The sequence below is a fragment of the Periplaneta americana genome, chromosome 4 (genome assembly GCF_040183065.1).
Source record: "Periplaneta americana isolate PAMFEO1 chromosome 4, P.americana_PAMFEO1_priV1, whole genome shotgun sequence".
NCBI classification, from domain to species: Eukaryota; Metazoa; Arthropoda; class Insecta; order Blattodea; family Blattidae; genus Periplaneta; species Periplaneta americana.
This window is the reverse complement of record NC_091120.1, coordinates 25,120,744-25,192,832: the sequence shown is the minus strand read 5'-3', so window position 1 is coordinate 25,192,832 and position 72,089 is coordinate 25,120,744. Positions and strand designations below refer to the sequence as shown.

The 72,089-nt window shown below is 35.4% G+C and overlaps 1 protein-coding gene across 1 annotated transcript; it reads right to left on the bottom strand.

The window, feature by feature from the left end:
- Positions 1-25,205: 25,205 nt before the first annotated feature.
- LOC138697631 (aminoacylase-1A-like) lies at positions 25,206-49,471 on the bottom strand. The gene is made up of 8 exons (XM_069823044.1): positions 49,250-49,471; positions 41,901-42,070; positions 35,841-36,012; positions 33,019-33,165; positions 31,237-31,424; positions 28,421-28,653; positions 27,205-27,265; positions 25,206-25,592 (listed from the first exon to the last, which is right to left on the bottom strand). The coding sequence occupies exons 1-8, from the start codon at positions 49,350-49,352 to the stop codon at positions 25,443-25,445; spliced, it is 1,224 nt and encodes a 407-aa protein (XP_069679145.1). The 5' UTR covers positions 49,353-49,471; the 3' UTR covers positions 25,206-25,442.
- Between the last annotated feature and the right edge of the window lie 22,618 nt (positions 49,472-72,089).

The window sequence follows — 72,089 nt, the reverse complement described above, 5'->3', positions numbered from 1 at the left end:
TCGTGATATGATAATAATAGAGCAATGCTGTGCTGGGTTGGAACTGAAGTAAAAATTGAAATAGATCGAGAAAAATTATTGTCTAAAAGTTGCTTCGTGTACTACAAACATTTTTATAATCTATGGAGTCCGAATCTTGATTTCTTCGTCAAAAATTTTCATCTAAGCTACGATTTCACTGGATCATTTTTATTTTCGAGGTAATTTATTGTTATTATTTATCCTCTTCTTGGAGACAAAGAGGAAGGCAGAAAATAAGAAAGACTGGAGAATGCGAATGAATGAATGATCCTCTTCTTTTTTTATCATAATCATAACCATTTTCTTTATAATAATAATAATAATAATAATAATAATAATAATAATAATAATCTCCATAATTATTATAATAATTCACGTCCATAATAGTCGTAGTCGTAACAATCATTACCTTCATAATAATCATAATAACACTCATTATCTTCATAATAATAATAGTAATAATAATAATAATAATAATAATAATAATAATAATAATAATCTCCATAATTATTATAATAATTCACGTCCGTAATAGTCGTAGTCGTAACAATCATTACCTTCATAATAATCATAACAACACTCATTATCTTCATAATAATAGTAATAATAATAATAATAATAATAATAATAATAATAATCATAATCATCATCGTAGTCTAATAATAAAATTATCATCATAACCATAATTTCAAATAAGAGTCTGAGGCTGTTCCTTTCAGACCTGAAAATGATGCGTCAACGTATAAAATTATAATGCTAAATAAAGAAGAGAGAACATTTAAGGCAGAGGATGTCAATAATGTTAGGCATAATTTAGTTATATTTAGGATAAATTAAATAATCTAAGTCTCTAACTCATATGGAGAAATCTCATGGCAATGGTAATTTTTTAAATTGGTTTATTTTACGACGCTTTATCAACTGCGCTGATTACCTAGCATCTGAGTGAAATGATAATGATGTCAGCGAAATGAGTCCCAGCGCCGAAAGTTACCCCGCATTTGCTCATAATGGATTAGGGGAAAACCCCGGAAAAAATCTTAACCAAGTAACTTGTCCCAACCAGAATTTGAACCAGGACCCGATCGTTTCACGTCAGACATGTTAACCGTTACTCCACAACGCTGAACATGACAATGGTGACAGGGGAGCTTGTCGGTACTAGATGGCTAGCTAATGTTGGTGTTTCTCGTATTCGTTATCGGATAAAGGTTCATTATTTTTTTACAAATAGACCTAAGTTACTATTAACCTACATTAGACGTGACTCCAAGAAGATTAAGTCCTTCCAAGTTGTCTCTTCTGCAATACAGCCGTTTGTGAGGTATCCCACGCAATCCAGTAACTCTACTCCAGGTCCCATAGTGTTCACTTCTTAAAGACGTTGCTTCGGATACTCTGTAAACCTCAGTCAGATGAACGTTGGCACCCGCACGTTGTGTCACAATAAACTCGCAGTCAAAAGGTATGTGTACTCCGGCTAAGGAGGAGAAGTCATTATCAGTTGCAGGATTTGGCAGAAGCAGCCATCGACTTCTGGAGAGTTTATTACTTTCTGAAGCCTGAAAATTGAAACAGGAAGATGCATGAAGCCTTTCAGAAAAGTAAAGATATTCATTCTCTGTTATTGAATATTGTGTAAGAATATGAATATCGTACACATACTTCTTTGTGATCGCCACGGAGACATAAGAAAATGTTTTTGTGGGCAGAGCTGACCCCTCTATTGACATTTCAATTTACATTATTATTGGTAACGTAAAAAGATGTTAAGCATATGTTACTAGAGATGAAAACTAAATAACAGTGAAGTCAGAGGTGAGCTGCCTGGAGAGAAATAAAGAATAGGTTGCGGCGCCAAATTGGTCTTCAAGGAACGACCACTCATAAATTGAGGGAAAGAAGACAGAGGACGGACACTGGAAAGTTTTCTTTTCTCAATCGTACTATCAGGAACTGGAATGCTTTACCTGCAGACTTACTAAAGGCTTTACCAATAACCAAAAATATATTTAAAACAGGCTTAAGGACTTTACTAATAGACAGTAATATATTATGCACACTATTTTGTGGTTTTACAAGTATAGTGAGTAAGCAGAGAAACATAGTGAATCTCCAGTGATTTATATTGGGTGTGCAGTGTGTTGTAGTGAAAGAGCAGTGCAACCATTTTATAATAAATTCTCGAACTGCTGGCCTCGTTCTGCTATGAATTATGTTTCTTTTTTCTTTTTTCTTTCTTTCTTTCTTTCTTTCTTTCTTTCTTTCTTTCTTTCTTTCTTTCTTTCTTTCTTTCTTTCTTTCTTTCTTTTTTTTAGAACTTCTGAAGCGTTAATAATATTATTGAACTATATATGAGGTGGCCGGATGAAAAGTAACGAAGATAGTATGTATTGTATCTCGAAAAATATTTATTATACTATTTATTATACGCACTTTCGACTTACATCATCGCACAAGAAATCTCTTGAAGTTATCCATACCCTATTAGTCGACCTGGTTGGCAAGTTGGTATAGCGCTGGCCTTCTATGCCCAAGGATGCGGGTTCGATCCCGGGCCAGGTCGATGGCATTTAAGTGTGCTTAAATGCGACAGGCTCATGTCAGTAGATTTACTGGCATGTAAAAGAACTCCTGCGGGACAAAATTCCGGCACATCCGGCGACGCTGATATAACCTCTGCAGTTGCGAGCGTCGTTAAATAAAAAACATAACATCCATACCCTATTAGCGCACGTGCGCCTGCTGGTGACCTTTGCCAAGCCCAGTATCAAAGTCGATATGACAGAAAAGTTCATGTGCGTCTTTGGTTAGTCTAGTCCAGCGGTGACCAAAACTCGAGCTGCAGTGATTACATGCGACAGACAGCCTATGAAGTAAGGAGACGGAGGAAAGGTACTTGGCATGAAAACTACAACCAGTGGTGGTTCCTGTACTAACATCTTGAACAATCCCGCGGATAAAAATCTCAAGCTTTGCTGTATCAGTAATGTCACTGCTGTCATCTAGAGTCAGTGAATAATATGAGATTTTTCTTGCTTCTTTTTCTAACCTTCCTCTTGAATAAATCCAGGAATTTTATAACTTAAATTCTTCTCTCGATACTTGGTCGAGAAATTCGTAGTTTTTCAAAATTAAAAATTTCTTATGGACAAGTTATTTAAGCTATTTTAATCATTACTCTTTTGAGAAATTCTGTTCTATTAAAAGGCTTTAGAGCACGAGATATTTCAAACCTTATTAAGTAGCTGACTTCCTTACATTTATTTATCTCATCTTTCTCTTCGTGGCTATGTCAATTCCTGGCGTTTAACAGTTCGTTGGCATATAATATTGAATCAGTTTTTCTACAATATTATTATTAAATGAATAACTAATAAATAGTTACCCTCATTTAAAGATTAAGACGATTAAAACTGAGATAAAACCTAATAATTTTATCGTTCTAGGGAGAAGATCTAAAAATATCAATATTCATGCACGTACAGAAGAATTATAGAAATACATACTTAGTGGTCAGTAAAAGGTAAAAGGTAAAGGTATCCCCGTAACATGCCATGGCATGGTGAGCCCCATGCTTTCCATGACCTCGGCACTAGAATGAGGTGGTGTGGTCGGCACCACGCTCTGGCCGCCTTTTACCCCCGGGAAAGACCCGGTACTCAATTTTATAGGAGGCTGAGTGAACCTCGGGGCCGTTCTGAAAGTTTGGCAACGAGAAAAAATCCTGTCACCACCTGGGATCGAACCCCAGACCTTCCAGTCCGTAGCCAGCTGCTCTACCAACTGAGCTAATAATAATAATAATAATAATAATAATAATAATAATACATTATTCAGCGTGGCAATTAATGTTTCTATATACTCCTAATTGAACCGTTGAGCAAAGTAAACATATTACATTTTGTCCGACAGAACAACAAAAAAGTTCTCCTCATTCTTTACGAAACTACCTCTTACTGCTTGTAGAGACAGAGTTTGTAGAGCGACATGATACCGCCACTGCTTGCCTTTAGTACGTGAATGAAAACACAGCAATGTACAGGAAATTCCTCGTACCCGTTTGTATGTCTGTGATTACACGATGTAATCACGACACCCGCTTTGGTCACCGCTGGCCTAGTCTCTTGCGTCTGTCTACAGTCATTTTGAAACGAAATATGGACGTGAACCTCCAACACGGAAAAGCATCCGTTGTGACACAACAAGCTGAGGATTACGGGAAGTTATTGTATTTTTTTTATATATTTGGTTATCTTTTATTCGGACATTCTATATTTCTCAATAACAGGTAGACCTTATATTCTGAAAGACATGATTAATATTTGTACAGCCTATTACTTGCGTTATTCATAGAGACTTGTAAAAATAATTCAAAGAAATATAGCCTATATATTGATAGTTTACAATAGCTTTTTTTTTTAGTTACTTCGTAAGACGTCTTACCTTTCGGAGGAATGATGTGGTTTTAAAATCGAAGGTCTGAATAACATTCAAAGAGCAGGATAAATCACCCCGATACAGGAGGTATTCCTGGAAATCCAAAGTTAACGCCATAATACCTCGCCTAGAAAGATGTCTGGTTAGACTTATTAATTGTTGTGTTGTCTCAAAATCTGAAACAAACACAATTTTATATATAAAAAAAAAGACAGCGGCCTAAAACACAATGTCCCTATACTTTTATTATAGGCCTAATGCTTTTTTACATCTAGTTTATTATTAGAAATTGTTATTTTTTATTTCTCGTTAATATTACTTGAGTGGATGTATCGTATATGTGTTTGCAGGAGAGAAATGATATATTTGACATTTCCATCACTTCCGAAGTCATGAATTTTAATGTTGCAGGAATAAATTTTTATTTTCTTTCATATCACAATATTTACAAAATTTTTAATTTCAAATTATTTAAAGAAATTCATTTTATTATCTGACAAAATTGAATTATCCGCAGAAATGCTTCATTTCACATCTACCAAAACCAGAAAAGAAAATTTGAAATAATATGCACTATGTATGTCAACATGATCTAGACCGTAAGCTACATATTTCTTTTCCGAATTGATGTCAGCTATTTTACAGAGTACGACATCTACAATTTTTATCTATAATATTCTTTATTTTCTCATAAACCATTTTCCATATGTCATCTACTACACGATTGTCTTGTATCAGCGTAATTACATTTTCTTATTCATTTATCACAACAATTGTTACAAATCACGTCACTCTTGTAAATTCTTTAAGACTGTACATTAGGATGCTTAATTAAACTGTAAATAATCAAGTTCCTATAGTCGTACGATAAGTACGTAAGAATGATGTCATTTTTAGTTAAAAATTGAAAAATAAAATCTGTACAATGCAATTAACAACACATTTTTAGCTTCAGAACACTAGCCAATTAAAGAAATGATACTTCTGAATAGTTCATTCTCTATTTATAATATTTTCTTACCCTTAAAACTAAAGAAAAAAAGGTATTTTACTAACAACTTCAAATTAATGTAACTTTGAAAATATTGAGATTAGGACAAACGTTTATATGATATTTTTTGTTCAGAATGTCTTCGGAAATAAGCTTCGTAAGTGACGATAAATCCTCGTGAATCACCCTGTATAGATCATGTTACATGTTTGATCAATGAATGAGCAGGCAGTAAAAGCAGCCATCGGATACATGGAAGCGTTCGAGCAGGCGGTGATTTTTCACTTCAGTAGTCTATTGTTCAGGAACCTACAGATGTTTGGCATCATATTTAAAATGAAGAAAATCACCAAAATTGGTCAAACTTAGTAGCACGTCACCTTAATTTAACAAGTTTTAACATGATTTACTTAGCCTATTTAAATTTACATAAACCTGACTTTAAATAAAGTTGAAGCGATTTCAACAGTGCCCTAACTTGAAATATCCTGTGTTTTAAGAAATGCAGCGTAATGAAAGTCTAGAACAGTGATGTCAAAGCGCATTTTTCTGACCTCGACGTCGTGCGCGGGCATTAAGCGCTAGGAGGAATAAGCAGCCTGTTGGATTAAGAAAAAGTGGTGCACAAACTTCAAACGGAACGTGAAATTTTATGTCGTTATTTTTATATGGCTTCTTTCTGTTTAATATTTTCTATATTGTCTGTAAAACAAAAGTATTAACACCTATTTCTTAGCCTAATATTGCAGTTGTGTTTTAAAGGTTAATAACATAATAAAGAGTAAAGAAGGAATAATCACACAAATTCTATAATAACTACAACTATACTGTACTAAGTGAATTAAACACATCATTGATAAAGAAAGTGTTATCCCAAAGAAAGACACTGAATATGACATGATGAGTTGAAATTGATATTGATGGTATCTTTAGCCTTATAAAAGTAATCAAAACAATATTATAGTACAAAGCAAGGTTGTCTAGGTATATGTTTTAACTGTAACTAATATTACATAATAAAACTCTTATCGCATTATGCTTTCAGGTGATATTGGTGCCCAACTTTCTGTTATCAGAATATTAAATTATCTCGAAATCTGCTGAAGCTATAGAGCTGATGTTTTACAAACACATAGGCACATATCTTTTGTTTGTGATGTTACAGTATTTGCTTTGTTAATTAATTTCCTTACAAACATTTTCCATGTGAATATTTTCAAACATTTTAATAGCCTACACTATCTTCAGTAATACGTATTTACGATATATTAGATTTACGAAAACATTGTTTTAATACCTATAAGGTTACTAAACAAACATATCTGAAAATTTTGCTTTTCTGTAAAAAAGTTGAGAAAATATTTCTTTTGAATAAAAAAGCAAACTTGTGAAAAATGAACATTAAAATTAAAATTTACATTCTTATAATGCACTTATACTTCTCAGACAAATCTTAAAATTAACATGGATACAGTTTTAATAAGTTCTCTTCCCTTTATCCATTGAATCAGTGCTGGCCATCCCTGTATATAGCTCGACCAAGCGGCATATACTACCTCTTTCGTCTATCTCTTTCCTTTCCGCTGTAAAGCGCTCAGGCTCTCCTGGGCTCTAAAGCGCGCGCTTGCTCCTATGGGCATCAGTTAACATCACTGGTCTAGAATGTAGTGTTTTATGTTTGAATTAAAATTATTTTGAGACATTTACCACTCTCTGGCCACGAGAAGAGTAGGGTTGAGCATCGGGAGCGATAGTGCTGCAGAAGATCGGCAACCAGCTGAAAGATTGCCTCATCAGGCTCGCTGCTGCAAAGACCTGGTAGCAGCGCTATGTAGAGCAGAAACATGGCAGTGGCTAGCTGATGTACGTACTGCTCGTCTTTTGGCACGCAGTTAATCTACTTGTTACGGCCATGTCTTTCGTTGTTTAGGTATCTCTGACAGAGGAATGATGGTTGAGCGTGTGTGTACACAGGTGCCCATTTTTATCAGTCCGTTGACTAAGAAAGAGTCCTGCATAATTCAATACAAAAAGTAGGGATTGCTGCAGTGGCGGAATGAACTTCTAAAGTGTATTCGAAGTTAGAGCAGAGAGCTGCAGAACAGCGCTTAGAACCGGTTTTTATTCGACAGATCGCAGAACAACCGGAGAGGTTGAGCATCCAACCGAAAATCCGACTTTCAAGCGGTTGCGCCTGATGTCTTGCTGCCATACTTGTTTTTTTTTTTTTTTTTTTTTTGAAAGATGGGACATGACAGAAGCGTTGCGATCGGAAAAACAACTGAATGTCACATAGCGTGGTAGGCTTGTTGCTATGGTAACAACGGTTGAGTTGCCAAACTTACAATTCCCATGTGGCGAGTGCTCTCTTGGCGACATTTATTGTGCACACAATGTTAGCATTGATACGTTTCGTTTTTGATTCTCTGTCGATTTTTGTATTGTTTTCTTACCTTCAATTGTCAATGAATGTTTTAACGTCAGCCATCTTAACGACAATTGCTAGCTTCCGTCAGCTGGCAGTGTGGTAGTCCATATTGGCAACATGGCACTGTAGTTCCAAGCTTGGCCGCTTAACTGTCATGTCCCATCTTTCAAAAAAACAAGTATAGGACAGAATACCAAGCGCACTTCACGATACAGGAACTCTGATGACGTTTCCTAACTACACAAATGGAGTAACAATTCCTAATTTAAAAATGTGTTGGCTTGAAATATGATTATAATTGATTGGATACTTTGGTACATTTACCTTCATAACTAATATATAAATCAACTAAAGGCTTGTTCACAATAAACCTGGAACGGAAACGACACGAGAACGGAAATATTGTTAGAATACATTTAAATACATGTATTTTAACAATATTTCTGTTCTCGTTCTCGTTGTCGTTTCCGTTCCCGGTTTATTGTGAACCAGCCTTAATGGACACCGGTAACAACAAAGGAAATAAGCGTAATATGTAGATGAAATCTGACATGCAAACAAATACAAGAATAAAATAAATTACAATTACTTACAAAATAGAAGAGCAAATAAGTACACACTATTGTAACGTTCATATTTTAAACTCAAATTGCACAGGCTAGCTCTGAAAGAGTAGTTGTTAATATAGCCTATGTCTTTTAATTATTCTAACAAGGAGAGGACACGCTCTGTATATCACCGAATTAAATAAGATTGTGTGAGATGAAAGTACAAGACGTACTGTTTAAAGTCATACCTGGTATGGGTGGCCAATGACTCCTCGTTTTGGAAATATTGGCTATTGTTTGTGACATACTTCCGTTAGGTACTCAATAGGGAAGCATTAGACTGTGTAACAGCGTAGCTCGTACGGTTGGATGCTGAATTGTCATCCAGGGAACCCCAGTTCGAATCCTAATGCCTTCTCATGTTTTAAAACTTTTTTTTTTTATTTTAGTAGATTATTTTACGACGCTTTATCAACAACTTAGGTTATTTAGCATCTGAATGAGATGAAGGTGATAATGCCGGTGAAATGAATCCGGGATCCAGCACCGAAAGTTACCCAGCATTTGCTCATATTGGGTTGAGGGAAAACACCGGAAAAAACCTCAACCAGGTAACTTGCCCCGACCGGGAATCGAACCCGGGCCACCTGGTTTCGCGGCCAGATGCGCTAACCGTTACTGCACAGGTGTGGACTTTAAAACTTATTATTTACTTACTTACTTACAAATGGCTTTTAAGGAACCCGAAGGTTCATTGCCGCCCTCACATAAGCCCGCCAGCGGTCCCTATCCTGTGCAAGATTAATCCAGTCTCTATCATCATACCCCACCTCCCTCAAATCCATTTTAATATTATCCTCCCATCTACGTCTCGGCCTCCCTAAAGGTCTTTTTCCCTCCGGTCTCCCAACTAACACTCTATATGCATTTCTTGATTCGCCCATACGTGTTACATGCCCTGCCCATCTCAAACGTCTGGATTTAATGTTCCTAATTATGTCAGGTGAAGAATACAATGCGTGCAGTTCTGTGTTGTGTAACTTTCTCCATTCTCCTGTAACTTCATCCCGCTTAGCCCCAAATATTTTCCTAAGCACCTTATTCTCAAACACCCTTAACCTATGTTCCTCTCTCAGAGTGAGAGTCCAAGTTTCACAACCATACAGAACAACCGGTAATATAACTGTTTTATAAATTCTAACTTTCAGATTTTTCGACAGCAGACTGGATGATAAGAGCTTCTCAACCGAATAATAACAGTCATTTCCCATATTTATTCTGCGTTTAATTTCCTCCCGAGTGTCATTTATATTTGTTACTGTTGCTCCAAGATATTTGAATTTTTCCACCTCTTCGAAGGATAAATCTCCAATTTTTATATTTCCATTTCGTACAATATTCTGGTCACGAGACATAATCATATACTTTGTCTTTTCGGGATTTACTTCCAAACCGATCGCTTATTATAAGGATACGTAACAAGCTGTTTTTTTACGGTGATGGGTTGTTAGCTCTTCGCCCAACCCCCAAGCTGGAGGACCACCCCTTATCGGCTGTCCACGACTGCTTATTCAATATGTTCGCAGCTACCCTCCATATCTGGAGGCCGTCTCCTCTATCCGCAAAAAACTTATTATTATTATTATTATTATTATTATTATTATTATTATTATTATTATTAGAAGCAAAAGGACAATTTGGCCCAAGAGTGCAATTTCAAGTAGATGAACTCACTTCTAAATTCGGAAATATATGTGTAACACGTTCTTCATCAGGAAAGCTGACATCTCAACTCCATAAGCAATACCTGGAGAAAGTAATAAATACATATGAGAAAGAGCAGCCATTTCTTCTAATTCTGTACTCGTGGGAAGGGCAGGTAAATCCTTCTTTGTATCATGAAATAATTACAAATGAAGAAAATGAAGTAACATGCAACCTTAGAGTGATTTCATCCAGATGTACTGGATTATGCCAGTCCTGTGATGTTTATTTTTTTTTTAGACAGGTGAAGATTTTTTTATCAAATATTTGCAAAATAGCTCTTTCGTTTTACAAACTGGACGACAAATTGCTTCAAGGGAGGATGCCCTCAAAATTCACTTCTTAATTCACTTTCAGTTGTCAGCTCCTATATTCAAAGCCATGTTGAAATATGCGTGGTTTGCATCAAAATTAATAAACGAACGAGAAGTGTTTGTGAATTTGAAAGATGTCTGTTTTGCAGCAGAAGTGCGGAAAAATGTGTGTGACTGTGGACAACCTTCTTTCATTTGCTGAGCATGGTGCAGGAAATATGTATGTTTTGTGTGTTTTTATGACATTTATCATAATGAATCATGTACAAAATGAAGTGGAATAGAAAAAGAAGAGACACCAGTGACCTGCCTACGTGAGCAATATTTCCTTGTTTATCCTTTACAATACAATGTTAGTTAATTAGTAATTTGTTTAAAACATGACGAAGCGTTCAATACATTGGGAAATATGATATATGTAAATAGATTACTGTGATCACACTATTAATCATTATTAAAAGAAAAAAAATATAGGACCAGTTAAGATTCGAACTCAGATTCCCTGAATAACAACTCAGCACCCAACCATATGAGCTACGCTTTTACACAGTCCAATGCTTCCCTATTAGACACCTAACGGAAGTATGTCACAAACAATAGCCAATATTTCCAAAACGAGGGTCATTGGCTACCCATACCAGGTATGACTTTAAACAGTACTTCTTGTACTTTCATCTTGCACAATCTTAATTCATTCGGTGATATACAGAGCGTGTCCTCTCCTTGTAAGTGGATGTATTATTATTTCACTAATAAATCATTTTTAAGGAGATGAAAAATTATTAACAAAAATTAAAAACTCAAGTTCTAATGATTGTAGCTTCATGATGCGTGCTGTTGCAACTGGATGGATGGATGAATGAATGGATGGATGAATGAATGAATGAATGAATGAATGAATGAATCAATCAATCAATCAATCAATCAATCAATCAATCAATCAATCAATCAATCAATCAATCAATAAATCAATGGGGAGAGAGGATGAAATATCAATTGAAAAGTACACGATGATAATCGCTTCCTTGCAACGATTATTGGAACTCCTGAATGGCTCAATATTCTCTATCTTTCATGGCCCAGAACCATCCACCCGAGACATTTGAACATTCGTTAAACCGAACATTGGACCACTGTACTTGTGCAAGAGCGCGGCAGTTCGACTACCCAATCATTCACAGAATAGGAGTGGTAAGCACAATAAGCCTCAGGCTGCAGTGCAGACCTTCGGGTCCCTCCTCCGTGCAAGAGAGAGATAAAAATATTCACTCTTTACAACTAATATGTTAGTATGAGATAATTTTAAAGAAATTTCATTAGTTAATATATAAAGTAGGGTATAGAAATATTCAATTAAATATGTTTATCGTATTAATAACTATTAATAATAATTTATCTAAATAAATTTAACTAGGAAATTTAAGGAGGACGACGACGATGAAGATGACGACGATGATGAAGATGACGATGATGATGACGACGACGATGATGATGATGACGATGACGACGAAGATGACGACGACGAAGATGATGATGACGATGACGACGATGAAGATGATGATGATGATGACGAAGATGAGAAGAGAAGAAGAAAGAGGAAGAGGAAGGGAAAGGGTTTATGTTTAAACTCTAACTGTAGCCATTCACAAGGCGGAAGCTTTCCTCGTAGCGTGATCAACTTGACGTAAGACCAACAACACTATACCAAGACAGAGAACAGACATCATCGGCCGAAGACAATCTCCTCTGAACTCTGGTCCGCCAGGTTAGTACACACATAACAATAAGCAGAATTGCTGAACGACAGTGTAATAACTGGTTACGCATTATTCATTGAATTTATTTATTTATTCATTAATTAATTTATTTATTTAATCACACATTAAAGATTCAAAATCAATTAGTGAGAGATCAATGACAGAAATACAGGGTGGAAGTGATATAACTGTACAGATTGAATTGTACAATAGAATACATTAAAATAAATAAAATACCTACTATGTGTTCTATAATTAGGTACATGTTTAATTAGAAAATTAGGCTAAGTTTCCTCATTTGTCAACAACGCATCGTCAGCCCACCTACGAATGCACACGCGAATTCAGGCTTGATTACCAGCATTCCGACAGTTAGTCACTATAGCAGGGTTTGATAAACTTTCTAAAATATGGGTTACAACCACTCAAAAAAAAAGTCCATATTTTGTCTTTCTTGTTTTTAACATAATATGAGAAGTACATTGCTGGTAACACCTTTCAAAATTTTGTTCAAGTCTCCTCGTCATAAAAATACATACAAACAAAAATCCTAATCATCACTTTTTACCATAAACATTAATGGGACCACCAAATACAAAACAAATTCTACGTCTGACATTTCCCACATCACTAAAGAGCATTCCACGTTAAGAAGCATTGATTTTATGGGCCTTGCCTAGTACATTGTACAGGGACATCATTTTATTTTTACTAACATTTTTAATATTAACCTGGCTATACCTTTAGAGAACCGGAAACACAGTTCCCTACCCCCTTCCACAACTGGAGTTCGATGATACTGGCGTAAAACACAAACAAATCACTTTACTAGGTATAGGAGGGAAGAAAAGTACTTCATCCATTCACGTAAACTAGAAAATATCGCGATTTTGAGTTCGATAATTTTCATTAGGTTTTTGTTTAATCAAAATACAGTACTGTATTAAGAATAAGTGTTTTTACTCACGAATGCGGGCGTATTCATTATGCAGTGTATATTATACTGTCTACAGCACATTAGCGTAAAATATAGGGAATGAAGTTAAATTGAAAAATAATCATAATATGGATATTTAAACACATTTTTGAAAATGGTGGCCGTTCATTTCGATACAGGCTTCAGTTCTTTTGTGCATATTATCGCACTATAGACTATTGCATCTAATTCCAATTACCAGTTTCGTCCTTCGTACTAGTAACTCATGTTGAAATAATTCTGTACCTACTCTATAAAAGAGTACCTTACATACTGTAAATTCAATCTTCACTTCTGCCCGACCCGCACAGATAAAATTACTCAGACATGCTATCTACTGTCCGTCCAAGTGGTTATGCCGCAGGATCGTAGAAAGGGGAGAAATCACGTGACAGTTAATTACTTAACGAGGCCCTTTTATTTAAGTTATTTTAAACAGTTGTATAATATTACGTAAACGTCCAATTCCTAACAGAAATTAATGCTTTCAGAAAAGAGCTAAGACAGCCCAGCTTTTACAGAGGAGCGAGCAGAAGCAGGTGGGGGAAATCGGGATGCGACGTAGGCAAACGGACAGTACCTGTGCGAAAATATGATTCAATATTGAAAGCTCTTTCGTCACTGGAAAACGCGAACATATTTCTGGAACGTACTATACTCACTAACTCAGCGCTGTTTACTATATGCGGCCTTAGTTCTGTTTGGAGGACAGTTGGAACTTCATTAGTAGAAGGGGTGGGAGTGAAGTACATTAAAAAAACTCAGGTACAATAAAAATTGAAGTAAAAATAAAATGATGTCCCTGTATAAGCAATGTGGCAGGTAGGCGTTTCTATGGAAACTGGTCATTTGATGGAATAGCCCCATATGCTGAATGCTTTTTTTCGCTATATTACAAGGAATTGGTAGTTTTCCCACCACATCACTCTTTTTGACAAGTGATATGTCTGACTCATTCAACTTGAAAAACATTTTGGCTACATCCACAGATTCTAAAGCCATAACTTCCAAGTGGCTTTCCAGTACTTTTTGTACCGTACAGACATAGTCTACAGTATTTGTAACAATTTGAGTTCCTTTTCCCTCTTTGAAATTTTGCTAGTATATAATCCCCTCCAGGCACATCTACTGGATCCAGCATGCAGTGGCGTATACTGGTTAAAGGGTTTGGGCTACTACTGACCCTATTATTACACAAAATATATCTAACAATTACTTTAATTTTAATTACTATGGTAAAACTAATAATACAAAATTATTACATTATGTTATATTATAAACTTTTTCTTTTGTAATTTCCTTGGGCTACCGCCGGTAGCCCGGGTAGTCCGCAAAATACGCCCCTGCCAGCATGGTAACATGAGTACATTCTTCAAAGGGATCAATATCTTCTTGAATAACATCGCTTTATAAAGAACATCAGATTCTGAATCTGTCTCTTTGATTTCCTTTTTTTTTTAATTACCTTTCTCACTTTTGACTGTTGTTTTCTGTTTAATTTGTTTTCCCACTTCTTTCGGTCTTTTCTTTTTTACTTATCAATTTACCATACTCTTCTGATGTTATTACCTGTGACAATGGGTCACAAAAATGCATATTTAAGATGGAAACCGTATTTCGGCATAGAAGGAAAGCATTTTTAATGTACCGTTTTTTTTAATGACCTGAATCATATTGTGAAACATGATGTATAATTTTTAAGGTATATATTAATTGTTCAATAATTAATCTTGTATTATGGTTGTGACAATTATGAATAGACTTCGTTGAATTGCCACACGCAGCATGCAATCAAGTTGCCGATGTACGGTAGTATAGAGGAGGTGAGCGACCGCCCGGTCTCGTAGTATAAGCAGTTCATGTTAAGAGTTGTGACCGGTCCAAATAGATAGAGCAGCTACAGCTAATGTATACCTATGTAAGCACTTGGTTTTGCATTACTGTGGTTGGAATAGTCAAAGCTTAACATTTGTTCAGTGTAGACAAGAATTCAATCAAACATACTACAATGAGAGTGTTGCTGTTCCAAACAATTGTCCCTGGAATACCCTTACCCCCGCAGCCATTCTTGACCCGTTGGGAAACGTGGTTGGATGCTGTTAATTATTATGCAGAACATTACGGCAAAATAATGGAGGTAATTGATGTATTGGACAGCACAGACAGTTCCGCTGTTGCAGCTGTAAAATAATTGCCTTCTGAACAGCTATTGGAAGATATTCTATTCATTGATTCTAATTTTAAAATCGTGTCCAAAAGCATCACCCTGTTAGAATCGTCTAAACTACAATACTCAGAAGCCCTTAATATAATGGATAAAGTATCACAAATCGTTATTCAAAATAACAATTCACTAATTTTAGAAAAAATGAAATGTACGTTGAGAAACATTATTGCTAAAAATTGTGCCTATTCACAACTTCGTATTATAAATGATGTACTATCAGAGCACGACAAGACGTCTGAAGTTGGTGTACTAAAAAGTAGTGACTTTCCGTTCTTCAAATATGTACATATTACATCGTGTGATGTTGAACGTACATTTTCCCAAAATAAAAACTGTTTAAGTGACCATCGGAGGAGGTTACCTTGCAGTCGCTCAAAATGTACGTAATTCTTCACTGCAATGCACATATTCAAGGATGATGTATCTTACATTAAATTTTAAGAGTTAATATATCTCACTATAAAATAATTGTGTATTTACATGGTGAGACATTTCCTACTTCAATGATCATTCATTATATTTCTTGAATGCAGGATACAGGTTTTATTGTAACCGCAGTAAACTGCTCAGTGTTTACATTAGACGCATACTCGATCCTTTGCACGCCCCCTTCTCATACAGTCTATACCGCGTGCGCAGTAAACTTTGCGATTCTCGTGGCAATTCCACGAGGTCTAATTATGAATATTCCAATAAATTGAGTATTATTTTCTCTATATGTAACATTAATTTGGTTTATATAAAATGTCAATTTTCATAATTCTGTCAAATTATATAATACATTTTGCAATTTTTTTACTAGAAAATAAGAGTATCATACTTATTTTTTATACCTCTAAAGTACAGTCTTACTTAAAAATATGAATTATGTTTAAGTGATCCTAAACCATGCTAGCATTAATAAAACAATGAATATCTTCGTTAAACCTGATTTTTTTTTGTGAAAATTCAGGTTGTATCATATTTTGGAAATTTTTTCTGTCTTATTTTTAGGACACTTTACCCTATATAAAATAAAGGGCGTCTCCAACCTTTAGGGTCAAAATTATACAGATGTAGAGGACTCTAAATTGGGCATTTTGACATAAGGAACCAGTGGTCGGAAATGGATATTTCAGACGCCACGAGATCGTGAAAGTGTATGTGAGGGATATTTCTGTAAGCTGCTTTAATTTTCATAACTATCAACTGCCTGGCGCTTCCATGGTGATATTTGTTATTGCCTGATTGCTCTGAGCTCTAAATTGTTGCTGTGTAATGCTCGCTGCCTGCTGGATCGCATCCTATAGCTGCGTAAACTGCCTGCTCAATCAAAGTTATTTTACCGCTAGGTGGCAGGCACTGCTATTTTTTTTTCTTTCAGAAATGTATATTTATTTAAGTACCAGGTCGCAAAATGGACCCATGCCTTTTACAAGATGTATGTAACATAGTACATGATTCAGTATAAAAATACAATTTACATTCAAACACTTTCACCAAGAGTGAAGTGTTTTACAAGAAATCACTCATTCATTAAACACGAGAAATTACTAAACTGTTGAGCAATGGATTTGGATGTGTTCTTACAGATTTTATAAACTTGGTTCTGGCATGTTGAATATAATCACTAAATAACATTATATTTAGTGACTCATATAGTTGAGAGTTACTGATATCATACACTGCTATTAACATTATCATTATATGCAAAGTCATTACCTGCCACCTTAGTGGCTGTTCGCGCATAACCGTTGATTGGGCAGGCAGTATAAGCAGCCACAGGATGTGATCCAGCAGGCAGTGGTAATGCTGATCGATCAAATATATAGAAATGTTCATGTATATTTTATAACGAAGAACATTTTCAAGTTTTATTTTGAAGAAAGATTTTTTTTTCTTTCCAATTCTACATAAAACCTTACTTTTGTTCAAAATATCATGATAATGAAGTAATTTAGTGGATTTCTATCAATTTAGAGAAAATTAGCGGGTATATTTCATCTTAATTTTGTATTTTCATTAATACATTTGCATTTTCCGTGCATAAAATAAAATTTTAACGTATTTCTCGTATATCGCTAATACCAAAAAATCACATCCCTGCTAATTGTGTAACTATATTATTCGTAGTATATGAAAAGTACTTTGATATAGTTTACTAAAATTGATTCATTTTAATCTGTTTTATGAGCTCAGGACTCCATTTCAGACTTCATGTAATATCATATTTGAATGAACGCAACTAAATGACTGTTTGCTCACAATGGTTTTCTGATGCAATATCTGTTATCCTCATTTGATATTCTACGCTTTTATTACAACTCAATAGACGGCTGCAAGTAAGTGCTGACCCTCACAAGAGTGGGCTGAATAAAGATCTGATTTGCCGATGAGCAGCTGCAAAATCATTCCTATCTAAGAAAAACACATTCTGAGTTTTCCATGTTGTGAATAGTAGACAATGACTATCCGTGAGAATCGATTTCCTATGACCCGGGTTCCTCTATCAAGCCTACATCAGCGGCGGATTCACAAGCTTCCTTGTTAATGGTCACTTTCCAATATACAGGATGATTCTCGAAGATCATGAATTGCTGTAGAAAATGGGGACTTTGAAAACCACTTTTAATGCAAATTTTTCTGATGGCTAATAATCTGAATGAATGAAATTTCTCGACTTGTACATTGCATTACAGGTGTATTTTATTGGCTTACCTCATAATTGATGGAACAGTGGACTGCTGGAAATATGTATCTTTCACAAGTAACTGATCATAAGGGGACAATAAATATTTATAGTACATTATGCAACGAGCCTATAATGGTAGTAATTAATTTTCATACGAACGTCTTAATTACCATTATAGTCAAGTTTCATACGACTCTTTATGCTCGACCATATTTATAACTTGAAATTATTCATAAGTATTCATGTTATTCTTATCTGACTGAGGAGCGGAACTAACCTTGTGCAATACCTCGTAAATTGTGAGATGTGCGCTGACGCGAAAGTATTGATTTTTTCCGAGAAACAAATGTCGACATTGACCTTGATATAATCTAGAGAGTAGAATAAACATTAATCTTGATATAACCTTGAAATTGAATTAGACATTGAAAAACGAGATGACAAATTGAATTTATTTGAATATTATTTACAATTAACGCTAATTATTAATATAATCTCGCGCTAGTTGTCTTTCGATTGCATATCCGAGAATAATCGATACTTGCGCGCTACAATGGTATTTTCTGATTGGTGGTACACCTGAACTTTAATGAATAGGTGTACTTTAATGAGGTCCATTAAAGGGCTGCTACCAGGTGTATAATTACTACATTTCGGCATGGTGGAGCATAAAGAATGATATAAACTTAGAAACGATAAAACAGAAAGAATGAAAAATTAAACAATAAAAAATTTTCCGGTAGCGATTGAACCACAATCTTCTGCATAGGAGACTAGAAGGGAGATCACCTGAATGACTAATATCCTGACAAGAGTCCGGCCAGTTTTTCTTAGAACGGCTGTACTTACGATGGGAAACCTGGTTGCAGGCAGTTTTATATTATATTATATACATTAAAGAGCTTGCCACCACAACAGAAGAACTGACTCGTACAATACAGCATGTGTGAAAGCTGAGAAATAACTTGTGAGTAATGTAGCAGTGGAAGTAGATCTTGTCTGCTATCAGAGGCGGTAGCACGTCCAATTCAACAATGTGGTAGATGGTCATTCGGAAATGTATGCGAAATAACCTTTGTATCATTGTTATTGAATATTATGTTTTCGCAAGTTAAAGAAAACAAAAAGCTTTATGTTATGGTGTTGCCATTTTCCAACAATGCCTCCAATAGCAACAGAAAAATATGAAATACGAGTACGTTTTCCGAAACTCAGAACTTCGGGGCGTATTCATAGACATTCTTAGCGCGGGCTTCCGGTGGATGATCAGCGAACTAACGTTTTTCGTATTCATAGACCAGTGTTAGCGATATGATATGAATCCTGTACAAGTAACCAGTCGATAGCCGGGGCTAGTTTAGCACGCTCGTAGCGCGGGCTAGCGGAATGTCTATGAATAGCACCCGAAGAGTTTAAATATCGAATGATTTTTACCGTGTTAATTTCTCATTAATACTGTATAGTTTATTATTTTAATTGTATTCTAAGACTCAAATTATAGTTGAAAATTATAATATAATAACATTCTTTCTTCACCGTAAATACTTTTATTTTTATTTTTTGTTTCCATGAGAAATATAACTGTTTTTACATCACAATTCACATTCAGATTTGTGCAAACCATTCTCTCTGTCTGATTGTACTATTGGTTGCATTCGATTTCCGTTTTTTTGTATGCAGACTTAAGTGATGGTTAATAGAAGTGTTCATAAAGGTGTAATCCGATATTTATCATGAATTTATGCATTTATTATAGCTCTATTTGTAACAGAGAGTAACTGCTTTATGATGGTCGAAATTCGCGACAAGCCACAAGGTAAGCACCGGTATGGGCTGCTCTTGAACCATTAAAATAACTACATTATTTAATTTCCTTTCATTTTGTAAACAATTTTGTAGGATAAGTCCAATTCAATCGCGAAAACAGCAAGCAAATTATTCAGAGCAACATGTGTTGGTGTCACTTGTGAGGTTCAGACCTGTCTTCGGACAGTTGACTAACCTGAATCGGATATAGTGATCAGGTAAGAACAGTTCCTAAACAGCCGTCTTGTCAGTGTTGCCAAATGTTACCAGATATCACACGATTCTATGTACTGAATGACTTATTTACGTACCGTACTTTATCTTAATGTTGAAAGGTTATTCTAAATAATTCAATAATTAGTAACATATTTTCGTTGGCAAACTATACGAGAAGGGGATCAACATGTTAGGTATTTTGTCTGGCAATATGAAATTCATTGATTTGACTAAACAATTTATTTACGGGACTTAACCTAAAAATGTATGTTGTTTGACCCCATAAAATTGTTAGTATTAACTCCGAAAACTTACCTGATTATAATCTTGAATTATAAACACAACGCAACACATAAAATAACTATTACTTACTTACTTACTGGCTTTTAAGGAACCCGAAGGTTCATTGCCGCCCTCACATAAGCCCGCCAGCGGTCCCTATCCTGTGCAAGATTAATCCAGTCTCTATCATCACACCCCACCTCCCTCAAATCCATTTTAATATTATCCTCCCATCTACGTCTCGGCCTCCCTAAAGGTCTTTTTCCCTCCGGTCTCCCAACTAACACTCTATATGCATTTCTGGATTCGCCCATACGTGCTACATGGCCTGCCCATCTCAAACGTCTGGATTTAATGTTCCTAATTATGTCAGGTGAAGAATACAATGCGTGCAGTTCTGTGTTGTGTAAATTTCTCCATTCTCCTGTAACTTCATCCCGCTTAGCCCCAAATATTTTCCTTAGCACCTTATTCTCAAACACCCTGAACCTATGTTCCTCTCTCAGAGTGAGAGTCCAAGTTTCACAACCATAAAGAACAACCGGTAATATAACTGTTTTATAAATTCTAACTTTCAGGTTTTTCGACAGCAGACTGGATGATAAGAGCTTCTCAACCGAATAATAACACGCATTTCCCATATTTATTCTGCATTTAATTTCCTCCCGAGTGTCATTTATATTTGTTACTGTTGCTCCAAGATATTTGAATTTTTCCACCTCTTCGAAGGATAAATCTCCAATTTTTATATTTCCATTTCGTACAATATTCTGGTCACGAGACATAATCATATACTTTGTCTTTTCGGGATTTACTTCCAAACCGATCGCTCTACTTGCTTCAAGTAAAATTTCCGTGTTTTCCCTAATCGTTTGTGTATTTTCTCCTAACATATTCACGTCATCCGCATAGACAAGAAGCTGATGTAACCCGTTCAATTCCAAACCCTGCCTGTTATCCTGAACTTTCCTAATGACATATTCTAGAGCGAAGTTAAAAAGTAAAGGTGATAGTGCATCTCCCTGCTTTAGCCCGCAGTGAATTGGAAAAGCATCAGATAGAAAATAACTATTATGTATTAATATTAATTAATTAATATGTTCAAATTTCACTAGCTTCAAGTAACCGGCTCAGAAATCTAGTACAATTTTAATTTCATGGAACTCCAGTACTGACAACATTTGTCTCATCTGCCAACATAACAGTTACAAAATCACTACTATTTGTAGTATTTGTCAGTATCGAAATTCGAAACGAAGTTGGTAAAAGAAAATTCAACCTGCAAACTAGAAAATCACCAAAATCCACTAGCATATGTAGGCTAATAATGGGGGGAAAATGGTTAGGTTTCACTCTTAGGGTATTAAGTAAGCTGACCCGGACTATAATTGCTGTGGCGGTATACGCATAAATTTTGTTTTAGAGTCACGTGATATGTTTTCAATGTTATCGTATTTTATTCGCATTTATTAATAGATATAAAAGTTCAAGTTTTCAAAATAGGCTATACATATATTATGGGATTACATTATTATTTTCTAATACAATTTTATTATTCATATTGAACCGAAAGTAAAATATAGGCCTATGCGTGTTTTACATTCACAGAAATAGCTCAATGCTAAAATATTCACTTTAAATAAAAACCACAACTCATTTATATATAATTAATAAAAATGATGCACACCTTCTTAGAGAAATCTGTAAATAATTTTTTAGGTTTTATCGTAAAAAATACTTGACTCTGCTGTACTTTCTAAGAGGACATGCTACACGAAGCAGTTTACAATGTGGTGCACTTTTATAATTCACCTGTTCTGAAACGGTAACCATCTACTAGATATTATATGTATTATTGTAAAAAATTGACATTTAATTGCTATGATCATTTAATCAATATAATTATTCATCACTGAATAATCCATATGCCGTGGGAAAGAAGATTTCGATGGGCTACTTCCAAACCAAAGTTTACCTATGACCAAACATTTCTACCCCATTCCCAATCAACACGACTACTGAATATCCAATTGTGTTGTTTTTAAAATGCTGCCAACTTAGTTTAAACATTATTTCATTGCTTTAACTGGTAATTTTCACATCTTTCATTGTTGTGCATGAATCAACATATTCAAGTTTTAATTTGCTAGGTCTAAAATTTTATTTCTATCTTGTTTATTCTGTTACGCATTTCAAATGCTGTTCAAATTGAGTACGAACTTCGAATTCTTAGAAATAATTTTCTCGGCTATTAATATTTTAATCCCATAGCAATGTCAATAGTTTTGGGTACAAGAACGAGGGGTTGACCATTTTGATTCAGTTCTGGCCATCCGAGACTCCCTCAAAATTAAAAAAATATATCGTTGTCACTGCACAATTGTAGGTTATGTTCAAGGCTACTAAACTTCTCATAGGTTGCATTATTATCGAGCTTGCCGGCGAGGGATTGACGGGGAAAGGAGAGCGATTCTGACGTCACAAGATACCTAAGCGCGCCAAAGCTCAAATGCTTCAGAGCAGTATCTCGTGTTTTTTCTTGTTTATGTTGTTTTGAATGCATTATGCCAGGTAAAAGGAGTGCTGTTACGGTATGCAACAATTCCGATAAAAGTAGAGTTGTCTCTCTTTACCATTCCTAAAGATTTAGGAATTAGAAAAAAATAGGTAATTGCGTGCAAAAGACAGGATAAATTTAATTCTGATGCAAGCAGATTATGCTCTGGCCATTTTAAAAACGACGATTTTGTTCATTATTTTCGAGCAGCTTTAATGAAAATAAAGCCGAAACGACCGAGAATGTTAAAGCCTACAGGTAAGTTTAAATAAATCACATAGGCCTATATAAGTAGCCTATGTTAATACCAGCTTTGTATAATTAGATTAGGTTCATCTATGTTAACCTACAAATTATTTTCTTTCCTTTGTAATCATGCTACTTATACTAACAGTTGCATATCAAAGGGGTGGAGGGTTAACGACTGATACCAGTGATGTTTTTTCACTATAATTCTCATTATATTGATTTTATATTAACGATTTATGACATTTTGTCATTATGGCATAATCAGTGAGTTAATCATAATAGCTTCCAGTGACAATTCATTGTTGAGTTATAGTATAATGATTATTGTAAATGAACGTGTTGTTGACATTTCATTACCGGTACATGCCCCTTTTACCAAACTTTAGAATGAGATATTAAAATCAATCAATGTTAGATTTTTTATAAACATACATTTAAAACACAAACACCACCATCTTGGCCCTCTTTAAATTTTAGTACATTATTCTTTCTTTTGAAGGTTTAACCATGCCGTTACCAGCATGGCTAAGTAGTTTCAATAATACTGAAAAATTCTACATTGAGTTTCATAGCAAGAACACGATTAAAAAGAGGCTGAATATTATAAAAAGAACCAAAGAATATGTGGCAATGTTCGTACATAACGTTCCACGTGAAATTTTATTGTTGATTGTACAGTCAAAACTAGGTTCTTTATACGACTCTAGTATGTGAACACAAGCCTGGAAACTAGCAGACGAAAACGGACGGCAGACACTGAGAGCAGACGAATTGTTAAGAAATAAAGAAAATTAATGAGTTGATAAGTGTAAGTAGAGCTTTTATATATACGGTATAAACACTTTCAACGTGTTTATTTTATTCCATGACTAGCCGTACCCGTGCGCTCCGCTGCACCTGTTAGAAATAAATATAAAGTAATTACATAATTCAAATAGGACGTTTGATCCAGGGAACAACTTTTACAACAGCGCAAGATAATCTGCTTCGCTCATTACCCAATTTTTTTTTGCATTGCATTTATTGCATATATATTTTATGTATTTTAACACGATTCAATTGAGCATAGTTAAAATTTGAATTATAAAATAATGGATTGCTAAGCTAACGTACTATTGCTGCATACTAAATCAATACACTCTCGTTGTTCGTTAATTCTCTGAGATTAAAATGAGCGTACATAAATATTATTTTAAGAAATACAGAAAACGAATGTACAAAATAGCCTATCAAATTTTCTGTGCATAAGAAGCTATTTTAATCTTACCTGTCCTCGATTTACTCAGACGTTACTGTAATAACATTATAGCATTATGTCCATCTAGAGAAACTACACTTTCCAATGGTGAAATAATAATTAATTAGCCTATACAAATCGGTTAATTTAGCTTCTGATATTACTTCATACAAACACAGAAACATTCTCTGTAGGCTATGTTTAATAGCTTTCGATTGTTGATGTCCAAGGCCCCTGTTTCGATTGTTGTTGTCCAAGGCCCCTTATAGACGAAGTCATTTGTTCTTAATTCATTGCACCGTCTTAGATGGCGTTATTTTAATTTTAAAACTCATTTATCTCATTAAATATCAATCCTATCAAAATTTTGAAAAGAATAAAACTTATCGGAAATCATTTTTAAAGAAACTTTTGTTATGTAACATGTTCCACAAAAATCAATAATAAGCGAGATATTTCGATTTATTTAATTCAGGCCCCCTTATAAACCCCCTTTTAAATAAAGTATTTTGAATGCCATATAGCCTAAAATCTAAGTTACAACGAACTTAATTTATATTCCAATTTTCATATAAATCGGTTCAGCCATTATTGCGTGAAAGGTAACAAACATACAGACAGACATACAAACAATTTCAAAAATGTGATTTTCGGTTTCAGGGTGGTTAATTATATATGTTACGACCAATTATTTTTGGAAAATCGAAAATTACCAGAAAAATTTCGGCTACAGATTTATTATTAATATAGATACGTACATACTTGGTTTATATTCCTTATAATGTTTTTATTTCTGGCGATTATGTTTATAATGCACGCTTATCAATATGAAAATAAAGGACCAATCAGCATGGACTCTTCACGCGTCATCAGCCAACTAGCTATTTGATTGGCTAATGAAAAACGAGATAACCTATTGAGTGTTTAGAAGGCTTGGGTTATGTTGATATACTGGTTGTCATGGTAACAAATTAGCCATGGCTGGTATGATACGGCAGTATATGTCAATGCCGCGGAGGAAAACGCCTTCGTTTTGAAACTCATTGTGGTCGTGCATGCGGCCAGGAGTGTTTCCCAAAGGCGCGAACCCCAAGGCTGTAATTCCTGCCTGTGAATAAAACAGACAACAACACGACGGTAAATTTCAAATTACATGGACATAACGTCATGTAAAATATTCTGCACTTCATTCCCAAGCACTTTTACATATCGTGACCATTTCTTTACGTGGACTTGCTCGTTACTGGAGAATATATTGAACTTACAACGTAATTAATATTCCTTGAGATATAGAAGCACATGGAATTTTACTGTATTGTTCGCTGTTATTCCCGGCGTGACTCCTCCTCTTTGCTTACGTCTTAGAAAATGAAGGCTCTATAAAGTCTAGGTAGGTAGTATCGTTCGCCATTTTTGTTCTTTCGTTGCCGAACTACCAGATAAGGAATCTATTTGCCACACCGTTAAACATTATCATGTCGTAGCTCCTGTGATAATAATTCAAACGCACTTTAATCACAGTCTACTATATACAGTCACGAAGCTTGAGTTTTGAGAGTGCTAGAAACAATAGACTGTGACGGTACTATTTTGCATTGCCTGTAATGAGGCGATATTAGCGATCCTAGTGGTGAGCAACTATCTAATGTTTGCATATTTACTACGTATTGAGCTTCGCGACTGTATATACTAGACTGTGCTGTAATTCAGCAAATAATTGAGCGGCAAATAACGTCTTCGTGTGCTTTCTGCGAACGCCAACGAAAGCGCCAAACTGGCGGGCGATTATATTAAGTATTTATCGAGCCTTAAGAAATTAATAACGTCTTCATCAGCGGATCACAAGACGCACACGTTTAAATGTAGCCGACCTACAACGTGATTACCTGCCGGAAATTAGAGCGACGGGACTATAACGTATTCATTGATTTCCAATGCTATTTTAATATTGCCATTCGGCTTCTAATTTGATCCGGGCTTTATGGATAGGGCCTACTACATTCACAACACACAAAAATGTAAGACATCATTATTTCTTCAAAGTAGTTCTCAAAATTATCGATACACTTCTGTCAATGGCCAGGGAGCTTCTTTGTTCTTCATAGAAAAAATCTTTGATTGGTTGCCGCACTTATTTCATCATCACATCATCCATTGAAATGTTCTGAATCCTGAACTTTTCTTCAGCAGTCCAAAGAGGTGACGGTCGCATGGGGATAAATTAGGGTGATATGGATATCGTGAAAGTATTTCCCAGACATATTCAGTAAATGTATCTTGTGCGATTTCTGTGCATTGAAGACGGGCGTTGTCATGAGGGAGGATGATGCCTTTAGACAATTTTCCACGTGTTCTGAACCTTATGACTTCTTTCAATTTTCATTTCAAAATACAGAGTCAGCCAGGACTTGACCAGCGTCACCGGAAAGTCGTATGCGTAGTAACTGCTGCGCTATCGCAGTGATCAGACCTCTTGCTCGCGTACGTAAACACGTTCACACAGTGCTATACAGGGTGTAGCTATACAGGGTGTTTCATAATTTATATTAAAATATCTAGGGGTTGTTTTTTATTTTAGTAGGTTATTTTACGACGCTTTATCAACATCTTAGGTTATTTAGCGTCTGAATGAGATGAAGGTGATAATGCCGGATTTAATTATTAAGTTCTAGTTATAACTATCTATCTACATGAATAATCTGCAATTAAAGAGAACTTACTCTTCTCAGATAGCGGGTATCTCCAGCAGCTGGACAAATAACAGGCTTTACATTTAGGCCCCTGCAACAAAAATTAAAAATATTTGTGACAACATTATGAAAAAAACCTATTGTAGAGTTGTTCAAATGTTATGGTAAGTAATCCCATCTCTCAGACTTCCCAACACTGAGAACCATTTTTAATGTCATCTACTATGCATACTACAGGTTATATTATTCTTGCTACAGGTATAGCCAGAAATAAATAATGTGCCCAATATCTTTCAAAATGAGTGCTTTGAAACAGACAGAGCAAACGAGCAGCTTCCACATTTCTGTATTAGTAACTCAGGACGTAAAAATATGGACCGATGATGGGCTTATAATAACATGAAAGTTTTTTTTAGTCGCCCTGAGTGGCACAGTTGGTATAGCGCTGGCCTTCTGTGTCCGAGGTTGCGGGTTCGATCCCGGCTCAAGTCGATGGCATTTAAGTGTGTTTAAATGCTACAGGCTTACGTCACTAGATTTAGTGGCATGTAGAAGAACTCCTGCGGGACAAAATTCCGGCACACCAGCGACGCTGATATAACCTCGGCAGTTGCGAGCGTCGTTAAATAAACCATAATTTAATTTATTTTAAAAGTTTTTATGAACATTTAAACACTTAATTATTTTGCGCTGAATAAAACGAACATAATTAAATTATTTTATTTTTACATTAATATAAGCCACCGGCGTAGCTCAGTCAGCTAAGGCGCTTGCCTGCCGATCCGAGTTGCGTTCGGGCGCGGGTTCGATTCCCGCTTGGACTCATTACCTGATTGGGTTTTTCCGAGGTTTTCCCCAACCATAAGGCAAATGTCAGGTAATCTATGACGAATCCTCGGTCCCATATCGCCAAATATCATCTCACTATCACAATCCCATCGACGCTAAATAACCTCGTAGTTGATACAGCGTCGTTAAATAATCATGTAAAATAAAATAATTTTACATTAATACCAAATTTCACATTATTATGTTCTACATTCTACTCTACACCCTATACCACAGGACCGTACTAATTTAAAGTTAGGACTTCTGATCATTAGAAAGGTTGAGAAACACTGGTTTAAGCTACAAATGACCTTTTCTCATCCGCCTGATCTTCTTGATTGCATTCGTATGTGCCACGAACCTTATTAGTACGATTGAGGTGCTATAAGCAAGATACAGTATTATAAGTTGTTCTTACAAAGCGTCACATTCCGTCTTGAGGGCGGTCCACCACGGGTTGCGTTCGTTGAGCAGTGTGGGCTCTGTGCGGGGCTCCTTCTGCCGGAACTCGTAAAATGTGCCGGGCCCTGCTTCCTGACACCAGCCCTGCAGCATGGACTCCATCTCCTCGTGGTCCTGGGTTACAGACACTCGGATGTCGAAAGAGATCGCAAGGTGATCCGGTATGTTACCTAGCGAGCCACAGCCTCCCTGCAGAGAGAATTGAAAAATTGTTATGTAAATGCTTGTCCCATTTTAAATGTTGTTGTTGTTGTTTTCTAATGCCAGGCGTTTGACAATAAAGTCATTTGACCTCTTGCACGCCAATATTTTTCAAAGATATTATCATGGCCAGCCACTGAAGCACAGATTTTGAGGTGTTCCGAATCCATTTCTTGGTTTGAGTTGCACAATGGGCAGTTAGGGGACTGATATATTCCAATTCTATGCAGGTGTTTGGCCAAACAATCATGGCCTGTTGCCAATCTAAATGCAGCTACAGGCGATTTTCGTGGTAAATCGGGAATTAACTGTGGATTTTGATGCAGAGAGTTCCATTTTTTCCCTTGAGATTGTGTTATCAAATTTTGTTTGTTGAAGTCTAAGTATGTAGATTTAATAAATCTTTTCACAGAGTAATACGTAGATTTAGTAACAGGTCTGTAAGTAGCAGTGCTGCCCTTCTTTGCTAATGCATCCGCATTCTCGTTTCCCAGGATTCCACAATGGGATGGTATCCATTGTAATACAATTCTTTTATTGAGTGATATTAATTGAGAGAACATTTTAGTTCAAATGTTGGTCAATAATAATGCCTAAATATTTAACTTGTGGGGATATACTCAAAGCGTTACATGAGCAAGTAGGTAGATTACAATCATGTATTGTTATATTTCTATAATTATTTACTTTTGGTTTAAGGCCGTGTAAATTGCTTTAACCCTTAACTTGGCAAAACTTCATTTCTCACACTAGTTTATTAAACCGTGTCGGACTGTAAAGAAAACAACTATTGCATTGTTTATATTTTATATGTTGTGCAATATTATAGTATTGTGAAATTTTAATTTTCCTACCAATTTTTTTCTATTGTTCTATTAACCTAGCATATAGCCTATTAACCTGTTGTATCCTATAGGATAAATTGCCAGTTTACGTGGCTAACGAGAAAGAGAGGCTTCGGCACGAATTGAAGTCACTTGATTATCATGGTCTAATCATGGCCCTCTTGAAAATCGCCTAATATAAATACATGTTCAAAGTTCTAAAAAACAAAGGAATTGCTATATTAAACTCATGTTAAACATGCATTTACAAATAAACTTGTTCAATGTTGGCCATGTTTTGACTAAAAATGTGACGTCGCGCTGTAGTTTGTCTTTCTCGTTAGCCACGGACAATTCAAGGGTTAACTCATAACTAAATGTAAAACAAAGTGTGCTATTTTAGGACATTAATAAACAGTGGCAAAACTCTTGGGAGGGTTTTGAGACTTAGCCTACCTAAAAATGTGTCATCATACCTACTACTTGCTTGTCAAGAATGTTAAATAAAAAGTTTCCATTTTGTTGTTTAACACTTATTACTTCTCACTTATCGGAAATTGTCGATATGATAAACGAAGACTGGGAAGTGAAGTTTCTTGTGCGACATAGCCTACCTGGGGCCTATTCCACAAAGGTATAGTGTTGTACATTACAAATTACTGATGAAAGATGTTGTAAAGTATGGAGTTGTATCTTTCTGTTCCACGAAACAATTAAAGTGTGTTGTGTTTTACCAATGAATCGCTACTAGTCATATCAATAAACATACTACGTCATAACAAGAAGCAGCTGGTTATCTTCGTATTTCATTCATCGAATTAGGTTATGTTTGTCTCTTTAGTCGTAATGTGTTTTAAGGTAGGTTATACAGCAAAGATTTGTAGATTCTATGAATTTCGTAACCCTGCAATGGTAGTATTTACTTTAGTTTACTTGTTTAATAATGAAAAATTTACTTCCTTATTATATTCATGTTCTTCCATGATTCCCGCATAATGCTCCTTGATAGTTTCCCATATTAGCCAACAGATGCCACTAATAACGATCTTCACCTCCAAACTTATTTGTTACGAAATTACAAACACTGCATAATTATCGAAATGGTGTCGAAGGAGATGAAATTGTTTCTTTTGATGAAAATAAAAGCAAGAAAATATATTCAATAGGATATATTTATCAAAATATATCGTAATATCACAGTCTAGTATATACGGTCACGAAGCTTGAGTTTATGAGGATACTAGAAACAATAGACTGTGCAGGTACTATTTCGTATTGTCTGTAATGAGGCGATAGTTGCGATCCTAGTGGTTAGCAACTATCAATGGATGCATATTTACTATGTATTGAGCTTCGTGACTGTATATATTAGACTGTGGTAATATTATAAAATAAATATATTTAAATCGCATGAATACGTGTATGTATTAGTTTCTTTTCATTGGTAGAGAATACTTGACAATTCACAAGTTACAAATACTAGTACTTTCGTAGAACACAATCATGAAACTTCATTGGTAATTTGTAAGTATGGAGTGATAAATTACTACTGTAGAAAAGTCTTTTTTGGAACAGAAACTCTAGTATTTTTACTACTTTCTAGAGAATTTACTTGTAATGTACAAAACCATACCTTTGTGGAATAGGGCCCTGGTAGGACTATTTTCACACATATTTCTAGGAAACATGAAATTGAAATTACTTAAGTTAGTACCGGTTTTATTTTTAAAGCAAGTTTCATACCAACCTTCATCACAGTCAGATTCAGCGTAGTAACGTCTCCTGTGGTGAGTGATGCGTCAGACTCGAGCTTCTCTTTCTGTGTCTGGCGGTACTCCATGGCTCTGTTCAGCACGATGCGCAACTTTTCTGCAGCCGTTCCAGACGGAATCAATTCGGACGAGCCGGCTGCCCCATTCACATGGTACGTCAACTCTGTTAACATAAACAGCAAGTAAATATTCTGAAGCATCCTGCGTGTTCGAGATAGAGACACTTCAGAATACTTGTCCATAAAATTCATGGGAAACGGCGTGTGGAACGTTAGGCTCGAATAGGATAGGCTGCAACAATTTTATCTAAAAATCCTAAATGTACGCAACACGAGAAACTCTCGAGCGATGATATTGCCTAAAACTAGGTGCATGGAAGAACGTATGTTTCAGCCTACGCTAAATGAATCTAAAAATCTGAGGTCTGGTAATAATAAATTAATAAATAATAAACTAAATTGATTTATTCTGAATTTAATGTATTTAATATTGAACAAATTTATAAATTTACTCTTAAAATTTTATCATAAAAATCGTAATAAGTTTATATTACAGGCACATAACCATGACACAAGACGAAATAATAATTCAACATTAGTAGAACCTAAATGTTTCATATCTGCTGGTCTAAAGCACAGCATTAATTTTGGCCCTCTTTAGCTAAATTACACCCAGAACTTCTAAAATGTAACCCACTAACATATAACAAGAAAATTAGAAACGTGTTAATGTCTTCAATTTGATTAAATAAAGTTAATATAGCCTATGTATATGAATTAATCAGCCTATAACATATTTATATTCTATAATTTTGGAATATATATTTTTTCATAAATTGTCCTACGTTATTCACGTACGAATTATTCTTCTATAAGTTAATATTATATTATATAATTTCACTGCAACTGTAATTTTAATTTTAGTTCCTATTTTATTTTAATTTATTTATTTCTCTTATATTAATATATTATATTATATAATATCACTGTAGCTGTAATTTTAGTTTTAGTTCCCATTTCATTTTACTTTGTATATTCTCTTATAGGTCTATTAATAATATATCTGAACTGCGACCGAACACGAGTACTGCTCATTCGGTCCTCAAATTTTGTTAATATTACTGTATTCTCTTTTTTATGTTGATTGTATTATTTTATTTCTCTATTGTTGTAATTATATTCTGTTCTCTGTATAAATAAATAAATAAATAAATAAATAAATAAATAAATAAATAAATAAATAAGTAAATGAGTAAGTAAATAAGTAAGTAAGTAAATAAATAAATAAATAAATAAATAAATAAATAAATAAATAAATAAATAAGTAAATAAATGAGTAAGTAAATAAATAAGTAAATAAATAAGTAAGTAAATAAGTAAGTAAATAAATAAGTAAATAAATAAATAAGTAAATAAATAAATAAATAAGTAAAAAATAAATAAATAATAAATAAATAAAATAAATAAATAAATAAAATACAAGTGTCCATATTTTTTCTGCGTTTAATTTCCTCCCGAGTCTAAAATCTTATTTCTATTTATTTAAAAAGGAAAACAACAAAAAATTGGCACTAATACAAAGACGTTTTCACGCAATGATTGGCAATCCTCGGGGTTCTATGGATACCCTGTTAGTTATTAATAGGATATTTGACGACGATGTATCAACTGCGACATTATTTGACATCGATAGAATTGGTGAGAGGGAAACAATATTTTGGTAACTAAATATTGGTAGATTTATATTTGACAACATACGCCAAATGCTGCGTTCTCCGTATACAATGTAAATGACGTCATCGGGATGTGGCAGGCCCTCGTCAAAAGCGAAACCAACGTTAAGTGCTTGGAATTCTTGAGAGTGCACAAATTGTTCCATTCCGTACACACCTCCAGTCTCTTCGTCTGAAAGTGCAACAAAAATACTAATCAGTCAGAATCACCACTCATTTGATGTGTTCGATACATGCACTTCATTGTGAGATAAACAGATTCCTTACCTTTCTGATAATTAATTCGACGGAAACAAGCTTTATTGCTTCGTCAGTAGCCTACTTGTGTTATATTGACATCATCTCCCTCATACTTAACAGAAAGAGATCAATAATACTATAGTAATAGGTATTCCGTCATAAACTTATCTGAACGAGACTGAAATTAAATCACTCATACAAATTGTGTTTTAGTTTTATTAGAATAGAAAAAAGCATTGAGCATATTGGGGCTATTCCATCAAATGACCAGTTGCCATAGAAACGCCTGCCTACCACACAGCTTCTACAATGGAGAGCGAGCATTTCAATCTTGGTGCTCTTTAAATCAGAAAGGGAAAGGCGTCATCCTCTATAAGGAGTTCACTCCCGCCAATAAATGGATCCGACAACCTGATCGCCTCACTAGCAGTGAATGGAGACTAGCTCTTAAAATGACAGCTAATGTTTGTCCACTGCGTGCTATACCAGGAAGGTCCCGAGACTGAAACCACTGTCGTCGTTGCGTCAGTGAGATTGAAACTCTTGGCCACGTTTTGGGTGCCTGTCCTTTCAGCGAGACACTGCGGAACTCTAGACATCACAGAATCAGGTCCATGACTGCCGAAGCCTTGAGGAAGAAAGGTCTTACTGTACACGAAGAAGTCCATGGCATCTCTCAAGAGGGATCCTGTCAGGGATTTGACATGCTTGCCATTCCACCAGACTCTACATCTGCCTACATTATCGACCCGACTATCAGATTCGAACAACAGTCCGCTGAAGTCCACGCAGAAAAATGCAGGATTTATGAGCCCACAGTTCCATTCTATTTGGAGAAATATCACCTTACCTCCATTGAAGTAGTTGGGCTAATGGTTGGCTCTAGGGGCACAATACCTCGCCTCTTTGTCACTTTCTGCAAGAAGTTCCAGCTGAACAACGACTTCATTCGTGATGTTTCCCTTAAGCTATCAGAGGATCACTTGTCATTTTAAAATACCACCTGTACTTTGTTTCCGAAAGAGGAAGAACTTTTGTTTGAACGTCTAATCCATTTCTCTTTTGTGGTATGTTTTTGTTTTCACTGCGTGTGTTATGCTTTGTCCAATGAGGCAGTCCCGTTAATGGGAAAGCTGAAAGAGTGTCTTTCTTCTCTCTATGAAAGGCCCATGAAACCAATGCTTTCTTCTTAACGTAGAATCATCTATAGTGCGCCTACATAGCTCAGATGGTAAGAGTCCTCAGCATGCTAAGTTGAGGGCCCTGAGTTCGATTCCCGGTGCCGGAACGAATTTTTCTCCATTAATACGTGATAATAATAACCTAACCAAGCTTCAAGACTTTGGACCCGATACAATAAGTTTACTGTGCAGGCACTATAGGTTGTTGACTCGCTGCAGGTAGATAGAGATGTGTTGAGGTAACAACGTTGCTATTTAGAGTAGAGTACGGTAGTATGGGGAAACACACATTTGTACATTCTGAAAGTAAATATACATTACACAATGATAATGTCAAAACAATGTGAAAAGCATTTATTCTCCTGTCTTTTATAAGCATTTGTGTTTAATTATACACAGTGTTAATGGTGGAAATAAGCATGTAGCAATTTTAATTTTTTCATTTATTCTATTGGTCGTCTTTAGGAAGTGCAGTTACAGTACCGAATTGCAATGTACCTACTACAAGATACATTCTCAGTGTTTCAAACGTAAATCTTTTTCGATTATCTGCCGAAGTTTGCACTGTAGAAAGCTGCGCTCTACGTCGCATGACGTGATAGGAGCAAAACAAAAAAACCTAACATCATTGCAGTCTCTAAGAGACAGTCCTTTATTCTCGGGTGACTCTATGTCCACTAATTTGCTGTTTATGTTACACAATGTTCCATATCCATTATTTTTACATAAAATTGATTTCCACTTCTGTTTTAGACGTTCAGTAACCAGTGTACTTGGTGTCTCATTAAATCTCTGCATCATTTTCTAAATAAATTTGAGGACTTCCGGCATCTCTTGCTCTGACTTTTCTAACCGTGTAATAGTTTCAGACACAGTTTGGAAATAGGTTTGTACGAAAACCAAATGATTCGTCAGAACCTTCAAATCCAGAGCGTTTTCCTTTGCGTGTTTGTTGGCATTTATTCTGCAGTACCCCCAACACTGTACGCTTTACCACTATACTCAGCACGCCGTTATGCGGATATCCCAATGAACTGCTCTATCGGGTCCGAAGTCTCGAAGCCTGATAATACTTATAAGAAATGATTTATCCCTTTGCAGTTTTTAAATAAAAAATATACTGTTTTCTTGCATAAGAAATACAAAGATTAACACGTGTCGTCATTTCTTGTCATTAGGAAGCCTGCAACCCTACTGGAGTGACTAAGAGACGAGACTCTGCTGTTCAGACCGAGTGTGTGTGAATTCGTATGTGAACGGTGTCGCCAAACTACGCACACTTTCAGCCTAATTTTCTAATTAACCAAGAACTTAATTACAAAATGCATAATAGGCCAATTATATTTTAATGTATTCTATTACTACTTTCAATCTGCACTGTTATATTACTTTCCACTCTGTATAACAGGCTATAATTGGTTCGTACCAGGCATGTATGTGATGTGAACGTTTCGCAGCAGTCTAATTCCAGCAGCTTTCAGTCGCCGAATGGCCTCCAAATACTGAATCCCAACGCCTTTACAATCCTGCGCACCTCGTGCGAAGATGTTGCCTTTCTCGTCTTTTTCCGCCCCAAACGGCGGATGAGTCCAGCATTCCTGAAAGAACAGTAATTCAGCATTTAAAGAAACTTGAATGGTGCACTACTATCACGATTTGGTTTTACCGTTCATTTACTGCAGCCGTGGCGAAAATGTGACTCGCGAGCACATTGTGGCTCACAATGATAGCTATGCATTTCTCTTGCTTCCTACATCCCCCAACCCCCACCCTCTCACTCACAGGAGTCTAACTCCGTTCCATTTGTATTTGTCTCTGACCTGCGAGTGGCGTATCGTCGCAATGTCTCTCTCGAAACCATGTACCTCTACAAAACAAAAGTTTCAAGTAGGACGGGAGGACGCATTTTTTGCTGCCAATATGGTGAGAATATTAAATGTGTGATTTGTTCACAAGTATTACGAGGAAAACGGTTGTATAACAAAACGGCATTATGCTACATGTTACTCATGAAACATTAAAATTTTAAGTATTATTATTATTATCATTATCATTATCATCATCTCTGTACGTCGATCCTTTTTCAGCAGATGTACGAATAATGCGGTTAGATCTTCAATTTAAACTCACAGATTGACAATATGATGTTAAATGAAAGCTAGATGTAAGGACTTGACAAATGTTGAACTTTTCAAATCTTTGCCAAAAAAATATCCGAAGCTTCGTTCTTTCGCTTGCTCTGTTGAAACCATGTTCGCTACAACTTACGTTTGTGAAAAATTATTTTCAACAATTAAAATAGTAAAAACCAAATTTAGATCACGACTGACAGACAAATACCTTCGTGATCAACTACGACTGGCAGTAAGTGACATATTCCTGATTTTGAAACTCTGTCGCACAGACATTCTGAAGACAGTTAATTTTAGGTTGTGATAATGTGTCCTATGTTTTCTTGTTCATTCCTTTCTTCGTTACACGTACTAAACATTAGTTTGTAACCTTATACTCTATAATATTATATTTAAGTGCTTGGCTTAAGGAAAATGAAAATCCGTTAATAAGTCAGACAGTTGCTTCACTTCCCCTTCGGGTGTCCGTTTCCCTCCATAGGTGCTATGCACGTTGCAGGTTACACAGTGGCTCGGCGCACGATCACATTTTCGCCACGGCTGATTAACTGTAATGCAAGGTATGTGTAGCTATAAGTCTACGTCATCTCCAAGAATAGTACGAACTTCAATTTGCCATTTAAATGAAGAATGTCTGTGCTCCTCCGCTACCAAACTTTACCCGGCCGGCAATGCATGACTGCAGCGCAGCTAAAATACCCTACCGTAGATTCATTCAATCACAGTCTAATATATACAGTCGCGAAGCTTGGGGTGATTTTTTGCATTTCTCGCTATAGTTGCTAGCCGCTTGGAGAGCTGTGTGTACTAGGAACAATAGACTGTGTCACTGGCATCGTGATCTAATACAGGCCGTAAGGCAGACCATGTGACTCGCTTAACCCGATCACGAAGGGCGGCGTTTCAACCATATAAATTAATTGGAATGCATAAAAAGTAACATATATTTCTCTAAAATGTAGTGTAATTACATTAATAAAATTTAAAACAATGATTAGGAGACACTTCAGACATAATTCCTTGCGAGTTAAGGTGTAATATTATTTTTGGTGTGAAAATTACGTTGTTCGTATGTGTAATAGACCTACCTGCCTTTATTTCGATTAAATATTGCGAAATTATTGTACATTCATTTATGCACGACTCAATAATTTTCAGTTGCACCGCACGAATATTTAGTTATGTTGAAATTATAGGTTATGTTTACTGTCCCAGTTGCCCCTTTCTGTCTAATTTTAGTGGTCTCCAATGCCCTGCCATTCATATGGGAATATTATAATATTATAAGTTATGTTTACTATATCTTATATTCCTAAATTCGCAATTATACATTATAATTAAGCATAATGTCATGTATGATACTCCGCACATTCAATTTGTGTTGAATTATTGTATTTATCTACTACCTGAGAGATGAAGTAACAATCGTACGTACACTAATTTCATAAGAGTGGTATGATAAATTTTCTGTCTTTATCAAGGAAGGTAGATGTGCTATATTAAAATCACAATATAAATTCTTTTTTATTAAACCTCAAAATAGCTTCCATTCTAAACTTAAAATGTTGATGCGAAAAGATTATGTTAACATGTAAAATTCACTTCACATTAAAATAACACAGTTTCGTAATTATTTCTGCAACATATTATGCAACAAGAAGTAAAGGGAACTTATGGACACATTATACTAAATAAAACTTAGCTATGACACGCGATAAAGTTATAATATAATAATTCACTGAGCTCCATACACTGAAATAGAAAACCCGAACATATATTACGGCCTGGTCTAGATCGAAAAGGCATTGACTGTGCCGTATTTCGCATTGTTGTGAAAAGTTGTGTAAACTGTGAAATGTTCGTTATCGTTTGTAATAACTGTAAATGGCTAAAATACAATAATTTGAGTAACAATATGGAACAAGGAGACGTTTGTTGCACTATAAATTCTAAGAAAAAGAGTCAGAGTTATCCTTCCGAAAGATGAAAATAATATATAAACCTTATGTACGTCTTATTTCAATAGTGGAAGGAAGGTGTTAATTTTTCAAAAGAACACGATATAAGAAGTACAATACATTTTATCGTCTGCTAGGGAGAGTCTGTGATGAGGCGAGAGTAGCGATCCTGGTGGCTAGCAACTATCTATGGATGCATATTTCAACTGTCTATGTTTGCATATTTAGTAAGTACTAGACGTACCCGTGCGCTCCGCTGCACCGTTAGAAATAAATATAAAGTAATTACATAATTAAAATAGGACATTTGATCCAGAGAATATTCGTGTTTGATAGAAGGTTAAATCGTTTAATATGTTAATTTAAATTATATTTAAATAATTAAAATGGAATCATTTTGGTCCAGAGAGCACTCATTTGATGCAATGACAATTCCTTTAACATGTTTCTTAATTTTTATTACATGCAACCATAGTTCAATGAACATTGACATCATTTACATTTAATGTGTATACTTTATTTTACTTGTTATATGTTTCCATTGAATTATGGTAATAACTTAATTTTAACTCTTGTTTTCTACGTATTCAGTAAATGGCGCTTGGCCCACTATGGTTCTGAACCCTTCAAATAACTTAAATAATTTATATTATATTATATTATATTATATTATATTATATTATATTATATTATATTATATTATATTATATTATATTGTATTATATTATATTATATTATACTATATAAAAAGTGTGTTGATAACGGATGTACCCCGATAAGTAAGTTTTCAATTTGTTATGGGGGCTCTTGAATCTCAGGAGGAACAAATTTTATTTTACAACAGGGCAACATAATTTGCTTGGCTCATTACCCAAATTTTTTGCATTGCATTTAATGCATATGTATTTTAACTCGATTCAAGTGAGCATAGTTAAAATTTGGATTATAAAATAATGAAATGCTAAGCTAACATATTATTACTGCATACTAAATCAATACACTCTCGGTGTTCGTTAATTCTCTGAGATAAACATTATTTTAAGAAATACAGGAAACGACTACACAGAATAGCCTATCAAGTTTTCTGCGCATAAGAAGCTATTTTAATCTTACCTGTCCTCAATTCACTCAGAAGTTACTGTAATAACATTATAGCATTATGTCCATACAGAGAAACTACAGTTTCCAATGGTGAAAAAATAATTAATTATACAAATCTGTTAATTTAGCTTCCGATATTGCTTCATACAAACACAGAAACATTTTCTGTAGGATATGATTCATAGCTTTCGATTGTTGTTGACCAAGGCCCCTTATAGACAAAGTCATTTGTTTATTTTATTACACGGCCTTAGATGGCAGTTATTTTAATTTTAAAACTCATTTATCTCATTAAATATTAGTCCTATCAAAATTTTTCAAAGAATGAAACTTATTGGAAATGAGTTTTAAAGACATGTTTGTTATGTAACATTTTTCATAAAAATCAATAATAAGCGAGATATTTCGATTTATTTAATTCAGGCCCCCTTATAACCCCCCTTTTAAATAATGTATTTTGAATGCCATATAGCCTATAATCTAAGATACAACGAACTTAATTTATATTCCAATTTTCATCAAAATCCGTTCAGCCATTATCGCGTGGAAAGGTAACAAACATACAGACAGACATACATATAAACAAACAAAAATTTCAAAAAGGCGATTTTCGGTTTCAGGGTGGTTAATTATATATGTTAGGACCAATTATTTTTGGAAAATCGAAAATTACCAGAAAAATTTCGGCTACAGATTTATTATTAGTATAGATTGAGCTTCGCAACTGTAGGCCTATATACTAAACTGTGATTCAACTTTATGCACAGCAGTCTACTTCAGTTCGCCTTATTCCTTTGAATATTTTCTAGGTCCCATCAATGGAACGGCAACAAACGGAGCGAGACAAATGACCTATCTTCGTGGACCTCACATAAATTGCTGATTAATTTTTTGATAGGCTATCTTTACTGTGTTAACTTTTGAAAATTACCTGGCTGACTAATTTAGTGTCCCACTGACTTTAATTTGGGTGCTATGCATAGATATTTCGCTAGCCCGCGCTACGAGCGTGGTTACTTGTACAGTATTCATATCATATCATATCATATCATATCATATCATATCATATCATATCATATCATATCATATCATATCATATATCATATCACATATCACATATCATATCATATCATATATCATATCATTTTTTAATTTTATTTTAGTTGGTTATTTTACGACGCTTTATCAACATCTTAGGTTATTTAGCGTCTGAATGAGATGAAGGTGATAATGCCGGTGAAATGAGTCCGGGATCCAACACTGAAAATTACCCAGCATTTGCTCATATTGGGTTGAGGGAAAACCCCGGAAAAAACCTCAACCAGGTAACTTGTCCCGACCGGGAATCGAACCCGGGCCACCTGGTTTCGCGGCTAGACGCGCTAACCGTTACTCCACAGGTGTGGATCATATCATATCATATCATATCATATCATATCATATCATATCATATCATATCATATCATATCATATCATATCATATCACATCATATCACATCACATCACATCATATCATATATCATATCATATTATATCGCTAACACTGATTTATGAATACGAAAAACGTTAGTTCGCTGATCATCCACCGGAAGCCCGCGCTAAGAATGTCTATGAATATAAGGATTCGTCACCGAACGAAAGAAAATCTTATTTTTGGTTTATTTTATTGCAATTCAGGATTAGCTTTATATTACTTAAAAATTATACAAAATAAACTGCAAACATTTGTTAATAGATGTTTACGAAGAATTTTAAAAATTAGATGGCCAGATATAATCACGAACTCAGAACTATAGAAGATAACAAATCAGAAAGAAATCACAAAAGAAATCAAAAGACGAAAGTGGAATTGGATAGGGCACACAATCAGGAAAGAAGATGGAGCAGTAGAAAGAATGGCTTTGGATTGGAACCCCCAGGGTAGTAGAACAAGAGGAAGGCCAAAAAATACATGGAAGAGAACAGTTTTGGAGGAAATTGCTAGGGAAGGGAAAACATGGAGCGAAGTGAAGAAGTTGGCTACAAATTGGGTCCGATGGAGGCACTTTGTAAATGCCCTATGCTCCTCATGAGGAGATACAGGAGTTGATTGATCGATTTATGTTACTAACAAAAGACTGTCGAGCTGTGGGAAGATCGAAACTACTTTGCAAAGATCAAGATCATCTTGTGGCGTATAGGAACAGTTCCAATGATCACGGAGTTAATCTCTTTGAAGACTGCGTTCAGTAGTAGAGTAACAGTTTGCTTTTGATACAAAGAATTTCTGCAGAAATTTTTTAGTTAGCAACTTACTTCGAAAACTGGTACGACATCCATGTGAGAGTTGAGTATGATGGAGGGCAGTGTAGGATCATTTCCTAGCCAAGTAATAATGACGATTGGTTTTTCGGCTTCTAATTCGACAATCTTCAGAGGCAGATCCAAATCCCCGGCCTGTCGTTTCAGGAAGTTGACACATTCATCTGTAAAATAACGTTTAACATGCCTTTAGTTTTAGTAGCTTCATGTTACAAAGAATCTTCGTGTAATTTAGAAGGTTAATACAAGATTGACATTACTCGAACACATGTGTATGAGCTATTCCATCTCAAATCGACCGAAATATAGAGAAAACTAACCTTACAATTTCTAAATATAATGAAACTTTTTTTGTACGTAGAGAACTGTGATACAATGCTTTGTGCAAAGTTTGAGACATCAGAACTTCATAGTGTTTAAATTAACAATATTTATTTAAATTTATCGTATTTTCATAAAATTAGCAACTTTAAACTGTTGTAGCTCCGAAACCCTTTCATCCAATGATCAAAATCATGGTTCATTTTGATGGTGAGAAATTAAAGTTTATATTGACATATAAACAGATTTTCTTACTTTTTATGGAAATTGAGAAATTTAGATTTTTCCTCATTAAGACGACTTTGGTTAGGAAAAAATATTTTAAAAATATATAGTTAGATTCCGCATTGAAAGTACAAATAAACACATATTTTTTACTCATGGTATGTTGATAAGAAAGTATTGAAACTATCAAATAAAGAAAATAAATAGTACGCACATGAACTAACCAGCTGACTGTGAGACTGGAGCTTAACCGAGACAAGCAAGGCCAGGAGACAAACACGTGAAGTGTCGTCTAGCAGTCATGGCTGTGCTAGCTTTATCTCAGGTTTTCATAAACACAGGAGTAAAATGACGCCTAACGCTCGCTTATCTTCAGCTCTCGGCCAGTGCGTGGGGTACTGCGCCGTTCAAGCCTAGGCGTGTGAAAATAATCTATTTAATACCCTCGAAACTTATTGCCGAACCACTAAGCAAACAATGCCGAACCCTTCTTAATAATACAAGGTTTTTTCTCAATAATTTTTTACATTTTTACAAATGGCCAAAAAGCCTAAAAGTAAGTAAAATCAGATTATCTGTCTATCTGTGTACAATAAAAATAAGGATTACTTCTTAACATAACCAACCAAATGTCAGCTTCAAAATGAGCTCTCGTTCAATGTTCTGCAGTAAATGGTTCCAGAGTTCTGAGCGCTGAAAGAGGCTTGTCTTTATAAAATACGCTAAATTTGTCGCTCAATAATACGAAAACCATTTGACTTTCGATAGTATATTTTTGAAAATCCACTCCCATCAGCACCTTGTATAAGTAGAGAAAAAATTAGAGTATAAAAAATGCGAGGTTTTTTACTGATCGATTTCATATGGAATAGCCCGTATGTATGTACGTGTGTGTGTATGTATACAGAGTGTTTCCGGGCTGGTGTTACAAACTTTCAGGGATGATGGCGAAGAGCATATGCATCAATTTGAGATAAGGAACCATAGTCCGGAAATACCGAGTCGAAAGTTATAAGCAAATATAGTTGTGTGGAAATAAAATTGTAATTTGGCACCACTTGCGCTCTTTCCCTTAACCTTTGGAACAGTCGTGGAAAAATGGTATGGGCGGATGTCTCCTACGTGGGTACTTGTACCGATACAATCTGTGAGCTTGTCTACTGTTCCCATAGGCTCGACTGTATTCGAAAATCATGTCTGCATATTCCGCTCTCGTGTACTCCTCCATTTCACTAGGACTGATCGACTGGATACTGCAACTTGTACACATACACTGCTGTCTACAGAATTGCATATCAGGATCTCCATGTCCGTTACACATTATGCAATCTGCATTGCTTTAGTGTAGATTCCTGTCCCCATCCCTCAGACAGCGCACTGAATGGAATACTGTAGGTAGACAACGTAAACAACGTCAGATGAATACAGTATGTGTAAGATGTACAGATAAATACACATAAATAAGGTGTACAGAGGAATAAAATTATTTAATTTCCACACAACTATTTTTGCTTATAACTTTCGACTCAGTCAACTCCGGACCAGGTTTCGTTATCTTAAATTGATACATGTGCCCTTCCTCATCATCCCTGAAAGTTAGTAACACCAGCTCGGAAACACCCTGTGTATATATATATATATATATATATATATATATATATAATTTTAAAGGTACAACTTATTGCATTTTGTAATTCATCATTTACAGAATAAACTGTAATTATAAATTATAATTAACAATAAAATGTAACCGTATAATTTGATAGGGCATGTTTTTTTATGGAGAACAAATACGTATAATTAAACATTCTACATTCACTTTTGTGAAATGTTAAAGGTTTTTGAAGTTTTTTGAATCCACATGTTCACGTCTTTTGTATATACAATTTCCATGAGAAACTACATCGTTCATAAATTCTGCCATTTTTCAGACAATGTTAAAATGAACACAAATCAACAAATACTTAGAACTAAGCCTGCTACAAACCATACCGTCGGTATCCTGATAAAAGTGACCAAGTCACATTGAAGGCTTCCAAGCATTATGAAATTTTAAGACATAATTTTATGTAAAAAAACCAATAATATAGCACATTTATCTTCAAAACAACTTATTACTAACATTTAAAGATGGATCATTAAACCTTTAAATGCCTTTTCCCAACAATTTTGCATTTTTGACTTGATCACTTTTACCAAGAAGCCGACGGTACCCAAAATAAAACGGGAGCGAACTTATAAAAATGAGAATATACTAGCTTTTATTCTTACCAAACATGAGTATATATTCCGTGCAAGATGGACAATTTAGCATATTCTACTATGCTTCCGTGAGTATGTAATCATAAATGAGTTGCTACTCAAATCTTTTTATTCTTACTAACAAGAGCATTTGCTAAAAAGGTCTAGTAGGCCCTATATACTACTTATATACTCATTTTTATTCTTACCAATCATTGACCTTTTGAACTGTAATGGGAGAATGCGGTTATGTTTTTCATTTCATTAATAGCTCTAACCAGTGGATTGTGTTCTTTTATTGGTGAAGAGAATTTAAACAATCTATACTAATAATAAATCTGTAGCCGAAATTTTTCTGGTAATTTTCGATTTTCCAAAAATAATTGGTCCTAACATACATAATTAACCACCCTGAAACCGAAAATCGCTTTTTTGAAATTTTTGTTTGTATGTCTGTCTGTCTGTCTGTCTGTCTGTATATTTGTTACCTTTTCACGCGATAATGGCTGAACGGATTTCGATGAAAATTGGAATATAAATTAAGTTCGTTGTAGCTTAGATTTTAGGTCATATGGCATTCAAAATACATTATTTAAAATGGGGGTTATAAGAGGGCCTGAATTAAATAAATCGAAATATCTCGGTTATTATTGATTTTTGTGAAATATGTTACATAACAAAAGTTTCTTTAAACATAATTTGCGATAAGTTGTATTCCTTGAAAAATTTTGATAGGACTGATATTTAATGAGATAAATGAGTTTTAAAATTAAAATAAGTGCCATCTAAGGCCGTGTAATGAATTAAGAAACAAATGACTTCGTCTATAAGGGGCCTTGGACAGCAACAATCGAAAGCTATGAAAGATAGCCTACAGAGAATGTTTCTGTGTTTGTATGAAGTAATATCGGAAGCTAAATTAACCGATTTGTATAATTATTTCACCATTGGAAAGTGTAGTTTCTCTAGATGGACATAATGCTATAATGTTATTACAGTAACTTCTGATATAATATAATATAATATAATATAATATAATATAATATAATATAATATAATATAATATAATATATGTAATGTAATATTATATAATATAATTTAAATTATTTGAAGGGTTCACAACCATAGTGGGCCAAGCGCCATTTACTAAATACGTAGAAAACAAGGGTTAAAATTAAGTTATTACCATAATTCAATGGAAACCTATAACAAGTAAAATAAAATATACACATTAAATCTAAATGATGTCAATCTTCATTAAACTATGGTTGCATGTAATAAAAATTAAGAAACATGTTAAAGGAATTGTCATTGCACTAAATGAGTGTCTCTGGACCAAAATGATCGCATTTTAATTATTTGGATGCAATTTAAATTAAGTAACATATTAAACGATTTATCCTTCTATCAAACACGAATGTTCCCTGGACCAAACGTCCTATTTTAATTATGTAATTACTTTATATTTATTTCTAACGGGTGCAGCGGAGCGCACGGGTATGGCTAGTAATCAAATAAATTTAAATCTTAAAAACCTATCATTGCTAGAAATTACGTGACTCAATAGTTACAATTAGCCTTATATGTCTATGAATTCTGGATCTTGATCAAAATGGAGAAGGGAAGAAATGAAGCAATACAAATGAGATTATACGACATGCTACAAAGGTACGAAGAAAGTAACATACCTGTAATATTTAAATTAACAGATAAAATAAGAATATACAGGAATAAATGGAAACTACATATAAAAAGAAACGGTCAAACAGATTTAGCTATTTGTAACGACCCCAACGCGTAGGAGCCCCTTCTCAGCTTAAGGCTGGTTAACAATAAATCGGGAACGGAAACGACAAGGAGAACGAGAACGGAAATAATGTTAAAATAAATGTATTTAAATGTGAACATTCACAATGGTTAATTGTGAATGCTCACATTTAAACACATTTATTTTAACAATATTTCCGTTCTCGTTCTCCTTGTCGTTTTCGTTCCCGGTTAATCTCTGTTCACGTGAGACTGAGCCAATATTCGAAACGTTGTGTTGCAAGAAATTCGATCTACATTCAACTTTCTCGTTATCCTTGTTTTCTTTCTGTCAGCAAGAGAAAACAAACTAGAAAGCTGTGCCTGCAAAGATGTTGCGCAGAATAATCAATATTCTCAGTGCGGAAGAAATCCGTGGCGGGTAATTTTATGGAATAGTTCTAGCACAACTCCAGGAAAACTGTTTGTGCCGTTCGATATCCTTTGAGTGGTGAAAATAGTTCATAAAGGTGGGCGTGCTACAGTTTCTAACATGCTACACGTCGCACGACTTCAGAGAGCGCATAAAACATTCAGTGCGTTAAGCTTATTGAGGGAAACCGACAGATGAATGTGCCTATAAATTGACCAAACATTTTTTTGCATCAAAAACGCATGGTAAATTGACTGCAATGGTTCTTCTTACGGAAATGTTGTTTACTTCAATATACTTTAATCGCAACAATGTCTTGTATTGAAGTGAAAAAAAAAAACATGAATGATATGATCAAAGGGCCGTGGATCAGGTTTTTGTACAGTTGGCCATGATTTCTCGTGACGCACTGGCACGGTTTTAGAATTCCTCAATTTTGGGTATACTTTTCTCAGAAGTTATAAAAGATACAAGTGTAGAAAAAATAGGGCATATGTAACACATCTTTATGTATACAACCAGTTAAATAAATTTAAAATTCTACTGAGCGGTTGGTAAAAAAAATTCATTGATAACATTTCTGGCATTAAGAATGACTGCAAATTGTTTTTTATTTTTGCTGAAGATAGAAATAGACTTAATTTTTTAACCTATTGTGTAAAATGCCATCACATTGATATTGTGCATTAAGTTCAGCCATCTGGGTACAATACTTTCTGAGAAAAGTGCACCAATGTCTCCAAAAATAAGTGCAGTCAAATTTGGTCAAAGTTTCCATATCTTGCAATGTTTAAATTCCTCAATTTTTCTTTTTAGGTGCACTTTTCTCAGAAGTAATAAAAGATTTTATTTTTTGGGGGGCTATTTTACGACGCTGTATCAACATCTCGGTTATTTAGCGTCTGAATGAAATGAAGACGATAATGCCGGTGACATGAGTTCGCGGTCCAGCACCGAAAGTTACCCAGCATTTGCTCTATTGGGTTGAGGGAAAACCCCGGAAAAACCTCAACCAGATAACTTGCCCCGACAGGGATTCGAACCCGGGCCACCTGGTTTCGCGGCCAGACGCGCTGACAGTTACTCCACAGGTGCGGACAGTAATAAAAGATACAAATGTATTAAAAATAGGGCATATGTAACATACCTTTACGTATACAACCGGCTAAATAAATTTAAAATTCCACTGAGCGATTGGCAAGAAAAAAATTTTCATTGATAACATTTTTTGCATTAAAAATTACAATATTTTTGCTCAAGATAAAGATAAAAGCTGAAAATTAGAAGAAATAAAAGCATATTATTATTTTACATGTATTAAACTACCGAAAAACGATAAAAACTCAAATTTAATTTTTTGTCAAAATTCGGTGTACAGACTCCCTTTAAACTATGTACTTTCAGTAACAACCTGCATTTCCGTTCCGACGAAATGATCTTGTATTAGTGTTTACAACTAAAATCTGAGCTCAGCTGGGCTGAAGATTAGTATCATTAAGTGCCTGATTTCAGATTAACTATTTATTCATAAAACTGGCCGTAAGTCTACATAGAATTGTGAATAAATATTATTTTAATTCATGAGGAAATGATGTTCGGGTCGATTATGAACCACATACAGTACGTATAGGTATAATGACCCTCATGATAAATCTGTGGCCGGGAGGAAAAAGGTCTTAAGTAAAAATTTTATACTTTTCAGGAGAGCAGTAGGAAGATTGAAATTGGTGTCAATTATAGAGTTTTTTAATTAAGGGTTTTTTCCTGGATATTATTTGTTTATATTTCTTCTAAAATAGGTAATGTTGCTCATTTAACAATTTTCTTGATTATTTTCAAAAATAGCCGCACTTAGCCCTTTTAAGAATAGAAGCCAAACTGAGTAGAAGGGACTATTTAAACATAAGACCTTTTTCATGTCAAAATAAATGAGAAATGTAAATTATTAGGAATGCAAAATGGGTCTTAAACAATTATAAAACTGTTTACCCTGGTTCTTAAAGTTTTAAAAGGAAAGGGCATCAGTATGTGATAAAATGGCTAAAATACAAGTTAGACCTTTTTAATAGGGAAGCACGGAAAGTAAATATGTGATGGTTTGTAAGGCATGAAGTATTAAATATTCTTAAGCCCTTTATTCTGTGTGTGTGCTCGATTCAAAAAGTACTTAGGACATTTGGTAACACTCTATAAATCCAGTCAGGAGTCTTGTTTGACTTTAGCCTTTTTACCAGATTGTAGAGATCTGTTTCCGCTTTCAGAATATATAAAAATCAGATTTTCACAAAATATTGACTTAAGACCTTTTTCCTCCCTGCCACAGAATTAAAACTGCGAGCACAATCGATGCTTAAGAGTATTGGGTTATCTGGCTTACCATAATTCACGTTGGGATGCACACTAGGTATGCGGAGGTATTCTCTGAAATTGTCCACAGCCTTCTCGTCCAGTTCATGCTTCAAGACTCGATCGCGTGTCATGACGCTGTCCCGAAACACTGATAAGCACTGAACTGTGTTTGAGCACGAAGTTTTACTGCAGCCGAATTCATGCGTGCTTGCGCACAGCCTGGATCCTAGACTGCTTACTGGTTCAAGGACAGACAGTCTGGGAAATGTTTATTAGTTACATTATCAGATTTTTATCATAAGCCTGACACAATACAGACGAAATGTTTAGTGATAAAATTAATAAGGTGTAGGGTCCATATTTTGTCTCTTTTTTATCTGTTTATTTGTATAGCGGAATTTTGTGCACATAATGTTTGAACTGTTAACTAAAAGTTGTTTAAATATTCTGTAAAATATATTTTATTTACTCTGCAGTAAAAATAATATAATCAATCACAATCATTTGTAATTAAACTTTTTACTAGAAGTTCTTCTTTCCTTCCTTTCTTTCAGTGTATTCCGAATCTCACCGGTCCGGTGGCATCAATGACGTCACGTTGCTGCGAAATAAGGAACAAAACTGCTGGAAGGATCGATGGCTGTCATGGCGACTGTACAAGTTTTTTCTGTGCTACGCTAGCAAAATTTTGCGAAATTTTCGTACTCCCATCTCGTTCAAAGAAAAGATAGCATAAACAACTTATTTCTTGAACCAATAGTAATAACTGGTCTGTTGACATGTTCGCTCATAAGCCATTAACATATTGTTTTTACTTTGTGCTCATTACAAACAATACAGCAGAACTAAAGCAGAACACACCGCCATGACACAACAGTGCAAGATGTTATTCGTCTGCTAATTCCCGCCCTAAACAAGAACCAATCAGATCATTGATGGCGGCTGATGGAGACTGCCACCAGCTCTGCAAGTTGATGGCACCGGTGCGACACCGGTGGAGCATCAATGACGTCATCGGTGGAATTCGGAACACCGTGATGCCATCGGATTGCTCACCGGTGAGATTCGGAATACGCTCTTTGTCAAGTTTCACCTCGACCTTTCATACCGATTTACAACCCAATGCGGTGTACAGGAGGGTACAGACCTACAAGGTGTTTCAAAAGTAACGCATAATTGCAACTGATTAAAAAGGAATTTTATTTTTATTTAAACAAAATATTTTGCGACTATTATTCTGCAAGTTATGACGTCATCGGGAACTGTTTTAAATGATACTCTACACAGGGTGATTCACAAGGATTTACCGACACTTATAGAGCTCCTTTCCGAAGACATTCTGAGCAAAAAAAAATCATATAAACATTTGTCCTAATCTCAATATTTTCAGAGTTACACTAATTTGAAGTTGTTAGTAAAATACCTTTTTTCTTTACTTTTAAGAATTTTACAAATAGAGAATGAACTATTTAGAAGTATCATTTCTTTAACTGGCTAGTATTTCGAAGCTAAAAAATGTGTTCTTAATTGCTTTATACAGATTACTAAAAATTACATTATTCTTACGCATTTATCACAAAAATTGTCACAAATCATACGACTTTAGGAACTTGATTCTTTACAGTTTAATTATGCATCCTAATGTACAGTCTTGAAGAATTTACGAGAGTGGCGTGATTTGTAACAATTGTTGTGATAAATGCGTAAGAAAAATGTAATTTTATACTTAAAAATCGAAAAAAAAAATCTATACGAAGCAACAATGAATTCACAGCACATTTTTAGCTTCAGAATACTAGCTAATTAAAGAAATGATACTCCTGAATAGTTCATTCTTTATCTGTGATATTCTTTTACACTTAAAACTCAAGAATAATGATGTTTTACAAACAACTTCAAATTAGTGTAACTCTGAAAACACTGAGATTAGGAAAAATGTTTATATGACATTTTTTGCTCGGAACGTCTTCGGAAATAAGCTCCGTAAGTGCCGATAAATCCTCTTGAATCACCCTGTATATATTTAATATTACCGGTACCTAAAAGATCATTTTTTTTATTTATGTAATATTTTATTGGTCTAGTCACTAGTGGCTAGAGCACTGAACTTATAATCCTGTGTCCCCGGGTTCGATCCCTGGCGTACTTCCGATTTATAACTTGTGTTGAGAAAGCCCGTGGTCCAGGTAATACAGGGGGTTTTCTCCGGGAACTCCGGTTTCCCTGTGGATCCTAACAAATCTCCATCATCATCTCATCGAGAGTGTAGTGTGGACCAGCCTCCTATGGGCAACGACTCTGTCAGTAAATTGGTCTACACAACTGGCTTCATATGGGTGAATGACGTAAGTTAAGTACCGCCATTATTAAAAAAAATATATATATTATTTTTTTATACAGAAGCAATATGATTTTGGTCCAAAAATCTGAAAGTTATAATTTATAAAACAGTTATATTACCGGTTGTTCTGTATGGTTGTGAAACTTGGACTCTCACTTTGAGAGAGGAACAGAGATTAAGGGTGTTTGAGAATAAAGTGCTAAGGGAAAATATTTGGGGCTAAGCGGGATGAAGTTACAGGAGAATGGAGAAAGTTACACAACGCAGAACTGCACGCATTGTATTCTTCACCTGACATAATTAGGAACATAAAATCCAGACGTTTGAGATGGGCAGGGCATGTACTACGTATGGGCGAATTCAGAAATGCATATAGAGTGTTAGTTGGGAGGCCGGAGGGAAAAAGACCTTTAGGGAGGCCGAGACGTAGATGGGAAGATAATATTAAAATGGATTTGAGGGAGGTGGGATATGATGATAGAGACTGGATTAATCTAGCTCAGGATAGGGACCAATGGCGGGCTTATGTGAGGGCGGCAATGAACCTCCGGGTTCCTTAAAAGCCAGTAGGTAAGTAAGTAGGTTATTGCTTATATAGAGTGTAAGGGGTATAAGTACCATTATTTTAACTGACGATTGTTCATGTCATAAGAAAGAAAAAATGTCCTCACAATTTTTTCTAATTGAAATATTCAACTAATTATTAAAGTTTACAATATTAGACGTTTGGCAACGTTGCTGGATGGGGAGGAGGGGGTTACAAGTACACAGTACAGCTCAAGCGGGTACAGACATATCGGTACAAAACAGATGCTCTGTTGTAATGTAGTGGAGGACCAGAACAACTGTTGTTTACATGAAACGAACAGCAAATACAAACTTTCAATCTCATTAATAGAACATTATGGTAAATTTCCATTTTATTTAACAATATTGGTCCATTTTTATTGTACGTCTAAAAAATAAACAATAATGATTTACTGCACAAAATCACACGAACTTTTTTTTTTTTAAATGCAACATTTTAAACTCTCCTGCTTCCATAAAGCAGTACCATTTTTAAAGAAATGTCTGTTTGTGTGATTTTCGAAACGAGGTAAGAGACTCCTAGTTTCTAATAATCGTTGAGAAACAGCTACAAAAGTTCGCCATTAGGTAACCTTCTTTGAGGAAAACGTTGACGATACATCCTTCTTTTTTCATTTGAATTACGACGACTTTGTCCATAAATTAATAACATATGACATTCCTAAACTGTAAATTACATTGTAAGATATTTATGGAATACCCTGTACTGAACTGTCATCAGCTCGGTAGTAGAGCTATGGATAGGGAGCTTGAACTCAGCTGACTCGTACTTACGTCTGTGCAGAGTTCTGCCAGCTGAAAGTTGCTACGTCTCTCACGCCAGAATATTAACAAATTTAAGCATATGCATTTTTATTTAATTTCACGAAAACTTATACAACACACAGATATTTCTCTCTCTCTCTCTCTCTCTCTCTCTCTCTCTCTCTCTTAGTTTATCCTCTCCCTTCTAGGTGCATTTACACGACCCACGCCACCCGGGCCTTACAGGGCCGCGACCTGTCGGGAGAGGAATTAATCTATGGATCACATACATACTTTTTTGAATACACAAGGACATGGAGGCCTCCCCGGATGAGGGATCAGCTCTATGCCAGGGCCACCTCCGATACAACACAAACATTTAAGACAGTACACAGCATTCACTCACACATATGAAAGGATTAAGGGAAGGATCGCCGTCCATGGCCGGACCAGCGAATAGGGATTATAAAGAATGGACACTGAGCGAATTTTCCTGTGTTTTGTTTCTCTGTGCGCCAGCGTTTAGTTCCATTTTCAAGCGCTAGAGGTTAGTGTAATCGAGCATACGCTAAATAATAATTGAGAATAGAGTTGAGACACAGGATCCAAACATCGCCTAACTTATTGCATAATCCAGTAACGCTTTGCTTCAAATAAATTCAAGTTAACAGCTTTTCCTTATTTCTCAGTGACAAACTAGTTGTAATAATAATATTTTATATTTCAGATATAATAAATTATATTATAAAATAATATAATACATTATAAAAAGTATCGAATTCGTTTAATATTTGTATATAATATAATATAGGTATATGGTTTTACTTCTCGTAAGAGTTTTGTTTTTCCATTTTCAGCGCTATCAAATCATTACATATTTTAATTGTTGTTGGGGTCAACGTCTCAACTCTCATTATAAAGGACCTCTAGAGTCTAGACATTACAGTTAATGACGGATTTATTATTTTATGGATCCAATTTATTTTATTTGAGTACATAATGTACCTAGATGTATTAATTATATGTGTTATATTTCCACTGTGTCGACTGCTAGCTGGTGTGATGTCAGCGCCAACTCTAGGGAGAAAGAAGAATCTCACGCTTTAGCTGGCTTGAAGGTCATTGAAATCAGTCCAGCTACATCAAAGGTACCGACGCGAAGTGTCCATTCTTTATAATCCCTATTCGCTGGTCGGACTTTCAAGAGGTACAATCCCAGCATTTGCCTGGAAATAACTGAGGAAACCATGAAAAACCTCAGTTAGGATTGCCGGCCCCTGGGATCGAACCCCGGACCTCCCGAATGAAAGGCCAGCCTTCTACCACGCCGCTCGGTCAGATATTTATTTAAACTAATATTAACTCTTTGCTAGACATACCTGCTGATGTAATTGTTTTCGTAATTTTACTAACGATACAAGCAGTATAAAGCAAATAAAATGAGGAAAGAAATATCAAGTTTTGACACTATGTCTTTGATCCTGTAGGCCAGTGGTCCTCAGCACTCCCTGAAATGGGTAAAGGGTATTCGGTGCAACATCATATGTCTCGTCGTGCAGCAGGCAGAGCGGTAGAGATCATACTCGCCAGCAGCTACGGGTGCACCATAGAGCAGTCTCTTATCCGCGGGTAAGAAACGCTAGCCCGAGGGTGCACTGTGCTGACGACCGCTGCTGTAGACCGTCCCCGACGACTGTGAAAAGGACAGCACTTATACCCCTTACACCCTGTATAGTTTGTTAGTCTCTGTGTTACGAAAGCTATTTAGTTCAACATAAAACAAGTTCTTCTGGACAGGAAATAAAAGAGTTGAGATTCTGAAGGTAACAGGATTTGTTGACAGAAGACGTACACAACAAGGGGTATGCTACACTTTAACGAAACTCATTCAAATTAGGCATCTATTTCTCATCCAACTGTGAGTAAAATAGAGCGAAATTCAGAGAACATGGACAGGTCAGAGACATAAACATGGGTGGGCAACTCGTGCTCTCGAAGTGTGAACACAACCTCAGTGCAGGTAGAACGGACTCTGTATTGTAGTGCCTGTAAACAAGTTTGCTCGCGTCTGCAGTAAGTGGCGGCTCGTTTTAAGTGAAAAACAATATAATCCCCAGATAATTTCCCTTTAGTGATGAGTCGAGAGAGTTTTTTTTATTAAGAAAGGAGGTAAAGCTTGTACAGGGACATCCTTTAATTTTACTTGCATTTTTATTGTACCTGCGTTTCTGAATGTACTTGACTCCCACCCCTTTCACTAATGTTCCTGCTCCCGTCAGCCACACAAACTTACGGCCGCTGTTCGAAGTCTGCTAGCAGTGAAGTAAACAGTCCAGAGTATAGTGTGTTTCAGAAATATGGTTGCGTTTTCTATAGAAGAAAGAGCCTATATTATTAAAGCTTATTTCCAGGGGCAGGTAATTATGGAGATTAACTTTATCATTTGTTTTACAATGTCAATTTTTTATTTTCCACCTTTGCTTATCTTAATGTTTTTGGATTTATATTAACGTTTTCGATACTTAGTGTGAATCATCTTCAGATATGTATATCAATATGTGTTGTGAAGACCTAGCCTCTTATTGTGTAGTGGGTTATTCACGTGCGTGTGACCTATCATGAGTTCTTAATTTAGCTAAAGTTACTATAAATGTACTTGATGCAGTGTGTGGTTGCTTGTTAAAATTCTTTCTTTTGAAAGCACACGTAGGTAAATGGGAAATTATGTTAAAACCAATATTATGACACATAAATATAAACAAGTAAAATATACACTATAAAAATATACACTATAAAAACACTGTAAAACATTGTAAACACTATAACACTTTTATCATATTTATGATTGGCTGTGTTAGCCAATTTTACGACATAACAGGCTAACACAGCCAATCATAAATATGATAAAAGTGTTATAGTGTTTACAATGTTTTACAGTGTTTTTATAGTGTATATTTTTATAGTGTATATTTTACTTGTTTATATTTATGTGTCATAATATTGGTTTTAACATAATTTCCCATTTACCTACGTGTGCTTTCAAAAGAAAGAATTTTAACAAGCAACCACACACTGCATCAAGTACATTTATAGTAACTTTAGCTAAATTAAGAAATCATGATAGGTCACACGCACGTGAATAACCCACTACACAATAAGAGGCTAGGTCTTCACAACACATATTGATATACATATCTGAAGATGATACACACTGAGTATCGAAAACGTTAATATAAATCCAAAAACATTAAGATAAGCAAAGGTGGAAAATAAAAAATTGACATTGTAAAATATTAAGCTTATCGGCATCTCCAAAATGAAAACTTTATCATTTGTGTTTTTTAATACTGGTGTCGGCGGAGATTGTTGGAGATTGATTTGTACTCTTGGCGGGTATTAATGGAAATTTTGAAAAATACAATTATTTTGAAATTGGAGTATTAACTCAGTATGAATATTACTTTCCAAATAATTAATATTAAAGGTTCGTTTGGATTCTGGTAAAAGTGCGGTATGGCCAATAGACAATATTTGTTGGATTGAGACTGTATTTAACACACATGCATTAAACACGAAAAAAAAACTTGCAGCCCTCAAATTAACACTTTCAAATTATTAGTGAAATGTTGAATTCTCCGTCTTTTTTGTTCACTAATGTAATCAGAACACCTGGAATACCATGCAATGTAGTTTACTTCGGTATTATAACAAATTCAAAAGAAAAAAATAGTCCACAAAAAGAACTCAGAATATGAAATTCGCTATAAAACGACACAATAATAATAATTCGCCAATGTGTTCATATTTCGCTATTAGAACTCTATTTCGCGATTTGTCGTGATTATTTTATCCGCATATTATTAATCAGAATCACTTAATTCGTAAAGATTAGTAAAAATCTATTGTATATCTGTTATGTCGTGATTTTCGCGATCTCCATAAACACCTGGCCCTGCTTATTTCGCACAGGTACGTTGTGTAGCATGACTGAATAACTTTATCTGTGTGGACTGAGCGGAAGTGAAATTAGAGTTGTCGAAAGTACGGTAATATTCTGAATAAAGTATCCATTATATAATGAATACAACCGCCTGAAGAGTTGAGTTTGTGAAAAAAAACTGTTACTACTCTACTGTATTTTGATAAAATACGTAAAAGTAATAAACAAACTGAAAACCGTAATATCGCATTTCCTTGTAACATAAGTGGATACACTACTTTACTCTCCTCCTATAGCTAGTAAAATGATTTGTTTATATATTACACTAGTAACACCAAACTCCTGTAATGGAAGGGGGTAACAGTGTTTCCGAGTATAGCCAGGTTAATGTTAAAAATGTTGGTAAAAATAAAGTGATGTCCCTGTATTATGTTCTATTAACTTTCTTACGCATGACATTTTATGTTCCAAATAAACACAGTGAAGGTTTTATTAAACAAATACTGTCTAGACCTGGTTTAGAATAGCTAAAGGTAAAAATGTCATATCAACAAGGTGAGACTGATATCAAATATCGTTAGCACGTTGTGCGTGCGAGTAACAGAATTGCACGACATATGATCGACTAGCTAAGAGCATTTATGGATAAATTTGAAATGTGGCAGTATTATGTAGAACATGGACAACTTCATTTTCTTTGAAGATCCTGAAAGTTTATAGCTTGAATAGACAAATCTGCAGAACAGCTCGCCACTCAGATTCCAGCGAAATCAGGAATCGAACTGTTCGTAATGCTGCCTAAGTCAGAATTTCCAAATATACTCTTTGCTTCCATATACAGGGTGTTTCAAAGATACGGGGCATAATTTCAGGTATGTATTTCCCACATGTAGACAATCAAAATAGTTCATTACAACATGTGTCCGGAAATGCTTCATTTCCGAGTTATGGCCTTCACAACATTGAAATTCACCGGAACGTTTTTCTTTCCGCAGGTCGTTGTCATTACAGAAAATGTTCAAAATGTCCACCTCCTGCTTGAATACAGACCTTACATCGATGTCTCATTGACCTGCGAACACGATCCCAAACTCCAGAAGTATTGCGTATGTCCTCAGAACATGCCACAATTCGATTCCGAAGGGATTCCGAATCAGGCACCGGAGACGAATAAACCAATGATTTTAAATGGACCTACAAGTAGAAATCGAGAGGGTTCAGATCAGGTGAGCGTGGAGGGCAAGCAATTGGGCTACCTCTACCTATCCATCGATCAGGAAACCTTCGATCCAAGTACCGGCGAGCCGTACGACTGAAGTGTGCAGGAGCGTCATCACGCAAGAAGTGAATGTGTTGACGATTGATCAGTGGAGTGTCTTCTAAAACATAAGGTATGGTTCCGGTGAATTTCAATGTTGTGAAGGCCATAACTAGGAAATAAAGCATTTCCGGACACATGTTGTAATGAACTATTTTGATTGTCTACATGTGGGAAATACATACCTGAAATTTTATTATGCCCCGTATTTTTTAAACACTCTGTATACTGTATGTACTTGAGTCAGAGTTTAATACAAGAAAGAAGTGTAAACTCTCTCAATGTACAGAAAGAGCTCTGAAGTAAGTTTATTTCATCTGCCGTGACATGTGAAAAATACTTCCTTGTATTTGTGTTTTTTGCGAATATAGACTATTACATTTTTGAGAACAGAGGAATACTCTTTAAGGTATAAAGACTTGTAAAATTCTCGCGTTCTATGTTTCAAATAAGACATATAATAATAAATAAGTGTTGCAGCTATGTTATCTCTTGAAAAGGTATATTCAGAGTGTGTTTCCAAAGAAAAGCTAGAAAATAATATAATTTTGTTATGTGTGATTTAGGTACAGTCTGTCTAAAATTACTATAATTATTGTACTAACCTATAACACAGAGGGTTTGGAATTGAACGGGTTACATCAGCTGCATGTCTATGCGGATGACGTGAATATGTTAGGAGAAAATTCACAAACGATTAGGGAAAACACGGAAATTTTACTGGAAGCAAGTAAAGAGATAGGTTTGGAAGTAAATCCCGAAAAGACAAAGTATATAATTATGTCTCGTGACGAGAATATTGTACGAAATGGAAATATAAAAATTGGAAATTTATCTTTTGAAGAGGTGGAGAAATTCAGATATCTGGGAGCAACAGTAACAAATATAAATGATGCTAGGGAAGAAATTAAACACAGAATAAATATGGGAAATGTCTGTTATTATTCGGTTGAGAAACTTTTATCATCCAGTCTGCTGTCAAAAAATCTGAAAGTTAGAATTTATAAAACAGTTATATTACCGGTTGTTCTGTATGGTTGTGAAACTTGGACTTTCACTTTGAGAGAGGAACATAGGTTAAGGATGTTTGAGAATAAGGTGCTTAGGAAAATATTTGGGGCTAAGAGGGATGAAGTTACAGGAGAATGGAGAAAGTTACACAACACAGAACTGCACGCATTGTATTCTTCACCTGACATAATTAGGAACATTAAATCCAGACGTTTGAGATGGTCAGGGCATGTAGCACATATGGGCGAATCCAGAAATGCATATAGAGTGTTAGTTGGGAGACCGGAGGGAAAAGACCTTTAGGGAGGCCGAGACGTAGATGGGAGGATAATATTAAAATGGATTTGAGGGAGGTGGGGTATGATGATAGAGACTGGATTAATCTTGCTCAGGATAGGGACCGATGGCGGGCTTATGTGAGGGCCGCAATGAACCTCCGGGTTCCTTAAAAGCCAGTAAGTAAGTAAGTATTGTACTAACGTGATTCCGAAATTCAAATCATGGAGTAGATATCACGACTACTTGCATGAGCCGCCAGAGCGCACCGCGGCAGTGAACTGCTTTTGCAGCGAAACTACAAATAACTTTTAACTGCTGCGGCTGGCTCCGTCTGTCTTTCTCTCTTTCAAGGTTTTTTAGCACTTTGTGAGCACGAGTTGCCCATCCATGGACATAAAAATGTAATATTCTGCTAAGAATATCTTGTTTTATGTTGATTTCATCAATAAAACTGATTTCTTAACAAAGGTACTAACAAATATATCAACAATAATATTGTTACCGCAGTAACCAAACTATAGTGCTTCTACTACGCTTGTAGGACATGAATCGTTACCGATCGCATAGGGATACACTGAACTTTGTCGTATGAAAGTACACGATTCTTCATTTGATGTTACATACAGGGGCATATTCCATACCATCCAGAACAAGTTCGGAACAATAATTCTATAGGCATAAAATGTTGGCAAAGAAAACGACCTTACGGATTATATCATGTTAAAATCCATCAGTAGGCGGACTTGAACTAACGAATTTTGGATTAAACGACCAACGTGATAACCACTAGACCACGAAATTATATGAAGGTGATCAGTACTGAAGGGTTCTGGTCTGTGCGACATTTCAAGAGATTTTTCTTCTGGTTTGTTTTGAGATGTGTCTGGTTGTGATGGTGGTGATGGCGGTAGCGGTGGGAACGGCGGCGGCGGTGGGGGCAGTGCTGGTGGGGGTGGTGGCGGTGGTGGTGGCGACGGTGGCGACAGCGGCAGCACTAACAGTAGCAACAGCAGCTGCAGCAGTAGCAGCAGTAGCAACAGTAGCAGCAGCAGTAATAACATCATTAGTAGAGACATTGTGTTGGATGTAAGATGAAAATATTAGGCCTAATGCAAAATTAACACAAATTATTTATGTCACTGTAGACGAACTCACGACCCTACATTTTCCTGTAGTAGTCTAACGTACGATCGTATATATTACCTTATTGGCTATATTCAGTGAAGTAGCCAGGAATTTAAGACAGAAACATCAGCTGGTAAATTTGCCTATAGCGTAGGCCTATATGTAATAGATAATAATATTATTGTTTAATAGTATGAAATTTAAAGTGAATTTAGACTTCTCAGAGTTGTTATAAAATAAAAATTCATTTTCGTCGTTGTGGACTGAATGAACAGATTGTTTCTCGACACGTTAAAACCAGTGGTCGTCAGCACTCGCTGAAATGTGCAACGGGTACGCGGTGCCGTCCCGTGTGCACCGTCGTGCAGCAGGAAGAGATAAAGAGCATACCCGCTAGCAGCTACGGAGTGCACCATGGTGCACTGAGTTTTCCGCGGGTAAAAGATGCTAGCACAGTCTAGTATATACAGTCACGAAGCTCAATACGTAGTAAATATGCAGACATTAGATAGTTGCTCACCACTAGGATCGCTAATATCGCCTCATTACAGGCAATGCAAAATAGTACCGTTACAGTCTATTGTTTCTAGCACCCTCAAAACTCGAGCTTCGTGACTGTATATAGTAGGCTGTGATGCTAGCCCAAGCGTGCTCTGTGCTGATGACCCCTGCGTTAAACTAACATAACTGTTAAATATTTCTTGAAAATGGAGATGTGGGGGGGGGGCAACAGCCCGGTGAACCCCTCCAGGCAACGCCAGTGATTATATTATTTACAAACGTATAGTAGATTTAAAAAAAAAACTAAAATGTAAAATATATATTATTATAATGTACGGAAGTACATATGATATTTCCATGCAGATATTCTGCGTCATCATACTATGAAAGAGTAATGGAACGGAGAAAAATTCTCTGGCGCCGGAGAGAATTTTTCTCCGTTCCATTACTGTTTCATAGTATGATAACGCAGAATATCTGCATGGAAATATCATATGTACTTCGGTACATTAAAATAATATATATGATATGCGTAAATCACTTCGTGATTTAAGACGGCGCTTATTCCGTCTGATCCCGGCCAACTAGTCACTCATTACGAGTGCACCTCAGCACACGTGTGGACTTCAGTCCTAGGTTCATAGATATCTATGACGTAGTGCAGAGGACGGCCACTAGAGGGAACCCAAGAGTTGGAACTTAAAACTGAGGCGATTCTTCCGACGCCGGGGTGGAATCCGGTGTGGCTTAGTGGATAAAGCGTCAGCACGTAGAGCTGAAAACCCGGGTTCAAATCCCGGCGCCGGAGAGAATTTTTCTCCGTTCCATTACTCTTTCATAGTAAAATGTAAAAGACTTATTAAATATTATAAACTTAACCAAAACTACAGGGACATCATTTTATTTTTACTTGCATTTTTATTGTACCTGCATTTCTGAATGTACTTCACTCTCACCCCTTCACTAATGTCCTTGCTTCCGTCAGACACACAAACTTACGGCCGCTGTTGCATTCGAAGTCTTCAAGCAGTGAAGTAAACACTGCAGTGTATAGTGTGTTTCATAAATATGATTGCGTTTTCTATAGAAGAAAGAACTTATATTAATAATATCGTACTAAAAATTATATTCAAGAAACGATCAATTCAATTTCAGAGAATATGCTTCAAAATGTTTTTAATAATATGCGTACTGAATTGAAGCCTGCATTGTAATGAACGGCAACAATTTTCAGCAACTTGTTTAAAAATTCAGATTGGCTTTTTTTTGAATTGAGGTGGCTAGAAGCAAAGGAATGCTAGTGACATTTGTAATAACATGAGTTAAGTGCATCCAGTGTAAGCTAAAGTATCTAAAATTTTAGTGGCAAAGGGATATTTTAATCGCATCACACATTAAAATTTAAATAAAAATTTCACTGATTTTACGAAAGCTTAAATATTTAAACCCCATTTTCTCAAAGTAACTTAAGTGCACTTACAGCCCTTTACTTATGACCCCCTCAATTTAAATGCACTCTCTATATTGTATGTTAACATCAATAATTAATATGCTAAATAAAGTAGACATTACATAACGAACATAACCGCCTGAAAAGTTGAGTTAATAAAAAAATGTTACTACTCTACTGTATTTCGATAAATTCCGTAAAAGTGATGATCAAACTGAAAATCGTAATATCGTATTTCCCTACAACATAAATGGATATACTACTTTTCTCTCCTCCTATACCTTGTAAAATGATTTGTTTACATATTGCACTAGTAACATGAAACTCCTATAATGGAAGGGGGCAACAGTGTTTCCGAGTATAGCCAGGTTAATGTTAAAAATGTTGGTAAAAATAAAGTGATGTCCCTGTATAAATAAATGCATTTTGGAAAAAAAAATTCTGCACTTAATTTTAGATGTAGGCTATTCAAAGATGTCAGCAATTAAAGATCCAGCACTGCAAGCCACCAACACCAAATGGAAGTGGGGAGCCATGTTGCACGACTTAGAGACGGAAGATGGACGCAGAAAGTCACACTATGGGATCCCCGCATTGGCAAGAGATCACGCGGAAGACCAAGAAGAAGATGGGCCGACCTCTTCAGTGAACGAGTAGGAAGCCATTGGTCAAGCAGAGCAAGACATAAGGAAGACTGGAAAAACCTAAGAAGACAAGTGAACAGCAACTAAAACCAGTGCGGCAGAAACAAGCGAACAATACCAAACAGTGCAGAATGTGAACCAAGTGAACAATTCCAAGGTTATAAACATCTCTTACGCGGAGTAGCTCACCGCGTGAGACAAATAGAGCTCTCCCTCTATAGGAGGAGGCCTTTGCCCTTAACGGGACATTTTTAGGCTAATCATTTCTATTCATCTAAATATAACCTAATATAGCAAGGTATATTATAGAAACAAGGGAGAAAGGAACTGATCACCCTACCCCATTATCTTCTGGCTTGTCTCATGAGTGATGCCTTATTGGTGTCATTTATAAAGTTCGAACCAGTCTTCGGACTGCTGACAAAACATAGCTACATATAAAGACAAAGCATCTTCTTGCAAATCTACAATGTCATTCTATTACGCACAGTATATTAGTAATACCGGGTATACTTCATTATCCACAACTGAAAATGGGACCAGCTTCATGGACATCAGTAGGGTACGGATTTTTAGGTCGTTAAAATGTAATTTTAGTTGCCTAAAATAGACTTAAAAGTGTAGGAAATAGTCTCTACGAAATTGAAAATAGGCTGTAACAAAAATAATGTTTTCTTTAAAAATACGTTCTCAATCATCAGGAATTCACTTCTAGAATTTAATAATTTTAAATGATTATACACCGTTGCCACCACTATTAAAAGTACATAAACTAAACAATTAAATGTGAAAAATAAGTTTTAGACATAAATTCAGTACACAAACAAGTCAAATATAATCAATTTTACCAAGCCTTGTCCGTTAATGTCCATAATTAGCTTCTCAATAAATTACTAATACTTTTTTCTAAATTTTCAACTAAAAAGCAATGCCGTCTGTCACTCAACACAAATTTCTATGCCGAAATTGAACGCTCCACATCCACTGAAGTAACAGGAGCGTATTTCAATTTTGACACTAGCTGGACAGGAATGTTACATTGTAAATCCTTGTTCTTCCCTGCTAGGATATCTGAAGCAGTCCACAGGTTCTTCAGTCCTACATTTCTCTGCAGAACTTGCTTCAGTTTATTCCGCTCTTTATTTCCAACAGAACCAGGAACACATTTGGAATTTAAAATACAAATTTTCGAAATAAGAATGCGTGTTTTGACCGATTAGAGATAAAACATACCTATTATGTCAAAATAGGCTTTGTCGTCAAAATAGGCATTTTTAGATGCTATTAAAATGCCAATTTTATATGAAACGTGTACTTGCAAGTTTTTATGAACTTATCTTTTAAGGATTAAAATAGGTTTTTACCTAAAATCCGAAGTCTAGACATCAGTACTTCTGATTTCGTTCCAATAAAGTTACAGCTACATCAACTATAAGAGAACTTGAGTAATAAAATAAATCTAAACAGATTCACTTACCATAGTTCACGTCGGGGTGCACACTTGGTATGCGGAGGTATTCCTTGAAACTGTTCACAGCCTTCTCGTCCAGTTTGTGCTTCATGTTGCTGTACCGACACAAACTGATAAGCAGAGAGAGCATTTGGTGTACGTAAACCGTTGAGTTAACTGCTACATGCACTACATCGTAATGTATTAGGGAGCAAGGAAGGGAGGGGGTGAATGTCATCGTGTCGCTACAATAACAACGACTAAACCCCATTTCAGTTTGGTTGATAGGCTTTCCCCTCTACTCACACTCTTTACCATCCGTGAAGGGGAAGATGCTACTGTCTGTCTTACTAACGTTCGACTAATTGACTTTGAACATAGTGAAAATTCTTATTTACCGGTAATCTATATTTCGAAAGTCTATACTAAGCGTTTATATTTCATTTTATTGTTGTTTATATCAACTGGCACATTAAAAAGCTACCGACAGCAGATGATAAATGTTTTCTTCACCGCTAGTTGCTACTCTACAGCATAAACGACGGAACAATCTGCACTGTGTCGCTCCCCCTGACTTCATAATACAAACTAACATCCCTTTATTTAATTAATTATTAGTTGAAAATTTTGTAAAAACGACACTAAAATATACTGAAACATGTAATTGTCAAACATCTGAGTCACTGTATTTTATATCCATTTATGTACTTTATTTAATATTTTATTTTCTTGTCTGTACAACTTGGGGGGTGCAGGTATAAGAGGTAACAGCTACCGGTCTGTTATACTGACGGACTCAGGGCAAGTAGAAGGGGAAAGAAATGCCTTCGCATCCTCTCAACTTGTATGAAATGTCGTTTAGAGGACAGTTCCTGCAGCAAATTATCTTTACTGTTCAGTAATTTCACTTTATAATATTAAATAACCTATTGTTTATATTTAACATTTAATTACAACATAGGGCCTACATAGTTCTGTGTTATATGATATTAATGTAGCTACATAAGAACAATATATTGTATATAAATACAACAACATAGAAAACACAGTATTTTACTTTGTACTATTTTGCTCTTCTTCATGACTGCATTTGTTACAGTGCACGACAATATACTTCATTAAGCTTTTCTGCTTTCAAGTCATCAGACTACAATAATCGCATCGATTTTTCAAACAGAGCTTTTCTACTTTCATTTCGTCAGACCACAATAATCGCATTGATTTTTCAAACAGAGCTGCATTGGTAACATGATTTACTTTCTCTAGCTCTTCGGAAGTCAATAGAAACATTTTGCCCACATCTTCAGTTTGAAGTGCCCCAACAATAACTTTAGCAACGGATCTGTTTGCAATATTTGTCGTTTCGTCTATAGATACCCACAATTTTTCTCCTTTTAAGGTTTCTCTAATTTCGCGTAAGACATCTTCATAACGTTTTGCTAAATAACCCGTACGCAGAGTAGATTGTCCTGATAGTGTTCTACTTGTATATTTTTGCAAAAATGATCTGACACATGGGTGTTTCAGTTTTTTAAATGGAATATTTGCCCTAACGAACATGTGGTCCAAGTCTTCGTAAAAATCACATTCCATATTTGAACTCGTGGGAATAGCTTCGACTTTCTTCAAATTCAACAACTTAAAACATCCCTTGTGTCTTTTAGAGTTGTAGTGTTTTTGTACATGGTATCTCTTGTTCCCCAGTAGATCGACTTTACACACCATGCATATAAGTTTTTCACCATCCGTGGAAAAGTGCTGCGATCCGAATTTCTGAACAAATTAGCTGCAATTGTATATGCCGAGGCTTCTTTTTTCCACATATCGTAAACTAAGTTGTAATGTAAAGGCAAATAAATGCTTTGCACTGACGGTAAACACAAGTAGAACTAATTAGAAGGACTGCGATAGGAAAAAAGTAAATACAGGAAATAGTGTAGAAGGGCCAATAAAGAAGAATATGAAGAAGACAGGAAGTTCAAATACGCCAAGAAATGCACAGGTATTGAAAACTATCTAAGACAGCACATACAACATCCGAGAGCTCTGTGCCTACAATGACTGTACCTTGTAGGTAAGACCCCTTCCCCCACCTCGTGACGTAGTGAAAGCTCTCGGTATAGGGTCATTCCATATCAAATCAACAAGGAGCTCAACCCGACCAACTCAGATTTCTTTCAAAATTTGAGGGTTTGATTTACCTGCCGAGCTAACTAAAACTGCCGAGTTTCATATGTCCTGTGCTTTTCGTTTTCTTTCAGTGGCGTTTCAAACATGAAGAAAAATCATATTTTTGTAAGCACGCCGCTTCAATTAAAATGATATATCTCAACAACGTCTCCAGATAAATTTACAAAAATTGAGTGATACATTCTTAATATGTGATAGTTTTTATTGCTTATATTGTTTTCTGCATGTATTCAATTACACTAAAAAAACATGGTGAAACAATTTTCATATATTCATATTTAAAAACGAGGGGTTCTATTTTAAGGAAAAAAATATAGTACGCCTCAATTAGTGATATAATGAACTCATAAGTTTCAACTTGGAATCATCATAGGTTACAAAGGTAAAAATTGTTATGTCACTGCAAGCGTAGGCTAACCGTATAAGTCGCGATAATTATGTCCCATACATTCGTTGTATTTAATTATATTTCATCATATTCTTGATTGTCGCTATGTAATTTAACTTGTAGTACATAATTCGAATTTTTTTAATTATTACCGTAAATAAATTATTGTCACACGGATTTTGTTAAACCTGAAGTTCTGTAAGAAATGCTTATCTTTCATTGCTGAGATGAAATAGCCTGATCATCTTTCCAGACAGGATGCTGAGTTGTTTCAGCTGCATTTTAAAACTGTTTAGCAAGTATAATACCCATCCTAAACAGCAGGACTGTATGAAACTTGTGTTCCAGACACTGCGGTGGATTTTGTAAATCGAAGAGCAAGCATTTTTTCCTCTTCAGTAAGTTATAGCTTTTTTCAGTCACATAAACGGTAATAATGTTTGGAAGATAATCCCTTGTCCAGTCGTACAATTCCCTAGGTGTAGTTATTTGTTTATCGGATGGTCTCTGCAAACTAGCACAAGCCGCAAACCTTTTAAGTGTCTCACCTACAACGTCGCATGCTCTTTTGCCATGCGATATGCAAAAATAATGCAATTCTGTTGGAAATCCAAAATCTTCTTCATGTAATGTGAGGTTCAGGAAATGTTTTCCTATTTTTATACTGAGAAGAGAATCCTTCGGAGAAATACATAATTTTTGTGGTGAATTACAGATGTTTGTTTTAATGACTCCATTAGATATTTTTTAAACAGATGTACAGCTGTAGTGTCATATTTCGGACAGTGTGAAATTATTACCAGATTTTTTTATAGAGACTGTATCGGATGACGATTCGTTATAATATATTACGAAAGTATGAATGGTTGTCTGCACATTAGTCTGTGATATGACTGACTTTCATCTTGGATTACGAAATAATAGTTTTCAGTGAAGTCGCATAAAACAACAAGCTGGCATGGCTGTAGAAATGATTTCATATCACGTAGAACCTTACTTTGTTCAGATGATATAAATGAGTGAGTTAGTAAATCACCAAGTTTCTCCAAGAGACAGTCGAAAAATTTGTCTGTGGGTTTCATTATGGTCTCAAGCGTTGATCGGTCAGTCGTCATCCACTGCTTGTAGGTCACTGATTCACTGAAGTTTTATTCGAAACATTTCTCTAAACCCTCTCTTATTTTTAATGGTTCAGGACATTCTGTACATTTCCTGAACAAGCAATTTATATGAGGAGGATTGCACACCGTAGTAGCCAAGAAATGTTGATAAGTTGGAAGGTATAAAGAAAAATTTTCTAGAAATCCACGTAGACCTGAAACTTTAATAAATTGCTTCCGGCATAAGTTTTACATTCTGATAAGGACACAAACACAGACAGTATAGTTCCACTAACTCCAGCTAGAATACAATTTCTTGGTCTAAGAGCTGAAAATTTGGAAAATATTACCTTCATTTCAGGGTTAGAATTTTTAAACACTGCATATAATTCATTTCTGCTCGCAAGGGTTTTCCAGGTTTCGGATTTGGTGAACACAAAATTCCCTTTCCCTTTGCAGGACTTTGGCTTTCCGAATTATGTCTTCCAAAGCTGAAAGAAACTCTTTTTTATATTATTTACGCTCCAGCTTTTAGGTAGTAGTGTTAAAGTGGTGATTTTCTCACTTTTATCTGAATTTTGAAAATTTTCCTGCAACTGAGACAAAATTTCAGAATCAGGACTTGATGAAGGTCCTGGTTCCTCGGCGTCTTTAATATCGAAATCTTTTACAATATTTTCATATTTCTGTCTCTTATATTTCACTTGTAGCCTTTTCTGTTTAATAAGGAACACACCTTGGTCAAAAAGACTTGTATTTAATGAACTTACATTTGCTGTAGAATCGACGTATTCTTCATTACTAGAGTCATTCTGAGGATTCTGCGTAATAGCACAGTCTACTATATACAGTCACGAAGCTTGAGTTTTGAGGGTGCTAGAAACAATAGACTGTGACGGTTCTATTTTGCATTGCCTCTAATGAGGCGATATTAGCGATCCTAGTGGTGAGCAACTATCTAATGTTTGCATATTTACTACGTATTGAGCTTCGCGACTGTATATACTAGACTGTGGTGATAGCATCATATTATATTTTTATTCCTTTGCGACACATAGCGCACACATTTTGTTCCTGTTTTAAATCAGGTAATACATTAAGCATCCACGATATAACACTTCTTAAAGTTTTCCTCTAATTACAATGCCCTGATTTCTCGAAGGGATTGCAGCAAACATAAGCCTATAACTTAAAACGCGACTCCATTAGGCCTACATCGCACAAAACTACCACATACTACAAAACCTAACGACACTGCACTTGAAATAGATCGCACGTTTTGTATAAATTGAAGACTTATAAACTGCCACTCGTGACGGCCTGACTGATCGACAACGCAGATAAGACAAGTAGCTACGAACTCGCGCGCATGCAGTTTTGGTGTAAGATGGGTTTAAGTGCTACAAACCAATAAATTGATATATTTTTTTTACTGATATTCCTGAAACGTTTCCAAAATGAAACTTACACCAAGGGGAGAATACTCTTACCTCTTTAACATACATTTTTCGCGAAATAATTTGTTTCCTGCATTTATAGATATTCAATGTTAAAATGTGTTTCACGTGACCATTCAATGAAGAATTCATTACTTTGATGCAAACCTATTTTTATTGAAACGTATGATCCCTTAGCTTTAAAATAGGCCCAAGTTTAAAATTCTACCTCAATTAGAAGAGAAGTTATGAATTATTTTTGTTCACATAGAATGCGACATTTTTACATTTTTTCTCGTATTGACAGAATTGCTGTATGGATATCGTGCATTATTGAGGGCTAAAATTTTACATAATTAATTAACTTAAGGTTCTTTACCATCCCACCAAATTTAATGAAAATCTGAGGTGGTCGGGTTGAAAAGTCCACTTTTTTGTGTTGATTTGACATGGAATGGCTCTATAGTAAACTTGTGTCCACTGATAACGTACCCCATCTGCTCTCTTTGCTGATAAGCAGTGGACCGCGCAGGCAGTTCAGCTTCAAATGCCTTCGTTCGAACAGACAGTCCTAGTCCTACTTCAAGGTCAGACATCCTTCAGACTGAAATATATTTATTACATTATCAGATTTTTATGTAAGCCCACAACAATGCAGTGAAAATATTCATTATCTAGAGAAGTCGAGAGGAAACTGCCTACATGCAATAAATATTCAACATTAAAATTCTGTACACACTATAAAGTTTCTTTAATAATAAAAATGACGTTTCATGGTTTTTTTACTTGGTTATTTAACGACACTGTATCAACTACGAGGTTATTTTGCATAAATGAAATTGATAATAGTTAGATATTTTGTGAGATGGGACCGAGGATTCGCCATAGATTACCTGACATTTTGCCTTACGGTTGAGGAAAACCTCGGAAAAAAACCCAATCAGATAATCAGCACAAACGGAATCGAACTCGTGCACGAGCACAATTCCTGATTGTCAGGCAAGCTCCTGAGCTACGCCGGTGGCTTTCATGGTTCTCAACATGCAATTTTATCTTACAACAATCTGTCATTAGAAATATTTTATTACAATTTATCTAAGACTATAAAGACGTGCTTATTGCATTTTCACTGACGGGAAACCTTTTTTGTGTTTATCTCTCAGCTGATTCTAACAAAATATTAGGCCTACACAATAATTTAACTTAATATTCATTCAATAAAATTAGTTATCATTAGGGCCAGGATTATTACGTAAATAAATACTTTATTTACACTGTAACAGAAACTCGTTTTAAGTTTCGGACAAGAACACCTGAGCATATTATTTTAAATTTTATTTCACACAAAACACATAAGTATTTTGAATTTTTTTGTGTAAATACATATTTTCACATACTTAATTACTTACAAATAGCTTTTAAGGTACCCGCACGTTCATTGCCGCCCTCACATAAGTCCGTCATCGGTCGCTATCCTGTGCAAGATTAATCCAGTCTCAAATCCATTTTAATATCCTCCCATCTACATCTTAAAGTTAGAATTTATAAAACACTTATATTATCTGTTGTTCTGTATGGTTGTGAAACTTGGACTCTCGCTTTGAGAGAGGATCAGAGATTAAGGGTGTTTGAGAATAAGGTTCTTAGGAAAATATTTTGGGCTAAGAGAGATGAAGTTACAGGAGAATGGGGAAAGTTACACAACACAGAACTGCATCCATTGTATTCTTCACCTGACATAATTAGGAACATTAAATCCAGACGTTTGAGATGGGCAGGACATGTAGCACGTATGGGCGAATCCAGAAATGCATATAGAAATATTCACATAAGACACAAAATTAAGTTTTCATCAAATAATTTTCGGCAAAAACCCCATTTCAGATTAATCATCACCCGAAAGTTCAGTGCAGTTGCTTTTAGACATGACAGCTGGCAACTGCTTCTCAGATTTGCCTACCTGTGAACCTGTGGAACTGCAGTCTGCTCTGTCACCATTAAGAACTTGTACCGTAACTAACACACATAAACATTGATGTGTCATTTAGGAGTACCTTGTAAGTTATAACGCTGATTCAGGAAGCAATTATAATTTCATAATGAGTTGCCTTTGTTTTCGTTTCCAATAACAAACCCGTCTCTAGGGAATGCATGTTTTTTCCCAATGTCCAGGCGCTCTTTTTCCCAATACAAGGCAGTGTTCCACGATAATCGTCAGTCATTTGTGATGGATAACTTGAGAATGAATCTAATTGTATACTGTAATTCTTCAGCAGTTGGCGAGACTGCATAATTCTGTGGTGTTCGGGTAAAGGGGGATAAGTAATTTTTCGTGCAGATGGAATTTTGTACCCCAAATGAAC

Coding starts and splice junctions, on each gene's coding strand:
- LOC138697631 (XM_069823044.1), bottom strand. CDS start 49,352: ATGACACGCGATCGAGTCTTGAAGCATGAACTGGACGAGAAGGCTGTG. Junction 36,013..41,900: donor ATGTCGTACCAGTTTTCGAA/GTAAGTTGCTAA, acceptor CTGTTCTTTCAG/GAATGCTGGACTCATCCGCC. Junction 28,654..31,236: donor TGAATCTGACTGTGATGAAG/GTTGGTATGAAA, acceptor TTCTCTCTGCAG/GGAGGCTGTGGCTCGCTAGG.